The sequence below is a fragment of the Arachis stenosperma genome, chromosome 4 (assembly GCF_014773155.1).
Source record: "Arachis stenosperma cultivar V10309 chromosome 4, arast.V10309.gnm1.PFL2, whole genome shotgun sequence".
Lineage (NCBI taxonomy): Eukaryota > Viridiplantae > Streptophyta > Magnoliopsida > Fabales > Fabaceae > Arachis > Arachis stenosperma.
This window is the reverse complement of record NC_080380.1, coordinates 7,515,235-7,587,323: the sequence shown is the minus strand read 5'-3', so window position 1 is coordinate 7,587,323 and position 72,089 is coordinate 7,515,235. Positions and strand designations below refer to the sequence as shown.

Genomic DNA, 72,089 nt, shown 5'->3' with positions numbered 1-72,089 from the left:
CTCTCTCTCTCCTTTCCCTCTCTTTTTCATTCTCTCTCTTTTTCTCTCTCTTCTCCCTCCCTTCTCTCTCTTCTTTTTTTCTCTCTTTCTCTCTCCTACTCCTTTCTCTTCCCTTTTCTTCTTTCTCTCTCTCTCCTCCTCTCTCTCTTCCTTCTCTCTCCTCCTCTCTCTCTTTCTCCTCTTTCTTTTTCTCCTCTCTTTTTTCTCTTTCTCTCTCAGCCTTCTCTCACTCTTTATCCCTCTCCTCTCTCTTTTTTCCTCTTCTCTCTAAAGCCAGAGAAAAGAAGAGGAGAGAGAAGAGAAGTTAGAAGAAAGAAAAGAAAAAAAGGGAGAGATAAGAAGAGAAGAGGGTGAGGAGAGGGAGAAAAAGAGAGAAAAGGAATGGGAAGAAAGAGGACAAAGAAAGAGAGGAAGAGAGAAGAGGAGGGAAAGAGATGGGAAGAAAAGGGGAGATAGAGAGAGAGAAGGAGAGAGAGAGAGAGAAAAGAGGGGAAAAAGAAGAGGGAAAGAAAGAGGGAGAGAAAAGAAGGGGATAGGGAAGGAAAGAGAGGAAGAGGGTAAGGGAGAGAGAGAGAGAGAGAAGGGAGAGAGAAGGACAGAAGGATAGAGAGATAAGAGAAAGAGAAAGAAAGGAGAGGGGGAGAAAGAAAGGAATGAGGAGAGAGAGATAGAGAGAGAGGAGGGAGAGAGTGAGAAAAGAGAAAGAGGGGGAGAGAGAGAGAGAGAGAGAGAGAGGAAGATAAAGGGAGGGGAGGGTGATGAGCAGATAATTTATACGCTTTTTGGCATTGTTTTTAGGTAGTTTTTAGTATGATCTAGTTCTTTTAGGGATGTTTTCATTAGTTTTTATGCTAAATTCACATTTCTGAACTTTACTATGAGTTTGTGTGTTTTTCTGTTATTTCAGGTATTTTCTGGCTGAAATTGAGGGACCTGAGCAAAACTCTGATAAGAAGGCTGACAAAGGACTGCTGATGCTATTGGATTCTGACCTCCCTGTACTCGAAATAGATTTTTTGGAACTATAGAACTCCAAATGGTGCGCTCTCAATGGCGTTGGAAAGTAGACATCCAGAGCTTTCCAGCAATATATAATAGTTCATACTTTATTCGAGATTAGACGACATAAACTGGCGCTCAACGCCAGTTCCATGCTGCATTCTGGAGTCAAACGCCAGAAACACGTCACGAACTAGAGTTGAACGCCAAAAACACGTTACAACTTGGCGTTCAACTCCAAAAGAAGCCTCAGCTCGTGTAAAGATCAAGCTCAGCCCAAACACACACCAAGTGGGCCCCGGAAGTGGATTTATGCATCAATTACTCACTTCTGTAAACCTTAGTAGCTAGTCTAGTATAAATAGAACATTCTACTATTGTATTAGACATCCTGGATGGTATTTTTGATCCTGTGATCATGTTTTGGGGGCTGGCCATTCGGCCATGCCTGGACCACCACCACTTATGTATTTTCAACGGTGGAGTTTCTACACACCATAGATTAAGGGTGTGGAGCTCTGCTGTACTTCGAGTTTTAATGCAATTACTACTATTTTCTATTCAATTCGACTTATTTCTGTTCTAAGATGCCATTCGTACTTCAACCTGATGGATGTGATGATCCGTGACACTCATCATCATCCATCCTTATGAACGCGTGCCTGATAACCACTTCCGTTCTACAAGCGAGAGCTAGAGTGTGTATCTCTTGGATTCCTGATGCACGACGCGTGGTTGCCCCTCGTCTGACAACCGAGCCTTCCATTCCGTGAGATCAGAGTCTTCGTGGTATAAGCTAGAATTGATGGCGGCATTCATGAGAATCCGGAAAGTCTAAACCTTGTCTGTGGTATTCCGAGTAAGATTCTGGGATTGAATGACTGTGACGAGCTCCAAACTCGCGATTGTTGGGCGTGATGACAAACGCAAAAGAATCAATGGATTCTATTCTGACATGATCGAGAACCGACAGATGATTAGCCGTGCCGTAACAGAGCATTTGGACCTTTTTTACTGAGAGGATGGGATGTAGCCATTGACAACGGTGATGCCCTACATACAGCTTGCCATGGAAAGGAGTAAGAAGGATTATATGAAAGCAGTAGGAAAGTAGAGATTCAGAAGGAACACAATATCTTCATACACTTATCTGAAATTCCCACCATTGAATTACATGAGTAACTCTATCTTTACTTTCTGCTTTATTTATTATTCAAAAACTCCATAACATTTACTATCCGTATAACTGAGATTTACAAGATGACCATAGATTGCTTCATATCAACAATATCCGTGAGATCGACCCTTACTCACGTAAGATATTACTTGGACGATCCAGTGCACTTGCTAGTTAGTTGTGCAGAATTGTGACAAAGTGTAATTCATGTTTGAGAGCGCTACCAAGTTTATTGGCGCCATTGTTGATGATCACAATTTCGTGCACCAGAGGGGCAGAAAGAGGAAAAGGGGAGAGAAAGAGAGAAGAGAGCGAAAGAAAAAGGGAGAGAGGGAGGGAAAGGAAAGAGGGAGAAGAATAGGAGAAGGAGAGAGAAAAAGGGAGGGAGGGAGAAAGAGAGAGAGAGAGCGTGGGAAAGAGAGGGAGAGAAGGCAGAGAAAGAAAGAGAAAAAAAAAAGAAAAAGAGAAAAGGAGAGAGAGAGAAGAAGAAGAGGACTGAAAAAGAAGGAGAGAAGAGGTGAGAGAGGAGAGTGAGAGATAGTTTGATTTAATTTTTAAACTATTTAAAATAATTTAGTGCAGTTTTAGTTTAATTTATAAAAAAATGAAACCATGCACACCTACAGTGAGGCTACAAAAAAATTGGAACCCATTTTTTAATTAAAATTTAAATTGTTCCGAATTATGATACTTTTATGTAAGTGAATTTTTAATAAAAAAAATCCACATATGAGGGTCTAGGACTCTAGGTTCGGACCAATTCAAACTAGTATAACTATAAATTTTATTGTTATATAAAATCTAAAAATTGGATACACCAATTTAAATTTGACGTGGATTCCAATTTAATCTGTTTATTTAGGTTACTTTAGGATAAGTTCGGATTTATAAAATATTTAGGATTGAGATACTTAATGAAATGCAGTGTTCTATCCTCGTTGATGAATTTTGATTTTATAAAAAAAATACAAAATTAGTTTAGTTAATAATAATATTAGCTCATTTTAAAATTTAGAGTCAAAAATTTATAATTTAAAATTTAAGATAAATAAGATAATTTTAAAAAAATTAACTGATGTTAATTAAAAAATTAATTATTTAACAATACTCATTTTATAAACTATTGAATTATAATAACTAATTTAAATGAATTTAATTGTTAGATTATTAGTCTGTTTAAAATAAATATCGGATGAATTTAAATTTATTTTATATATATAATAATTTATTGATTAATAGTAAATTTTTAAATAAAATTTAATAAATAGAGGATTAAAATGAAGTCAAGAAAACAAAAACGATTGAGCTATTGATAAAGGTAAAATAGAGGATTAAAATGAACAACACCTTCACATACACACTCTCATGATCTCATCCATGTCGAGAAGCTCCGAACAAGATTCCAAAACCGTCATTGTGAATGGTAGTGCGGTGGCTTTCCATTCAATTTTAATCATTTAAACTAGTCTATTTATGACTCTTAAGGAAGTGTTAGAACAAATACAGATTAGGTAAATTCAAGAGCCAATTCAATAACCCGCGCTTACGATATATAAATTATTGCAACTAACACCACGACGACAAAAATAAAGCCATCATGATAATGAGAACCAAACGCCTTGTTATGATTATGGTCTTTTTCTTTTGCTTTGCTCCTCTCTACTCTTCACAAATTAACAAAGGTAATGTTCCTTTCCATTTGAACGTTAGAAGCGGTATGGTGAAGGCTATGGCATTTTGTGCTATCTACGATTATAACCATTCGCATAAGGTGAACCTGAAGCTAGTACAGGTCCTTAGTTGCACAGAATTAGATCACACAAAATCAGGATCATGCACCTTCACCCTCGTGCTGCTGGCAGAAAATGAAGATACTCATGAGACTAACAAGTACTTGGTTGAGTTGTATCAGAGGCGGCGCAACCCCCGAAAACTCACTGATCATTCATTATTACGCTTTGAACCTGTTCCCCGGGTCTTAAATTAATGTATTTAATTTCTTTTGTAACCCTGAAGCTGGCGAATAAATTGGTGCTATCATGAGCCTACTATAATAACTTTCAACTGTATTGATACACTCATATTTCAGTAATTTTTAATGGTTGTATAACTTTTCTGTTTTTTATTTGTGTCTCAAGTTATTGTTTGAAAAGATGTTCACGTATTCTACAATACTACTCTGGAATTTTTCTGTTCCAATCAATTTTACCATCAAGATTTAATGTTAAAAATGAAACCGGTTCTGATTCCGTGAAAGTAATTTGGTGTGGACAGCAACTAAAAGAGCTGCAAAGTGGTCAAGCAACCGTTTGACCCTTGCATCGGTGGATAATGCTCCAACATTTTTTTTTGTATCTGTCGGCTATAATGTAACTTCATTTATGTTGGTCTATAAAAGTGAGCCGAGCTGAGAATTTGTTGGACTATTCAGTGAATATTTAGTCCATTATACCAAAATAAGCTTGTTATTTATTATTAGTATATATTTTTGTATTCTGTATAGGATAATAAATAAAATTATATAAAAAAATTATTAAAAAATTAAATAAAATATATATAATAATTATTATAAATATTTTATAAAGTTATAATTAAAATTAAATTCTTAAAATTTTTAATATTAAGATATTAAAAAAATTAATATTTGTCTTAATCAATTTGAGTTTATTGAGTGATCATCTTACTCGTCTGCTTAAACAATTATTAGGAGTTAGAATCTTGCCTTGTGTGTATAGCAATCCATTGGCCAGTAGTAAACCCTTAATCAATGGAGCATCAATACGTGATTAGACTTGGCAGGAGTATCCGAATACGCGGATACCCGAGCCGTCCATACCCGGTTGGGGAGAGTAATAATTTGACACGAGTCAGGGCAGATTTTGCTTAGGACAGAGCATGGTCGAGTTTAAGGTGTACCCATCCCGGATATATACATATAAACACTTTTTAGGAATTAGGATTTGCCTCATATCACATATTCAGTGATTCACATATTCAGTCCAGACTCTATAGCCATGCAAGAGAAACCCAGTCATCCTCATCCAAAATCTTCTTCTTCTCGGCTTCTCCACAAAAAACTTCATAGCTCTTGTCATCGTTGTTGCTGAGCCCATAGCCGCTTACCCTTTCACAAAAAACCTTATAGCTCTTGAATTAATTACTTTTTTTAAAAAAAATTATATCCTAAAATTATTTTATTTCTTCAAAAATCTTTTGAACATACAATGGTTCAATGAGAGGTTGAGTATTGAGAATTCAATATAATATTTTTAGGGCAAATGACAATATTAAGCCAGCTTGCATGAGAATTTATGTGATCAAGCCAAACGAAAAATGAGACATAGATCAACCAAAAGCATATCTCTATATATAATTCAAATCAAACCCTTTCGAACTAAAAATCTTAGTAATTTGAATCAAGCACGTTCGAATTAGTGAGGGAGTTTGCAGTGTGAATAGTTTGAAACACCTCGATTCGAATTAGTCTTGGGGAGTTCGAATCTATCTAATTCGAATTACATGGTAAGGAATTCTGATTACTGTTCGAATGTATCTGATTCGAATTATGTGTACGTAATTCGAATTGGGTTGTTTCGAATTAAGAAGCCCAAACATGTATAAATATGGTGAGAACGTGAATTGAGTTCATTTGAGTGAGACTAAATGGCTAGTGAGGAGAATTTTGTAGTGTTGGTACATTACAGAGGGACAATTAAGAGAAAAACACGATCTGGTGTGAAGTTCACTGATAAGGATCCTCTGAGTATTTATGAGACCTACAATGAGATTCGATGACTTCGTGAATTCTATAATAGTGTGTGTAATTCGAATCAGCTTGATTCGAATTACTGTGTATGTAATTCGAACCAGTCTGATTCGAATTAGTACTTGTGTGCGTGTGTGTAATTCGAATAAATGTGAATCGAATTACTATGAATTTGTAATTCGAATTGCACTAATTCAAACTGTATAGAAAGGTGCTTTTGGTGGAACCTTGTAAAGTTTTTCATTTTGGCTGAATTGTGAAATTAGTGTATGCTATTGGCTAATATCGGCGTTTTTTCCATATTTTTAAATTTATATTTTCAATAAAAAGATATATTTAGTTCTATCCATCCTAAATAATTTTATATTCACTATTATTTATCTATCTAAATAATTATAACATTGATAGAATATTGCTTTTAGATGCAAAAAAATTTAAAATATATTTTTTTTATTTCAAAAATTAATATTCATATTTATTTTAGGATTTCAACAAATATGACAAAAATATTACATTTTTTAGTCAAAAAATAAAATATCTATAAATATATTTTTGTGCTTTAGCTTTAGATTTTTCAAAAAAATTTGGCAAGTTAATAGAATAAAATCATATTTCTATAACATATATAAGAATGTATATTACACATAAATAAAAAATATTAGGTGTAATAAGAATAAATATATAAGTTAAAGTAAAATTTAGAAAAATAAAAACCAATAAAATATTGAACGAAAGAAATATAAATAGAAGAGAAACAAAATTATTAGACAAAAGAAAAATAATTTAATAAATTTTATGTGTGTAACTGTGTATAAAAGAGAATAAAAGAAGATATAGAATACCTTGTTTAATTTAGCAAGATTTATCAAAACAAACACATAGAATAAAAGAATAAAAATAATAATAAAAAGAAACTAAATATTTGAATTAATATCAAAATAAAAAGTAATAAAATAATGATAATCTATCATAATCTTAATATTTTAATATAATTAATTAATAACAATATAATTATTCAACCATAATCTTAATATAATCTTTTAATATAATTAATTCTAATTAAGTAATCAAATAAATTGAATATAAATATGTCTAATCTAATCGTATAAAAAAATAGTAGATTTTCTGTAATTAAACATTATATATATATTGGGGATAAAACGTCACTTTAAAATAGTAGGGCCTTCGTCGTCGACTGAGTTCGCTGCATCGCTGCCTTCATATTTGAGATCTCAATGCCGTCGTTGTTGCCTTCTGCGCTGTCACCGTCGCGTTTTCTTCTGCGTTGTCGCCGTTGCATTGTCTTCTGCGTTGTCACCGTTGTCGTCGGCTTTAGTTCGCGGCGCCATCGCCTTCGTCTTCTGGTATTTCGACGCTGTCATGGTCGTCTTCATCAATTTTTCAAGCAGGTACTCTTCCCTAACCCATATTTTGATCAATTTCATCTACTTTGTTAGGGTTTTTTCACCTATTATGATCAATTTAATCTATTTTAAACAAATTGAACAATTGGAGCTTGGAGGTAATAGCTGTAATATTATTCTACTCTCTTTCTCCTTGTGGTCGTTGCTTCTTTGCCTAATGATATACTAAAGAGGATTGTATTTGTTTTCCTAGTATTACTTTTGAGGTATCCATAATTAATTTTGGGAGAATTAAATCTTAATTTGCCTTTCATTTTGTGAGAAATATAAAGTACTTTTGAGTTTTAAGGTGAAATGTCACTGCAATATATGATTTGCTCTTATTCATTGTTTGTTTTATTATTTTAAAGGGTTTATGGTGAGGAACAGAAGAAGTTTACAGTAATAAAATAGATCTGACATTGAAACTGTCACCTTGGGGTGATAAGAAAGAAAATCGAAAGGAGGAAGAAGCTGAAAAGGTCATCATTAGTTATCAAAGATAGGCAGCATCACATATATATAGTATACATAAATATAAATTTGTTGTATTTGTGTGGATTTGTTTCTGCCTTTATTTTTTTCAATACATATAAGTAGTATACATAAATATAAATTTATTTGTATTAGAATCCATTTTTCATTTTATCTCTATACGATTTCACTTTTGCCTTCATTTTGATTTTCAATAATTGTTGGCATTTGATTCTAATAAATAATTATCTATCTTTGATTATTTATATATTTTATTGAATTAGAATTATATTTAAAAATTAAGTTTTAATAGTGATATATGCGAAATTTAGTTAAAATTTGTAATTAAGAAGCAACAGGAGTAACTGATTTAGCGACTGATTTTGAAATTTTGAAATTAGCTATTAGCGACTAGTTTAGTGACCGAAAAATTAGCGACCGATTTAGCAACCAAAATATTGGTCACTATTTAGCGACCGAATACCTCAGCGATCGATTTAGCAACCGAAATATTGGTTGCTATTTAGCGATCGATCTTGTTAGCGACCGAAATTATTTAGTATGGGTTAGGTGGTGTTGGTGAAAATCGGTCGTTAAATATTAGCGACCAACATCGGTCGCTATTTTGAATTTAGCAACCAAGGTTTTAGTGACCACAAGAATCGGTCGCTAAGCTGATAGCAACTAATTTTCAAAAATTTCGGTCGCTAGCTAAATCGGTCGTTATTATAATAATTTCTTGTAGTGATAAACTGATAATCATATTTAATTAAGTTAGTATAAGTCTAGAATGTGTGTGTGGGGTACTTTGTTTTCGCGCTTCTTTAACACATAAATATTTTTATAAAACACAAAAATTTTTATATATATAACAAAAAATTTTGTACATGACAGATAAATTTATAGATATAAGACATAAATTTCAGTGTCGTTATATAAGATATAAGGTTTTTGATAAACAAGTCTAAACAAGTTAATCATAACTCAACAAAATTTACTTACATAACGCGAGAGTGAAATCACGCCCTTTTTTTTGTGTTTTTTCTTTTTTTTTTCTTTTTCGTACTCCTCCTCCTCCTCCTCCTCCTCCTCCTCCTCCTCCTCCTCCTCCTCCTCCTCCTCCTCCTCCTCCTCCTTTGCGATTATCCTCTTTTTTCTTCATGTTCCTTATTCTTTGTGTGTTTCATCCTCATCGTCGTTCTTTTTATTGCTGCTGTTGTTGTTGCATTTTTTTTCCTCTTCTTTCTATCGATTTTACAGCATTATATATTTTTTCTTTATTTGATTTTTTTCTCCCAAAAAGGATTATGAGAAAATAAAATAAGAAGATGAAGAAGAAGTAGCAGTAGAAGATGGGAAGGAGGAAGAGAAAGAGTTTTGAATTATGCAGAACTTATCAGAATACAAATACACCAAAAAAATTTTAAAATACATCAAAAGATTTTCAAAATACATCGAAACGAGAATGAAACAGATTCATCATAATAATAATAATAATTCAGATTTAGAACTCCTACACCAAAATTTTGCTACAAATGCACAAAAATGTTTCCTTTAGAGCATTTTTTCTTTCTTTCTTTTAGTTGAATGAATGTAGGTTCATATTCTTTCAAGTAATTTTGCAGCATTATATGTTTCTTCTTTTTCTTTGTTTGATTTTTTTTGTTTTTATTCTTGTTAAGAAAATAAAACAAAAAAAAAACTTGAGAAGATAAAACAAGAAAGAAAAGATGAATAATAAAAAAGAAAGAAGATGATGATGATTATGAAAAAGAAGAAGAAATAGCAGCAGAAGATGAGGAGGAGGAAGATGAAGAATTTTAAATTATGCAGAACTTATCAGAATATAAATACACCGAAAGATTTCCAAAGTACACTAAAAATTTTTTAAAATACGCCGAAATGAGAATGAAACAGATTAATCACAATCATAATTCAGATTCAGAACTCTTATACTGAAATTTACTACAAATGCACAGAAATATTTCCTTTAATGCATTTTTCTTCTTTTTTTTCTTATTTCTTTCTTTCTTTTAGTTGAATGAATGTAGGTTCATCATCTTCCAAGTAATTTTATAGCATTATGTGTTTCTTCTTCTTCTTTATTTAATTCTTTTACTTTTATTCTTATTAAGAGAGTAAAACAATAAAAAACTTGAGAAAGTAAAACAAGAAAAGTTGAATGAGAAAAAAAAAAAGAAGAAGATGATGATGATGAAAAAGAAGAAGTAGCAGCAGAAGATGAGGAAGGAGAGGATGGAGAGTTTTGAATTATGCAAAACTTATCAGAATACAAATATATATACCAAAAAATTTCTAAAATACACCGAAACGAGAATGGAACAAATTCATCACAATAATAATTCAGATTCAAAACTCCTACATTGAAATTTTGCTACAAATGCACAAAAAAATTTTTTTAATGCATTTTTCCTTTTTTTTAATTTCTTTTTTGGGGAAAGCTCAGTATACAAGCGATTAGGGCTTGTAACTATTACAAGTTTATTAATGCCTAATCCATCAAAACGTGTTGCAACTCCTACGTCACTTTTTTTTGCCTCTTTTTCTTCTTCTTCTTTCTCCGTGCTTCCTCTTCTTCTTCCTCTTCCTCTTCCTCTTCCTCTTCCTCTTCCTCTTTCTCTGTGTCTCTTTTTCTTCTCTTCCTCCCTCTTTTTTTTTATTGAAATTTCTTCTCCTCTTCTCATTTTCTCTTTCTCCTTCATCAAAATCACTAGAAAAAACGAAGAAATATATTATTCAAGGTACGTTTCTTGCCTTCTCTTTCTCCTTCTTCTTCTTCTTCTTCTTGCTACACGTTTTTCTTCCTCTTTCTGTTCTTTTTCTTCATTTACGTGCTTTTCTCTCTGTTTTCTTTTTTCGTTATTCTCGATTTTTATTGTTTTTTGACATTGAAATCGTTTTTGAAGAAGAAGAAGTAGCAGAAAATGAGGAGGAAAAAGAGAAAGAGTCCTGAATTATGCATGATTTTGGGTGTATTTTCTTAAATCCTTTGGGTGTATTTTCTGTAATCTTTTGGGTGTATTTCTATAATCGTTTGGGTGAATTCCTGTAACCGTTTGGGTGTATTTCTGTAATCTCTTCGGTGTATTTTATGTAATCGTTTGGGTGTATTTCTGTAATGCCTGCCATTTTTTCTGAAATGAAAAATACACCCATAGATATCAGTAAGATACACCCATAGATATGAGTCAGATACACCCATAGATATCAGTCAGATATCACTCAAATACACCCAAATGATTACAGAAATACACCCAAAGGATTACAGAAAATACACCCAAACGGTTATAAGAATTCACCCAAACGATTATAGAATACACCCAAAGGGTTACAGAAAATACACCCAAAATTCGTTGAAGTACATCTTATGCATAATTCAGAACTCTTTCTCTTTCTCCTCCTCATCTTCTACTGCTTCTTCTTCTTCAAAAACGATTTTACCATGAAAAATTGAAAAAAAAAACAAGAAAACAGAGAGAAAAGACGTAAATGAAGAAGAAGAAGAAAACGAGAAAGAAGAACGTGCAGAAACGAAAGAAAAGGAGAAGAAGAAGAGTAAGAGGAAGAAGAACGTGCAGCAAGAAGAAGAAGAATTTCAGAAACCATGAAAATCGAAAAAAAACGAAGAAGAAGAAGAAGAAGAAGAAGAAGAAGATGAAGAGGAAGAAGAAGAAGACGAAGACAAAGAAGAAGAAGAAGAAGAAGACGAAGAAGAAGAAGAGGAAGAGGAAGAGGAAGAGGAAGAAGAAGAAGAAGACGAAGACGAAGAGGAAGAGGAAGAGGAAGAGGAAGAAGAAGAAGAGAAACCGTTTGAGTGGGGCGCGTGTAGTTACGCTCCATTCAAAATGAGTTAGTGCGCGTGTTAATAAAATTTGGGCTGATAACTTGTAAAACTTGTACGGTCTTTTTACTTGTATGTGTAGCAGGTCCCTTCTTTTTTTTATAAGTTCATTATCTTTTAAGTAATTTTGTAGCATTATATGTTTTTTTTCTTTGATTTTTTTTATTTTTATTCTTGTTAAGAAAGGGAAACAAGAAAAAATTTGAGAAAGTAAAACAAGAAGGAAAAGATCAATAAAAAAAAAAAGAAGATGATAATGATATAATTAATAATTAAAATCTTAAATACTATTTTAATCGGATAATTTCAAACACCACCTTAAAAACTTAACAGTTAATATTTTATTGATGGCGTCATGAGTAAAATCGGCAATTTCAATAATGACACTACAAAAAAATTGTAACTCATTTTTTTTATTAAAATTTAAATTGTTACGAATTATGATACTTTTAGGTTAGTGAAATTTTTAATGAAAAAATCGACACGAGTGTCTAGGACTCTAGGTTCGGACCAATTCAAACCGGTATAACTAAAATTTTATTATGCTATATAAAATCTACAAATTGTATACAGCAATTTAAATTTGACGTCGATTCTAATTCAATCTGTTTATTTAGGTTACTTTAGAACAAGTTTGGATTTATAAAATATTTAGGATATTTAGGATTGGGATAATTAATAAAATGCAGTGTTCTATCCCTCGTTGATGAATTTCTATTTTATAAAAAAATACGGAATTAATTTTTATTTAACTAATATTAGTTAATTTTAAAATTTAAAATAAAAATTTTATTATTTAAAATTTAAAATAAATAAAATAATTTAAAAAAATTAATTGATATTAATTAAAAAAATTAATTATCTAACAGTATTCATTTTATAATCGATTGAATTATAATAATTAATTTGAGTTGATCTAATAATTATATTACTAGTTCATTTAAAATAATAAACATTTGAATTTAAATTTTATCTTTTACATATATCAATTTATTGATCAGTGATATAGACTTTTAAATAGAGTTCGATAAATTAATCATTTAACTATTGGATTAGAGACTATGTACCAAGGAAAAGAAAACGATTGAGCTATTGGTAAAGGTAAGATAGAGGATTAAAATGAACAACACCTTCACATACACACTCTCATCCTTGTCGGGAAGTTCCCAATTAGAGAATAATAAAAAAAATATAATGAAAATAAAAATTAAAAAATTTGAATGAATAATGAAACTAAAGATAATGTAAGATATTAAATCTAAAATTAAAATAAAAAATTTTTAACAATTAAAATTATGCAAAAAAGAATTTTTTAAATTTAAATTTTTATATCTGTTTCAAATTAAATAAAATTAAAAAAATAACAAATAAATAAACATTTATAAATTTTTTATCTTGATTATTACCTATCATAATAACGTAATATTTTTAATATTATACTTAAATTAATTCAAATTTCATTATTCTATACATTAAAAAATTAAATAATTCATAAATTTTTTATTTTTATTTTTATTTATTAATAATTTATTATTTATAATTTTTTTATCTCAAATGTATGATTTAAAAAACATAAAAATTAATTTTTATGATATACAATGTTCTGAAAACTGAATCAAATTAGCCAGTTTAATGAGGTTAATTGGTAATATGGTATCTATACAATATAAAATTAATCTAATAATATCACACAATAATACTTATGATTGGTTACGCGGGACGGCCCTGCGGATTTAGGCTCATTTGCCACTCCTATTCACATACCATTTCTTGGTTTGGATGATTTTGGTAATATTTGCATGCATTTGGTTTATTTAAATATTTTATCCAAAATATACTAGAAAATATATAATAGATAAGATAATTAAATTATTATATATGAGAATTTATTTTTATATGATCGTACAAGTTTTATTATTAATTAGAATCATTTTGAAATTCATTTAATAAAGATTAATTTGAGCTAGCTCTTGAATTAATTAGGATTGTTAAAATGAGCTAAATTTGTCGGACTAGCTTGTTTACTTGACTTAAATAGATGGATATTTAACTCTAAAATCAAACTCGTAAAAATGCAAGTTTAAACAACTTAGTCATAGTTATCAGAATTGGACCGGCCGGCGAGTTCGACCAGAAAACCAATAAACCGATGTCTTATCCGATTTGTTTCATTATTAAGACTAGACCTGCAATTGACTCGGTCAATAGCAGTCAAATAGTTAAAAACCAGATGATTTTGTCATGAACCAGACTCAATTTAGGCAGTTGATGACCCGCACTTCCTCCTTGATCCGCGTGCTCCGCACGTAGACTGGTGGAGTGTGGATCGCTGTAGGAGCATCTATTTGAATCCCCTTCAAAAGTGGCGTCTCTAAGGTTTGATCCTTGAACTTAAGAGTGAGTAAAAGATGGATATTTGACTCTAAAATTAAACTCATAAAAAATGCAAGTCTAAACTACTTTGCCATAGTTATCAGAACTGAATCAGATCGAACCGATCGGTTCGACTGAAAAAACAGTAAATTGATGTCTTATCCGGTTCGGTTCATTATTAAGATCGGACTTGCAATTAACTCAATCAATGGCGGTCAAAAGTTGAACTCGGACAGTTTTGTTGCGAACCGGATTCGGTTTAGGCAGTTGAGCCGCACTTCTTCCTTGATCCGCACGCTCCGCACGTAGACCTGTGGGGTTTGGATCACTGTAAAAACATCTATTTGAATCCCCTTCAAAAAGTGATTTTTTAAGGTTCAATCCTTGAACCTGACAGTGACTAAAAACTCCCATCTCATTGTGACAAATGAATCTTCAATAGATATAATGCTTATAATTATATATACCATGTTATTTTATATGTGCCACTAGTAGATTTTTTTTATTATATTTGCTCAATATTTTATGTATTATATAAAAGTATGGATTATATCATAATTTACATGTAATTTAATTAAATCAAATTTAAATAATATAAAATGTTATTATCATTTAAGTTTTACCTTTAATATTTAAATTTTGATTTTATTATAATTTTATATATTTATTAAATTATTACCGGAATAAACTGTTTGACCAATAACCTATCAATTAGGGGTGTTCAAAATCAATCCAAACGAAACAAACTGATCAACTAAACCGAAAAAATAAAAAACCGAACAAATAAAAAAAAAACTAAACAAATCACGTTTTGCTGTTTTTTACGGTTTGGTTTGATTTTCGATTGTGACACAAAAATCTTAACCAAACCGAACCAATCACTTAAAAATCCCCTAAAAGGCTAACACCGAAAATGAATTCTCTCCAGTGAAAAAAACACTTGAGAGAATAAAATGTGATCTTTCACTTTTAATTTTTTAAGTGGCACCAAAATTAAATAAGAGAAAAAAAAGAAATAAAGGATTAAATTATATACTGAACAACATTCTTTTTTTTTTCATTGGAGAGGATCCACTCCCGCCACACCCAGAGACCCAAACGCTAAATAACCTAAACCTAGCAAGTAGCAGCGCCACGCTTAGTCTCTCATAGTCTCTCTCTAACGAAGGGACATCAATCCCCAATCCCCAATACACAGCCGTCGAGCCCCTTCCTCCCAGCAGCGTTTTCCTTCACCGTCGCCAACTCGCCGAACAGAGCCTCGCGGACAGCACCTCGGCGCGGTCCTCTCTCCCTCCCTCCCTCCTTTCGCAGTTCACAGTTGCCGTTTCCCTCCCTCGCGTCGCAACTTCTCCCTTTCCCTCCCTCGCTCTCGCAGCCTCTCCCTTCCTGTTGTGCTGGTGCTGCTGTTTTAATTTGTAAAATAGAAGATTCGCCTTGAGCAGGAGAATGAAGGCGTTCCTAACACTGCAATTCGCGAGATTTCTCTCCTCAAGGAAATGTAGCACATGAATATTGTTAGGTATTCTTTTCTTCATCCTAATCTCACTTTTTCTTGCTATTATTATTTGAATGCTTGTATCTCTGATGAATGCTGCTTTTTAGTAATTTGTGTTTGTAGTTTCAATTGGTGAAATTCATGTGACGTGGAAAATTGGAGGGTTTTTGGTGTTCATTGTGTGTGGTGTTTTTGGTGAAATTGAGGTTTCTTTCGTTTGGTGTTTTTGGTGGAAAATTGAGGCTTCATTGTGTGGAAAATTACTATGGTGTGTGGTTTGTACTTTATAAATTGTAAGGAAATCATATATATGTTGGGATGTCTATGTTTAGTAGTTCAATCATGGTTAATCACAGAACCTGAAATGATATTTCCTTCAATGTGAGAGATGGGGAAGTAAAGGCATAAACATAACATACCAAATATAAGATAAACATAAACATAACATCAACATAAGAAATTCAACACAAACACCAAATTTTCAAACCTTTCAGTTCCATTTTTCAGAATTCTCAAACATGGGATACATTGTTTTCTTAAACCTTCAACAAATTTTTTCCTTTATGATTGTTGCTTGCTTTTGTTGTTACAGCTTAATTTTTGTAACTGCCAGCTTCATTTCTGTTTAGGTCAATGCGACTCTCTGGTTTGAGTGGAGCAAGATCGAGACGCCTACGGATGAAGTTGTTGTGCCTTATGATAGTCTAGCTCCACTCCTGAAGGTAAGTTTCCTTTTTGCGTTTTTCTTTTGTCTGATTACTTGATCTGAATCTAATGTAGCTAATCAATGTATTTGCTGCCTGAACTGAAACTGGTGCATTGGCTATTTCTTTTTATACGGTGAAATGACATGCCGGTTCCATGATATATGTCATGTCATATAGGTGTGTGACAGGTGAAAGGATGCACTTCAGCTTTGCTGCAATTTGCAAAGACAACAAACATCCCCGTTCTTTTGGTGAGCAAGCATATGTTCATCAAACTTACTTTTTGTTTTGTTCATTAGGGTTTTTATTTTTTTAATTTTGTTTTGAATTTCTGTTTCTATGATGCTAATTTTTGATGTTCTATTCGTGAGTTTGTTGTTATGATTCTGATTTTTTAATTTCTATTTTTATGATTCTATTTCCTTGATCATATGATGTTTCTGCACGGGTAAGAAAATAACAGGTCTATGTCCAGGGATCACAATTATAATGTGTTATCTTTCATTACAGGAAGAAAGATCACCCAATGCAGTGCAAGAGAAAGGTTTTAATTTTGATGATACTAGGATTATGAGAGGAGCATGGAGGAATGAGTCTAATCCTGATATCTGCAAGGTAAACCATTTTGCTTGACTTTGAAGTAGTGGTAAAAATTTGAAATTTCCTATTTCATAACTCATGTTTGAATTTTGCTAGGTAGAAATGTTCTGACATAAATCCATCTACTTTCTTGTCTCATGTTATTTGGAAACTATTGTTTGTGTTTTTCCTAGAAGAAGCTATACAAAGTTTGTCAACTGTGTCCATGTGTCATGAGAACATACAACTGAACTTGATCAGCTGGGTAACTTAGAATTCTGTTACTTATTTATTTAGGGGTTGGTCTTTCTTGTTGGTCTCATGATCTATAATTTCTGCTTTTATATAGTTTCAATAGGCACTCTATTTTGTCTTTAACCTTTACACACTGAAATTTCACTTTGCATGTTTTCCACGTTGGAGGAGTTGGCCTTTATGTTTTCTTTTTGTCTTTGAAAAATAAATTTTCTTACAAGAGAATTTGTGATTCTTAGTTCTTCTCATCTTCTGAACAACTTGACTTATTTGGCTCAATGATACTGATGCAATAGTTTTGAATACTCTTACTATGGAGTATGGACACATGCCACAAAAAAAAGCATATTGCTTTCTTGACAAATTTTGTTATAAATTGAGAAAGTGGTCTATCCACTTGGATTTGATGATGAAAGCTCATATGCTAATCTATTGTGAGATCTTTATCTGCTGCAATTTTATGGTTGTTAATAATCTTTAGGTTTATACTATGTAGTTGGTAATAAGAATAAAAATGTCAAGCCCCTTATTTTCGCATAGTAACCAAGTGTAATGTCTATATTGCCTAATTTTCAACTAGCGGGCATAATCTAGATCCTTCATCTTAAATACTAATATTTGCTCGAAGAGAAGATGCTTTTGTTCAACGATGTAGTGTTTTATATTCTATCTTCCTTTTTTCTGGTAAAATGCTTTACTTACAAGGAAAAACTGCTTACTTTCTTTGTGCTCGTGTGATGATTTGTTTAGTTACATAGGAGTTCTTCAGATGCCTTGCTATATACACTACAAGAAAAATACCCATTCAGCCACACTTTTTTTAAGCTACATTTGAAAAGCGTAGCCTATTCATAGAATAGGCTACGCTTTTCTCAGTGTTGCCTGTTTTTTAGAGAAAAGGAAACACAATTCTGGCATCATTTAAAAAGTGTAGCCTTAGATATTATAGAAATCACTTATAAAGCGTAGCCATATGTTAATATCTATGGGTACACTTTTATATCAAAGAGAGCGCTTTTTAAGAGTAGCCTATTTATTAAGTTTTGGGTGCGCTTCAAAAGTGTTGCCTAATATATCTAAGTGAAATGTCCAATAACACTTAATAAATTTTTTGAATTTTCCCCAAATGATACATGCGTACAAACACTTAGCCAAATCAGAAAACATAACCCTTAGCCACTGAAAACATAACACTCGATCATCACTACCCTTAGCTTTTCAAATCTTCGCGCCACTCATCACTCCCAAATAAGAGAAAGGGATCGCCATCACTAGTCAACACTCACCACTCACCACTCACCATCTCCACCAGTCACTCATATTCGTCACTCACCACTCACCACGCCATCACTAGTCTTCATCGTCGCTTCTGTTCGCTGCGCTCTCACATTAGGTAAAATTTTCCCCCCTTTTCGTATCCATTCAGCCTCACTCACGCACTCTCATCCTCCCTCAACTCACACACACGAAAGAGAAGAAATCAGAAAAGGGGAGCACAGGAAGAAGAAGAGAAGAAGAGAGGAGAGGGGAAGGAAGGAAAGAAACGACGACGCCGCATATGGCTCCACCGCTGTCGAGCGCCAGTGAAAGAGAGCTCGAGGGAGAGAGAAAACGCGATGGAGGAGAGAAGAAAGGGGTGCTTGGTCGCCGCTGAAACTCCACCGCCATTGCTAGGGCTTCTTCCACCGCTATCATCTCCTCAAGATTCAGATTCCCTTCTTCTCTTGCATCAATTTCTCGTTCCACGCTATCATCTCCTCTCTCCCGCTTTTCAGATCCTCATTAAATTTCTCATCATCTCGTTCTTCTCGCCATCATATCGTGGTCAAAGCCACCGATGACTCTTCCAACCTATCCGGTGATGATCCTTTTCGATCTTTCCCGTGGTTCCAATCCGACTCTGGTAATCTTTCCTTCTTTTTCCTGAAATTTCATTCAAGTAGCTGGATTTTTCTTTCACTAATTGTTGTAATTGAAGTTCATTTCAATTGCGGAATTTGATTCTGCAGCGCTAGTTGTGATTGTGCAAGTTGTGAAACATATTTTTGTATATATAATATTCAAATGTGTGTGCTTTTTTAGAATATTTGAGCTGAAATCTTGAAAATTAAAATTAGTTTTTGTTGAAATGAAATGGTGGAGCTTTTGCTTCTTCTTTTCGATGTTTATGTGCTCTAAGTTATGGTTATTTGTTTCTTCAAGGCCTAGTGATTTGCTGCTTTAGTTGAGTTAGGTATTCTTCAAGTATAATTTATAAACTTTCAGAGGATTTTTAGGTTATTGAAGGGTGCAGTGCTTTTTGGATTCATGGCATTTGGTACTTTTTAAGTTTTAATTGATCGATAACTGAGATTGCCTTCATCAGAGTAAGAAACAGAAGGCAGCAAAGAGAGGGAGAGAGAGAGAGCAGAACCAAGACGGAAAGAAGGAGAGACAGGACAAGTTCCTCCACTTCTTCTTCTACTTATATGAGTGCTTGCTTCATCTGGGTCATCACAGACACGCACAAATAGAAGAAAGAAAAGAATGAAACGGAGTTGAGGGAGAAGGGAGGAGTGACCGAAACTTCAATTTTGTGTGGCTAGGATTTTTAATTCAAGGAAGAAGCACAAACAGAATTTTGAACTTCAAAAGAGGTAAGGGTTTGAGTGTTTAGAAGGATATGTTTGTGACTGATTGATGGTGCTGTTGGTGAATTGTAGGTTTGATAATGTTATTTGGGGTTTTAAGTTGCTATGTGCAGAATTTACTTGAAGGCTAAAGGCCATGTTTTATGATTGAATTAGTTGGTAGTATAAGTTGTTGTGCTTGAGATGGGTTCTGTTATAACTAAACCCAGTTGGATGATGATGAATGATGATTTATTATGTGAATGAATGATAGAAAGTACATGTGAAAATTCTGTTTTTAACATGATGCAGAAAAATGAATGTTCACTTGTGTATAAGCACTTGAAAACTTGGAAAATATTGACTCTGGATTTTTGGGACTGCGCTAATCACTCTAGCAACTTTGGTTAGTCACAAGAAAGTTGGAATTATGGTTTTAGGGGAGTTTTTGGCTTAAATATAAGATTTGGTATGTGAGGTTGTTGGAATTACTTGATGCAGAATTTCTGCATATTTGGCAGTGACTTAAAATAAATTCTGGTAATAGTCCAGACCACCTTTTTGGATAAAATTATTTTTCTGTAAAACTCAGGTGTGTCTTGAATGTGCCATAAAAATTTCAAGGGATTTGGCCAAGTGGTTTAAAAGATATGAATTTTTGAAAACAGTAGCTGCTGCAGAATTTTTCTGGTTTTCTGGTTCTGCAACATTGATTTCAAACCACTGGAACTTTTGTTTTACGTAACATTTTAAGTTGCCACCAAAGGGGTTTTGAAGATCTGCATCTTCACTTTAATTGAGTACAAATTTCATGTTCATATCTATTTTGTAAACTTAATTAAGTCACTTGGAAGCTGGGTTGCTTGCTGGAAATTCTAAACTGATTTATGAAAACAGGGCATTACTTCCAATGGAGAATTAATTAATCAAATGAAGTGATATGAACTTAAAACTTGTTTGTTTTGAAACTTAGGAAAGTTGAGTGTAATCTACCCAAAATTTAGAAGCAGCGGATTAGAATTGAAATTATTATGGATTTTATAAAAACGCTGCTGCTTGCTGTTTTTCTGAATCTTTACAAGTGCAGTAGCAGAATTTTAAAACCTTGTATAAAATTCAATTCTGGTCCAAATGTAGTAAAATATAATTCAAAGTAAAGGTTAGGATCTCTAGAGTTACTTTGATAAGAGAGATAGTCCGTGCGTAGGCTTTCACAACATAAAAACCACATAACAAGACAGCAAGGTGCTGTTCCTACAAACCTAGAATAACAGTCTCGGTTTTTCCTCAATAGCTGGAGATAGACTGCCCAGAAAAATATGATTTCTAGACCTTTAGAAACTTGAGTTTAATACGAACATGTGGACATGAAATTTGTGTGAGTCCGAGTCCGTTTGTGATATTAATCGTTAGATAGAAAACCGGTCGCCAAAAGGGTATTAGGCTAAACAAGCTAAGAAATGAATAAGAATGTACGATAGATGGTATTCATTTGGATTGTTACAGGTGTAATTTATTTGCTAAGTACTATATTGCTAATTTGTTTCAATGATTTCTCAGAAATTCAATGGGTTCATGAGGATAGAATTACATTGTTCACCGCTGATGGACTGGTGCAGATTGGAGGCTCCATCACCCCTCGCCATGTTAGCTCTTCAGATGTATGATTTTATTATGCAATTTCATTAACCATGCTTGTTGGTGTTGGGGTTTTAACTTTTTAGGATTTATCTTGGATTTATCTTTGGCTTTAAAGAGAGAAGACCTAATACAAAATTTACGAAATCGCTTAGGAGTTATTTGATTTGGTTATGACTTATGAAAACACTTTGTTGTTGAATAGCTTAATATAAACTGGTTTTCTTTTGTGGTATAGGTAGTACCGAAGACTATTGGAAAAGATAGGATGCTGCTCAAGTAATGGCTCAGGTTGAGGACTTGTGTTTTCTTCACTTTGCATCGATCTGTAGAATTTTTCTTCTACAAAATTCCTCAGCTGATTAAGAATATATAGTTATTTTGTTTACTGACATGATGGTGTTTGTGTTGTTGTAGTTAGTATGGGAAGGACTTGGACTCGGAGGAGGGACAGATGTCCGAAACTGGGGCAGGTAGAATGATAAAACCGATTGTGCTCTTTTGTGTCTAATGAATTTCCATATGAACTGCTTCTTTCCTTGTTTTGCAGCCTGGTTTATCAGGCTATTTCAATAGCAAATAATGCATGCTGGGCTATTGGAGAACTTGCAGTTAAGGTATGTTAATGTTATGTGCTACATTCTGATTAAATTTTGTAGAATTGTATTGTGGCTGGAATCTAATTGGCTTAGTCAGAGTTATGTGCATAATGTAGTTTTAAACTGTTAGTTTCAAAAGCCAATTAGGACAAATGGTTCTGCTCTTTGTGATTGCTATTTGACTGTTATCTTTTAATTTTTCACTTATATATTTTTGTCTTATGAAATTTTTTTGTCTAAAACAACACTTGTTGGCACAATTGACAATAAATGTATGAATTTAACTAAATGTATGAATTTAACTAAATTTAACTAAATTCCAATGGATATATATGTGTGTATATATATTAATGTGAAGTTGAGCGTACATATTAGGAGGTTAATAAAAAGAGTAGTAGGTTTGGTAAGCTTTCACTGCTATATCTTTATGCCTTTTAGGATGGCTATGAATGCTATAAACAATGCTTGTAAGAGATATTGGCATTTGGGATTTGATGAGTTATAGGTTATTCTTTTATTGATGGGGTGATTCTTTTGTTGTTGCCTGTCAAAGTTGCTGCCTTTAGACTTTATAAGTTAAAAAAGGATTCACTTGGTTGCTGGAATTGATTGCAGATTTGAGTTATTTTCTGTGGTCACCACATTTTAAAGCAACAGCTCAAAGAAAAAGGGACAACTTTAAAAGATGAACTTGGAGACATGAAGGCCAAACAGTAACAACAAGAGGAAGAGATTCATGGATTGTGGAATATGGTTTAGTTATTAGAAAATACTTATGTAAGATATAATATTTTAGTTTTTCGTAGAGTATTAGTAGTAAATTCTAAGTGGTCTCTTGCTTATTTTGATATGACTATGCTTAATTTGGTGTGAGATGTATGAATATTCAAAATTAATTTCATTTTAATATTTTTGGTTCTTTATAAATATATTTTGTTTACAGATAATTTTTATTATTTAAATAAATTTAGTATAATTTTATATTTATTTTTATTTTATTTTATTTAATTCATTTAACTAAAAATACAAAATTATATATGTAATTATATTATTAAGTATTATATTGTACAAAAGATTATTGGAATATATATATATATATATATATATATATCAAAAATTAAAAAAAATAATGAGGGACCTAAGGCTACACTTATATAGAGTAGCTATAAGTATACTATTTGTTACGTTTATAAAGTGATGCAGTAGTCTTGAAAAGTGTAGCCTATTCTTTTGAATTCTGGTAATTATTAGTGCTGAAAAGCGTAGCCTTTGGTCCTGGACAGCATCACTTGAAAAGCGTAGCCTATTCCCAAACGTCAAAAGCGTAGCCCTTGGTGCAGAAAAGCGTAGCCTTTGAGAATAGGCAACGGCTGAATAGGAATCACCCCAAAAAGCGTAGCCGTAGCCCAAAAAACGTAGCCGTAGCCTAAGGCATCATTTTTTTTCACTTTTGGCTACACTTTTCAAGTGTACCTGAATGGGTGTTTTTCTTGTAGTGATATCAACAAATGCACAGATGCACAAAAATACGACTCTTCCTATTTTAATGGTAAGCATTTTATATTTTGTTCTTGAAATTGCAATGTTGTTGCTTTTTTTTTCTACTCATTGGAAGTGATTTTTGTAACCTTTAAACTGCTATTTTTGGTAGAATATATTGATTGGTTAAGTAGTTTATAATCTTCTTAGGCTTATATTCTTTTCATTTTCTTGCTTATGCTTTCAGGTTTACTAAAATAGATGATTCTCCTCATATTTTATACATAATAATAAAAGGGAGGATGATGCACAAAACATGTCTACCTTGCCCAGCAGTATCTCAGCAAATCAACCAACGATGATTGCGAACATAGATACTAATGTAGATAACCTACAATTTTGAAGAAGCAAGTATGCAGTTTATACATTTACCTTACTGTATCAACTGCCAAGTCTTAGGTGGTGTTTATATGTATTTTTTATTTTTTTTAAAATTTTCAATGTACAATAAGAAATTGAGATGTATAATGTATAATGAATTTTATAAAAGTAGGATCACATTTGTACGGGTAAATTGAAACATCTATAAATAAGGGAATACTTACTTTTACATGATATTGTAATTGAGCCTTTAGTTTTGATGCTGATGAACTAATTATATTTGTATGTGTTATAATCTTTTAGTTCAATGACTAAAATAAAAAATAATGAGGTTTATTTTAGTATAGCGACAAAATAGGTATTCTAAACTCGTTGATGATAGTGACATATCAAAGACTCTATTGCGACTAAAACATTTGTGAGATACCTATCAATACTAATTTAAAAGGAATCTGCGATGACATTTTGCGATAGTATTGCAAGTAATTGGCTACATATTATTTTTTTGCAAGTTAGCGACTATTTCATAACTCTACATTATCATTTCGGATAGCTTTGGTTTAGCGACAAAGTTCCTACAAATTTGATTAAGGATTTTCAAAGATTAGCTATGGATTTGCTACGAAATGTGACAGATTTGCGATTATATTAGCGGACAACTTGCGACGAGTTAGGTTAGGAAATATTTCTCGCTAATTAGCGTCAACTAATCATTCCATTTTGTCTACAAAGTTAGCTTGCATTTAGCGATGAGTCTGCTATAGTAGAGTTTGTCGCTAATTAGCGACTACCGTTTAGTCCATTTCTTCTATGGAATTAGCTTTTACTTTAGTGATTGATTTGCGACTATCTAATCGGTAGCTAACAAACTTTTCGATGAATTAGCGACTGTTGTATTTGCCTCACTGATCTGCGACTTATAATTAGCGAAGAAAGCATTAGTTGCTAGGTGGTAGCTAATCCGTCACAAAATATATTTTGCGTCAGATTAGCGATGATTTTACGACTCTTTTTGTGGAAGCTAATCGGCCATATTCTTGTAGTGCAACGAGATTCCAAAACTGTCATTGTGAATGGTAGTGAGGTGGTTTTTCATTCAATTTTATCTATTTAAGTTCTTTCCCTGTTTAAAATTTTTACTCATTTTAACTACTCTAATGATGACTCTTAAGACACTGTTATATTAAGGATTTGTTTGAAAGTTATTTTTAAAAAATATTTTTTTAAATAAATTTTTTATAAAATAAAAGTAATTTTATGTTTGAAAGTTTTATATAAATTTTTTTTATTTATCAATTATATTTGAATAAAATTAGATAAAAATATATTTTTGTTTATTTATTATGTAAAAAATAATTTTTTAAAAAAAAATTTTAAAAAATATAAATTATAACTTTTCAAAAAAATTTTTTATTTTTTTAGTACTTTTATTTTTATTATTAAAAATTTGTTAAATACACTAAAAATAAAAAAAAATTTTTAATTGAAAAAATATCTTTTTTTATCGATTTAATTACACTTAAACAAACACTAAGTCTAGAGGCCAACATTTTTATTAACCAGTAAAAAAATGAGTAATCACATACTATTATATATAATCTCACACTATTAATAATAATAATAATAACTAATTAATAACTATAAATTATAAAATTTATGTCAATAAGTTATAACTCAAATGACATAATTTTTTTATATTCATTTAAAAATTACACAAATTCAGTCTCCCTATTTTTTATAAAAAAAAAAATAGGACAAAATCTACTCATCCTTAGTACTCTCTTTAAGGACAAATATACATTAGGTAAATTCAAGAGTCAATACACAATAACCGGCCCTTACTATAAATTGCAACCAACTAACTAAGATACCACCACCAAAATAAAGCTATGACGATGATGAGAACCACATGCCTTGTTATTATTATTATTCTCTTTTTCTTTTGCTTTGCTCCTCTCTACTCTGCCTTCAGCTGCCGAGAGTCAGCAATAGCATCACTAATTACAGGTAGTAGGAATCTTCCATTAACTGTGGACGTTAACAGCGCTACCGTGAGGTATATGGCGATTTCTGCTATCGAGGAGTATAACTCCAGTGTGGGTTATACCTGGAATCTGAGTCTAGTAAAGATCCTTGGTTGCAGAGAATTATGGCACGATAAAAAATCATACATGTACGATCTCGAGCTGCTGGCAAAAGATGAAGATAATAATAAGACTAAAAAGTACTTAGTTCGGGTGTATCAGACACGCATCAACAAGAATATATTACTTCATCAAAAGCTAATAGATTTTATACTTATGCGAAGTCTTTAATTAATGTATTTTCTTCTTCAACAATGCTAGGAACCAATTTTATATAAGTTAAGAATCAGCCAACTGGTAAATCAGAGATACCGGTGACTTTAACCGGATGTTGCTACTGATAGGCACACGGATGTTTCTTTTTCTTGTAAATTGGATGGTTTTGGATATGATTTCTATGTTTTATGTGTTACACATTAATAAAACATAATTAATTATATGGAACCAACTAATGACTTATCAAAGCATCTGTTCCGTAATTCTCTCCTAACACTAGCGTATCTTCTCTCATATTTTGAACGTGATTAACAATAATTTAAAAAACAAATTAAATTATAAATTAATAAAACTAATTATAATTAATTATATTGTTCTATTTTTTGCTGATTATTAGTTGGTTTTATATACTTTTCCTTCTTTATTTTGTACCCCGGAAGCTGGCGAATAGATTGGAGCTATGAGCCTAATGATTAGCTATAATAATAGTATGTCTTTTAATTTATTAGTGTTTGAAGGTATATATTATTTGTGGTGTATGATTTTTTTTTTCTCTTCCAATATGTAGTTTATTATGAGTTCAAATGAATGTCTACTTTTGGAGATATATATCTGATTGAATTGTCTTTTCTGGAAAAAGAGAAAAAGAAAAGGTTACAAGATTTAATTTGTGTTCTCATTTTACATAATTTTTTTTATTTTAGATTTTTTTCACAAATGTAAGGTTAATTAATATCGTAAATATAATATGTCATATTCTAATTAATAGAAGATGAATTCATATCTTATAATATAAATGATATTTTTTATTAATTATATATAATAAAAAGTATGTTAAAAAAAATATTATGCATTAAACTTCTCTTATATTCGTTCCCATTATATAAAGTAGAAAATTAATGACATATTTAATTTACCAATCTAATTTAACAAAGAATTCAGAAATTTTTTGATATGGAAAAAAATAATCAGACATGTAAACTTATATTGCTATTACACTTAATTCTAAAAAATAATTAAAAAAAAGTAACAAATACAGATGATAGCATAAGTGCATAATGGTCAAGTGTCACCTAATAATAAAGTGCCGATTGCTATGTAAATCTAGTGACTTTGTTGGTTTATATAATTTACCGTATCTTTTATCCCTTTACGAGTTTTTCTTAAAAAAAAAAAAAGAGTCACAAGTCACAAGTGATTATCACGTTTTTTTTTTCTACTGTACTTTATTTAGATATTCAGCGTTATAGTTGCAAAGAAGTATTTCACACAAGATCATCAGGATCATCAGTGTTCGAGCTCGCGCTGCTGGTAAAGATAAACTTAATAGTAGTAAGTGTATTTTTTATCTTTAGTGAGTTGTCCATCAATAATAATAATAAAATATTATATAAATTTTTGAATAGTTTTAATTTTAAGTAATATACTGTAATATTTTAATTAGGATATACTATATGTTATTATTTAGTTAATATATTTTATAAATGAAATACTACACTTAAAATGTAATTTTTTTTTATCATTTTGGTATATGAAACTGTTAGTTTGTAAGTTAGTGATAGTTTGATTAAATGTGTATAAATTATTGTGTATATATATACTAGTGGCTCAACAGCCGCTTTTCTATTATTTTAAAGAGATTAATTTTTATAATTTTATTTTTTATTTATAGATTATTAAATAATTAAAAATTTAAAAATTTAAAAATAAATATAAAAATTTTATAGGTTATTTAATTTTTAGAATGTATAAAATTTATAAATTTAAATTAAATAAGATATTAAAAAATTTATTATGTTGTTATTATATATAACAAAATTATGATAAAGATTTACAAATATTATTTACAATTTAATTATTTATAAATATTATTAAATTTATTTATTTATTTTTTAACAATATTTAATTTAAAGTAGAAATAATTTTTTAATGCAATGTTATTTTTATCTTCATACATATTTTTAATAAATAAAAAATATATATTATTTTATTTTATATTCAATTTTTTAAATTATTTTTAGTTTTATTATTTTTTTAATTATTAATTTATATTTTTATTATATTCTCTCACTGTGCCACATACTATTCTTTTTTTTTACTATTATATTCTTTATACACATATCTAGTATTGTCTAGACACAAAAAAATATCTAGTATTATTTCATTGCCACTACTATATTACCTTATTCTCTTCTCATTTCTTGTTTTCTTCTTCTTCTTCTTCTTCTTCTCTTTCCATCTTCTCTTCACGCTATCATAATTAATTATCACCCAATACTATTATTATAACTCTCAATCTTATCTATCATTTTGATCTATAACCATCTATTGTGATAACTTTTATGTATTGTTGAAATTTTGATAAAATAATTCTTTTGTCTCTCTTAAATATCTAGATATTTAAAAAGTATAGTTATTTTCTTAATTTTTTTGATAAGTCATCTTATTAATTTATTAAAAAGAAATTTATTACATAAATCATTCAAAATTTTTGCTCAAATGATCAAAATTTATTGTTAATAATCCTAAAAATTAATATTAAAATATTTATTTTTAATTAATGTAATAAATAATAGTACATCATTATAAGTTTTGTAACTAATCATTATAAATTTTAGTTATATTTTAATATAGTACATCATTGCTTTTCATATTGAATTACCACTATATCAGTTTCATATTTATTTTATTATGCATATTAATTAAATTGTACTTTACTATTTTATTTTATATGTTTTAAAAAAATATGATTATACTATAATAAGAATGAGATTAGTTTTTATAATCTAATATGAACCTTCTTACTATTTTGTTTGTCATATGAATACTATTTATAAAAAATAGTTATTTAAGGTGAAACACTACTTTAATTAAGAGAAATAGAAAATTTTTAAATTCATCGTCTTGTTTTACTTCTTAATTCTCACTTGATATTACACAAATTTAATAAGTTAATAGTCGTGATTCCTTGTGATTAGTTAAAAAAATTTAAAAAATTTTCTCATTTTTTGTTTACAATTTTAAACAACCTTAATTTTGTCATTAAATAGTTTTTTGGGTAATATTTTTAACTTTTTTTATATAATTGTATTTTTTTTCTACAATAAGTACTTTTAAATTATCTAATGCTTAAAAATTCATATCTTTTTATTTTTTTGAAAAGATAAAAATTAAATTTAAATGATATTAGTTATTTTTTTAACAAAATTATATATTTACTTTTTGTTACTTATTTTACTTTTTTTTTATGGTCTAAATTAGTATATATATTATCTAATTATTTTATTATTTGTGCAACATTTTTTTTGGTAATTATTTATTAATTAATAAATATTAAATTAACGATTCTATTTATTGTATTTCAATATGTTTATTTTAAATATTTAATAAATTGCTCAAATTTAAACCTATTTTTTCATCAATTTTTTTATTAAATGATTAAAATTATTTAAACTGAGATTTTTAGACCCTAAAATTTTTAAAGTAAAAGAAAAATACAATAAAAAAATTAAAAAAACTAATAAAATAAAATGAGGGTTGTCAAGTTAGTTAAAAAATCAATTTAACAAATGTTCTTATCTTGCCACATTTTTAATATTACGTATTAATCCAATAATCTGTACAAAATAATATTATTCAATATAAAACAGATTAAACAAGAAAAAAGAAGTTAATAAAATATGCGTGAGATTTTTTACTCTATCATTAGTAAGTACAGACTTTTTTAAATCTTTTATAAGTCAATCAAATAAATTTTCATGTATTTAAATGTCACGTATAATACTCAACATAATTAATAATTTAAAAAATTAATCTATTAATATGTTAATAAATTATTAATAAGTATAGACTGCGTTATTCATATGTCAATCAAATAATCAGTATGATCATATGTTACACAAATAATATTATAGAAGACAAAATTAATAATTTTTTGCAAAAAATTATGCCTAAATTTTTTTGTATTTGTTACTCGTAGTTTCATACAATTCTTGTATCTAAACTTTTTAAATATGTCTCATGGTATCTATTACTTAATCTCCATGTATTCAAAATTTATTATAAACTGTTGTCTAATATTCCATAATATCTATTAGACACTCTCATCCTTGTCGAGAAGCTCTGAACAAGATTTCAAAACTGTCATTGTGAATGGTAGTGCGGTAATTTTTCATTCAATTTTATCTATTTAAGTTCTTTGATCCTTTAAATTTTTTAATCATTTTAATTATTTTAATGATGACTCTTAAAGACAATGTTTTTAAGTATTTTTTTGGACGTTATTTAAAAAAAATAATGATCTTTTATAAAAATAATTTTATATTTAAATATTTTATATAAAAAAAATTATTTATTAATTATATTCAAATAAAATAAGACAAATAAAAGTATTTTTTTGTTTATTTATTATATAAAAAATATCTTTTTTTAATTTAAAAAAATTATATAAATTATAACTTTTTAAATTTTTTTATTTTTCTATTGCTTTTATTTTTATTATTAGAAATTTGTTAAATACACTAAAAAATTAAAAAAGATTTTTTTTATCGATTTAATGGCGCTTAAACAAGTACTAAGTTTAGAGCCCAACACTTTTATTAAAATCTGACTAGCACTTAACTAACAAAAAGAGTGAGCAATCACATACTATTAGATATAATCTCATATTATTAAAAATAATAATAATAACTAATTAATAGATACAAATTACAAAATTTACTGCCAATAAGCTATAACTCAAATAGCATAACTCAAATGACATAATTTCATCATACTCACTTAAAAATTACGGATTCCGAATCTTTTTATCTTTAATAAAAAAAAATTACAAAATCTTCTCATCCTTAATACTCCTGTTAGGACAAATATACATTAGGTAAATTCAAGGGTCAATACACAATAACATGCGCTTACTATAAATAATTGCAACCAACTAACTAAGATACCACCACCAAAATAAAGTTATCACTCTCACGATGATGAGAACCACTTGCCTTGTTATTATTATTATTCTCTTTTTCTTTTGCTTTGCTCCTCTCTACTCTGCCTTCAGCTGCCGAGAGTCAGCATCACTAATTATAGGTGAGAATCTTCCATTAACTGTGGACGTTGAGAGCCCTACCGTGAGGTATATGGCGATTTCTGCTATCAATGAGTATAACAACAGTTGGGAGCATACTGTGAAACTGAGTCTAGTAAAGATCCTTGGTTGCAGAGAATTATGTCACGATAAAAGATTTGGATCATACTTGTTCGATCTCGAGCTGCTGGCAAAAGATGAAGCTAATAGTAAGACTAAAAAGTACTTAGTTCAGGTGTATCAGCGGCGCATCAACAAGAATCTATTACTTCATCAAAAGCTAATAGATTTTATACTTGTGCGAAGTCTTTAATTAATGTATCACTTTATTTTGTACCCCCGAAGCTGGCGAATAGATTGGAGCTATGAGCCTAATGATTAGCTATAATAATAATACGTCTTTTAATTTATTAGTGTTTGAAGGTATATATTGTTTGTGGTGTATGATTTTTTTTTTCCTCTTCCAATATGTAGTTTATTATGCTGCAAAGTTCAAATGAATGTCTAATTTTGGAAATATATATCTGATTGAATTGTCTTTTCTGGAAAAAGAGAAAAAGAAAAGGTTACAAAATTTAATGTTATGTTCTCATTTTACCTAATTTTTTTATTTTAATTTTTTTTCACAAATGTAAGGTTAATTAATATCGTATATATATATATGTCATATTCTAATTAATAGAAGATGAATTCGTATCTTTATTGCTCTTACACTTGTGAAACAATTCTGTTAATAGTATCTACTTAGTATTAGTGTAAATATTACGGTATAAATTGAGATTGAGACAAATATATTCACTCAACTATATTATTGATATGTTTGTTGGTTATTTTAATCACGACTTATCTTAATTGTTGATTATTATTTTTTATTTTTAGATTTATTTTGTAATTATCATCATTTTGAGATGTGATTATACTTTAAAAAAAATCTCATAAAACAAAAATAAGCTAAACAGTGACCATAAATAAGACTTTGGTCACGGTTTTCTGGAGTGACCATAGATAAGTTTGGTCATGATGAAAAATCGTGACCATAAATAAGGTTATCCTCACGGTTTTAAGGAGGGGTGACCATAAAAGCTATAGTCACGGCAAAAAATCGTGATCATAGATAGGACGACTACAATCACGGTTTTAAGTGGAGCAACCATAGAGGCTATGGTTATGGTGAAAATCGTTATTATAGACAAGGCTATGATAACGATTTTAAGTGGGATGGCCATAGATTAGACTATGGTCACGATTTTAATGAAGAGATGACCATAAAGTAACTTATGGTTACGGTTTTTATGTGTGACCATAGATTAACCTATGGTCATAATAAAAAAACGTGGCTTATTAAAGTGTCAGAATTTGAACACTATAACCATAATTATAGAAACTGTGACCATAAATAAAAAACTGTGACTATAAGTCTATGATCACAGCAGAATAAACTACTGTATAAAAAATCTTGACTAATATACAAGTTTCACAAATGCATAGTGTTTCACAAATCTAAATTTAGAATTCAAATATCAAAAAGCATAAGTTATAAACTATAAGATAAAAAGCACATTAACAATACACATGCATTTTAATTTGTTTATATTAAGAGTTGAAATAATGACGAGGTGTTCCTAGTTCCCACACCACATCGTAACTTGAAGTAGCATTTTAGATGAAAGCAGTTCTCTCAGGCATTCTATCAAATTTAATAATGTTAACTGAAAACAAGTTCTGAATGGCATTGCCTTAACTGAAATTTAAATTAAAAAAAAAGGGACAAATTCATATATACGTGCTAAGTCATCCCATGTTTCTAATCCATGGTGGAAAGAAAATAAAAGAACCAAAAAACAATATGAGAAATTATGCAAGAACTAAGATTTTCCCCATTTTCCTTAGTTGTAAAGAACTAGTTCACACAACATTAGGATCATACATGTTCGGTTGTATCAGAAGCTAGCGCCGCAACGCCTACCCAACTCATTTATCAAATGCTACTCAAATTTGAACCTCGCTCTTTGATAATCGATTTCTTTTGTACCTTGAAGCTGATGCTTCAAACCAATGTCTTTTGGAGATATCTCATTGAAAAATGTTGTCGTTTATTTAATTTCTTGAAGAATAGAAAAAAGAAATTAAAATGTTACATTATTTGTTTTTCTCATTATTTTAGAGGATATTTTTTTAACAAATGTAAGGGTATATCCTATTCTAATTAATAGGAATTAGATTTACATCTTACAAATAATATTTTTTGATTGTATATAAATAAAAACTCAAGAAATTAAACAGTAAAATTACGACATTTGAAATTATATTTTGAATATTTAACATTTTGTTGTTCACATTAAATTTAACTTTATTTAAGGAATGCAAAGAGGGTTATCAGAAAGAAAGACAACAAAGCTAGCATAAATAGATAATACGAGAAATAAATAGCCTCCCGAAATAATTAGGAAAATCATATAGAAATTTGCAATTAAGAATTATATATATATATTTATTATGAAGGTTGCTAAACATGTAAGTATTTTTTTATCCAAGTTCATTAAAGTAGGTCTAATACCAATAAAAACCACTCTCATTAAAAGAGCGTAATTACACGCACATCTTCTTCTCACGCTTATTTACTCATGGCGTTGCTTCTTCTTCTTTGCATCTTCTTTCATTAAAAGAGCATAATTACATGCGCATCTTCTTCTTCTTCTCATGCTTATTTACGTATGGAGTTGCTTCTCACAATCGTTTACGCACAGAGCGTCTTCTTCTTCTTTGCGTTCCTCCTCCTCCTCCTCCTCCTCCTCATCTTCCTCATTTTTCGCGTTCTTTCTTCTTCACGTGTTTTCTCCTTATCGTCATTCTTTTGTTGTTGTTGCTACTATATTTTTTTTCTTTTTCTCCTTCTCTCCCTGGTGAAGAAGCAGTAGTAGAAGGTAAGGAGGAAGAGTTTTGAATTGTGTAGAACAGAAATGAACCGAAATTATATTCAGAATGAACCGAAATTATATTTAAAATGAACTGAAAATTAAATTCAGAATGTAAAGTCGTTTCAAAATAAGCACAAACTAAATGCACCTTATTTAAATCCTTAATGAACCGAAATTTCTTAATGATTTTGACATATAAACTTAATTAAAAAACAAACAAAATTGAATCATGAGTAAAAACACATCCAAATCCATCAAGTGATTTTGCAATATTATGTGTTTCTTCTTTATTTGATTAGATGAATAAGACAAAAAAAAAGAACATGATGAGAAGTTTTGAGAAATTTTTTTTTATTTCTTCTTTTTTGTTTGATTTTTTCTTCTCTTTTTCTTTGTTTTATTCCTCTCAAGATAGTTAAATAAGAAGAATCATAACAAAATAATTCACTTAGAAATGAACCGAAATTATATTCAAAATGAACCGAAAATAATATTTATAACATAAACTCGTTTCAAAACAAGCACAGACTAAATGCACCTTATTTAAATATAAAATGATTCGAAATTACTTAATATTTGCGACACACAAACTTAATTCAAAAACAAACACAAAAAAATTGAATCATAAACAAAAACACATCCAAATCCATCAAGTGATTTTTACAGCATTATGTGTTTCTTTTTCTTTATTGATTAGATGAACAAGACAAGAAAAGAAGAATATGATGAAAAGTTTTGAGAAAATTTTTCTTATTATTTCTTCTTTTTTGTTTAATTTTTTTATCTTTTTTTGTTGTATTCCTCTCAAGATAGTAAAACAAGAAGAATCATAACAAAATAATTCACTCAAAAATCAACCAAAATTATATTCAGAAACGAACTGAAATTATATTCAGAATGTAAACTCATTTCAAAACAAGTACAGACCAAGTGCACCTTATTTAAATTTAGGATAAACAGAAATTATTTAATAAGTGCGACACATAAACTCAATTCGAAAACAAGCACACAAACAAAAATTGAATTATGAACAAAAAATGAGAAAAGAAAAAAAAGAGGAGGAGGAAGAGGAAGAACAGGAGGATGTGGTGGTGGTGGTGACGGCGATAACGAAAATGAAAAATATTAAAAAAAGGAGGAGAAGAAGAAGAAGACATAGCATCAGTAGGGGCGAAGAAGAAGAAGAAGCAGCGCGGGGGAGAAGAAAATGAAAAAAATAAGCGCATGACTCTAAATTATTTGGATAAACTTAAATGCTAAAATTATTTGGATGTGGAGAATGATTCATAAACTATATAGGATATTTTGATCAAAGATTTGACTCTTTTTCAATTTATTAATTCGGCTTAACGTGGTCTCTTAAATTGACTGCGATAATGGTAAAGAGACAAAAAAATAAGTAAAAATTTGAGTATTTATAAATTATTGTAATAATTAATGAATGTTAAATAAAATAAATTTTAGTTAATTTTTTTTGTTATTAAATATTTTTAAATATATTAAAATAATCTCTAAAATTCTAATTATTTCAATTGATACAGTTTTAAGATTAATAATAAAAAAATGCTAGAAATCATCAAAATTTATTATTTTTAACTATCAATATTTAAAAGTATGAGATAAAGTATGTTGTTGATTGTGTTATTAGACTAAAGAAATTACACTAAAAGAATTAAGTTGATAACTAAGTAATAACAAAAAATAATAAATTTTGATGAGCCTGACATTTGTCTAATAAAAATACCATCTTAGTCTTTTAATTTTTTCATAGTGATTCATCACATCGATATAAATTATTATGAAACTTTTGTCAAATTTAAAAACGCAATTAATATAATTGTCATAAATTGTATATGTTATTTTATCCTACTTGAACTCCTAATATATTTTATGATATATTTTTAAAAATGATATGTTTAGTGAAAAAAGTGAGTATTGAACCCACCAGTGGTGGAGCTTAGTTCAGACAAGGGGGGCATGGTCCCTCCAAACTTTTTATAAAAAAATTAGTAATACTTTTTTTAAAAGATAAAAAATAGTTCAATTGGTTTACATACTTTACTATGACTTAAAGTACCCAATAATTCAATAAGCAACACTCTCTCTACCTTTAAGTTCAAATATAAAAAATTAGATATTTTTATTTATTTAATTTAATATTATTTTATATTTTACTATTTATTTAATTTAATTTTTTATATGATAAAAAAAATAGAATATTCAATAAGTATTAATATTATTGTATTTGTATAAATTAATAAAAAAAATTTAATAAATATTATAAATTTTAATATTTGTCCTTCTAACTTCTTCTTTACATATTCTATAGGATATATATTTCAATTTTTATATAAAATAATAATAAAAAATCAAAGAATTGATACATTTTTTAAGAAGAAGGCTAATATTTAAAAAGGAGAACATATAACTTTTACAATATCAACACCTGTAAATAGTTCTTCTACTTTAATGAATCACGAAAAAAGTGAGATACAACCTTCAAAAGTTCAAAAGTTACATATGATGAGTTTGACCTTAATTTTTTGGAACGAGACCTTGAAAACGGCTTTAAATTTGACAATATCATCCAAATCAGAGAGATGAAATTAGACGAGTTTATCTTAAATGGGGTTCATATCAATAGCTTTTTGACAATTATTTTCTATCATGGTCCTCCCAAAAATTTGTTTCAAGTTCCGCTACTGAAACCCACGACTTTCTTCTTATAAAAGCTCAAAGTAATCACTAAACTAATTATTTAAATTATTAATTTAGTACATTTATTATTTAAAGAGTAATGTTGCAAAAATTTAGAGTTAGAAAAAAAAAGTGACAAGATATTTATTTTTATTTGTGTTGTTTTAATTAATTTTATTAAGAATTTAATGATCATATTATTTGTAATTTTATGTTAAATTTTTTTAAGATTTTATTATTTTTAATTTTAATTTAAATTTAATTTTTTATTTTCTATTTTATTAGTATGTGTAAAATTTGCAATGATTGAATTGTATATTTATTTAAAAAATTTTGATTTTTCTACGGATTGAGAACTTTAGGATGCGGGTTAGGGTTGAAAGATTCTCAATCCACGAATAGGGTATGATTGAGTTGTAAGAAAGTTTTAACTTGCGGGTAGAGTTAAGGTTGAACGCGGAACAGATCGGATCGGATATGGCTAAAACTTTGATCAAATCCACACTAAAATCATCGGATTGGATCCAATATCCACAGTTTTTAAACTTGGATCGGATCCACACATTTGCGGATCAGATATCGGGTATATCCGCAAAATACAAAAATATTTTTAAAAACTTATTTTTATTAAAAAATATCAATAAAATTTATTTTTTCTATTCTTTTAAATATGTTAGTCTTAAAATAATATTAAACATACTTTTCTTAAATAATAAATTAAAATAATACAATATATATGATAATTATTAGTTGAAATAAAATATAAAATGAATATTTACTTATTTATTTCTTTATTTTTGCAGATACAAGGATATTTAGATCGGATATGTGAACCCCTACACAAAATCCACAATCCAATCTTATTAGTGTGCGGATCGGATCGGATCTGATAGTTTGCAGATCGGATCCATATTCACAATTTTCGGATCGAATTTGGATAAACACCACGGATATGCGGATCAGATATGATCCGTGAACACCTCTAAATAGAGTTAAAATAAAATCCAAATTCTATCCTATTCTATCCTATCTATTGTCAGTCCTAATTATTATGAACAATCTTAAAGATATTTTTAAAATTTAATTTATAATATTTTATAATTTTATAAATATTTTTGTATTTAAATTATATGATAAAAGCATAATATAGTGTCATTAAAAATATACACTCATAAGATAGGCAAAAATTCCTTGGCCCAAATTACAAATAAAAACTGTTTATTATTATTTTTGGAAATTTAGTGATTATTTTAGTTTATTTACATAAGAAGTATGTTATTTATATATTAAAAAAATAACAAAAAAAGGAAGAAGAAGGATGATAAGGCGGTCATGGCAGGTAGCTACGATGATAGTGGCGATGATGACGATGTTAAAAAAAGAACGCGTAAAAGAAAAAATAATAATAAAAAGGGAAAATAAAAAAAAAGGAACGCAAATATGTACCAAGAATAAAAAGTGCATGATTTAATTGGAGACTTGGTTTAAAAAATGCTTATACGCCTATTTGTATTATTTTTCGATTTGTTGGGTTAAAGTAATTTTTCAAATTGATTATATATACATTAAAATAATTTTTAAAATTCTAATTGCATCAATTAATATGTCTTTGAAATTAATAAAAATACACCATATTAAATTTTTAATTTTTTTATTAGGTAATTTATTATGCAGTTTAGGCTAATTTAATATATTTTTATCAAATTTAAAAATGTAATTAATATAATAAAATTTTAAATATTATTTTAATCTGACAATTTAATATCAGACAGACAGACACCACTATAAAAACTTAACTGCTAATATTTTATCAATGGCGTCATGAGTAAAATTGGCATTCTCGATAGTAACTATAAAAATTTTGTAACTCATTTTTTTAATTAAAATTTAAATTGTTACAAATGATGATACTTTTAGGTTAGGGATTCTTTTAAAAAAATAAAAAATATTTTATTAACCAAAATATACATTTTGTAGTATTTTTATGAAAATTTATTTTATTTCTTATCTCGTTTATAGTGTAAATAAAATAAGATTGTACATATCTCGTTTACAGTTTAAACGGAAAAATAGATATGCATATTTTGTTTACATTGTAAATGAGATACGTGCAATATTATTCTGTTTACAGTGTAAACGAGATATATGAAGAATTATGACGTTTATCATGTAAACGAGATACATTATGACAAATTTTCAGCAGCTATAAAGGATGTGCAATCCTTTGTATTCTCCACAAACATTTCACTTTTTTTTCTCTTTTCTTTTTCTTCCGAAAAATAGATCAAAATGTCTAGTACACTACAACATTTTCAGGTTGAGGTAACATTTAAAAAGTGTTGCCTAAAAGTTGTTAAAATGTTGCTTTTGATCTATGGCAACACTTTTGGACCTAAGACAACGTTTTTGGGCGGCGTTGCATATGCAGCCGTTGCCTTAGATCAAGGCAACACTTTTTTGTTTCAAAAGCAACGCTTTTGAAACCAACACTTGGTAAGTGTTGCCTTTGGTTGAAAAACAACAACACTTCAAAAGTGTGTTTGAGATAACACTTTTGCAGTGTTGTCTCTTCTCTGGTATTTTGGTCACTACTAAAAAGTGTTGCCTATTTACAATAAAATGCAACTCTTTTACGTGTTGCTTATAAGTTGGAATTTGCAATCCTTTGAAGTGTTGCCCATTAGTTTTGAATATGCAACCCTTTAAAGTATTGCCTTTTCTTTTGGATATGCAACCTATTCAAGTGTTGCTTTTTCTTTTGGATATGCAACCATACAAGTGTTGTCTAATATTCAAAATATGCAACTAATAAAAGGGTTGTCCTTTTGATAAAAATAAAAATTATTTTTGTAATAAAAATACAAAAAAAATAAAATTTACAATAAATTTTTTAGTTCATACATGTGTAATTATTTTAATTAATAAATAAATTTGTGCACAATAGAAAAAAATTATAAGAGACAAAATAACTAATAATAAAATTCTAATTAAAATAGATATTAAAAAGTTCAATTAGTATTTCAAATACATGTTCATCAATAATTCTCAACAAAATAATAAAATTCTTGTCTAACAATAATTGTCATAACAAAATAGTAATTAATATTTATCAAAAAGATGTCAATCTACTTACATATTTTATATCCATGCTTGACTTGTCCCATATGCTAAATCTACAAATAATACACAACAAAAAATAAGCAACTTATCATTAAAACTGAAAAATTATAATAAAAATTTCTTTATGATATTAAATACTATAGATAAAAAAACAATAAATAGGTCTAAAAAACTCCTTCTAATGTGGCCAAGCTATAAGACGAAAGGATTCCCTTGAAATGCAAGAAATATATTCAGACACACAATCAATGCAAAAAATGCAAGCTTCGATGATATTGTTAGCAATGCGACTTATGTTTCATAAACAGAGGAAATAATGCAAACTTCGATGATATTGTTAGCAATGCGACTTATGTTTCATAAACAGAGGAAATAAAGAAAAAATGGTATTATCTCACGTAATTGATCGACTCATTTCAACTATAATAATGTGAGAAACCATAGAGTTTAGATCTTAACATGTTAAATTATTTTTCTTTCAATTTTTCATTATATATTTAATTCTTCTCACTTGAATACATGATGATATTATATAATAAAGTTTCATCATTAAAAAAAAATTGTACAAACAAAAACGTGTATTTGCATTAACATTATGATGAGTTGCAAGCTGAATCTTAATTTCATGTACATACAAAGAGATTTTATCACATAGGTGAAGCTAGCTACCTACAAATTAAATTGTGGTCTCAAGACATCTCTCAAAGACACCATATACATGCATTGGCTTTAAATCTGAGGATATGTGTTTGCGAGCTGATATATTGGAAGACAAAGGAGAATAGAAAGAAAATGAACCAAAACTTGCAAACATTTTCCAAAGAAATAAACCCTACGCACTATGGTTTCCCTTTCCCAAGTAATGAGCTATGCAATTCAATGCCATTGTGGTTCCTTGAAGGACCTGAAGGTGGGAATGGCACCGTTTTTGGCAAGAATCCAAAGAGACTTTGAGGCAATAATGCTTGAGGCTTTGCCTTACTATTAGGCTTCATTTTGAAAACTTGAGTTTGTCTAGAACCATAAGAGATCTATTAAAAGGGTGCTCTCATTAACCAACACTCCCCCAGTGGTTCCCATAGGTGATTCATAAATCTCGAGTAATCATGGTAGAAGATCCCACTTTTTTGTGAAACAAAGTGAGAATGGATTACTGAGATCAAAGAGCCACTGAATAATTTCATACTTATTACAAACTATAAGCCTATAGCTCATACTTTTCATCCATATTTACAATTCGTAGGAAGATCACATTGTTAATGAGCTAACAACATGACAAGAGTGGAGAAGAATATCTATATTGGAAAACCAAAATTTCCTTGTTCCCACAGGATTAGATCCAAAGCAGGGTATCTAAGTCTAACCATTGAACAACATTTTCCACCATTAGTAAGATTTATTCATGTAAAAGAAAGGTAAGCCAGTAACTCTAATGAAAATTGTTATTGTTGTTATTAATCAACCATGTTTATCAACGTCAAAAATAAATTAGCCACAGCATCCCAATTTGCCAGTCAAAGAAAGATTCTTTACTACAATATCCTGATTTTCAGCCATTTAACTTACTTGGAAATAGATCATTCTTCATCAAATCTGGGAAAAGAAAGGTAGCTACCAGTCCAGTTCCAAAGACAACTATATATGCTGTAACTGCAATTATGAAAAACACAGGCCATTTATGAATAAAAAAAATTAAATAGATGGAAGTTAATAATAAAGCACCTTTGTTTTCCTCTGTTCATGGAGGACTTTTGGCAAACACTTGGTGGGTAACCAAATAGATTTTGAGTCATGGTCATGTGTTAATCATAATTCAGCTGAAAGTAAAAAAATCAGAACACTTAGGCAAAGATAATAACAAGGTCTCAATAATTGAAAGACTTGCCAATTATCATTAATCTTCTGATATATATAAGATGCATATTATTAATATTACCTTATTTTCAAATTTCAACGTCTTCCCTAGGTTCCTCAAGTCATTATATGATGCAATATGTAAGTGAGTAGGGAGCTTCTTAATCTTAAAAGCATAAAAGACTAGAGAGGTCTCTTTAGCGTTCCCCAATTCAAGAGTTATGGAAATGCACCAAACTGAAGCAGATGTTGTATTGATTCTTTGTAAAAGTTTGAGACTAATCAAAATATGGTCCAAGATTATAAAGCACACCAAATGATCCCCCAAAATTAAAATGCCAGACAAAAAGTTCCATAATGCATTAGCACTGGAAGTGTTATGCATGAAACAAGACATAAAAGCTCGAGTTTGAACCACAAACACATTATTAATTAACTTAATCAATTGCCTTGATTGTCTGTGTGTAAGAAGCATTGATAATAATCATATACTTTGAAAGAAACATACCAAGAAAAAGACAATTCGAATTTTATGTCTGTCTTAGAGTACCTTATATGGTAACACTAGTGAAGTAAAACAATGCTTATACTAGAAATTAGGAAGAGCATTAAAACCTAAAAATTTAAGTTAGTATGGGAGCCAACTTTTTTAATTAGTATTAATCAACTTTTAATCCTAAATTTTAAATTTCAATTTTGAATCTTAAAACTTCCAAAAATTAAGATAAATTTACAATAACAAATTAACTCTCTATACTTATTTGATGAAAAAAGAATCTTAGTATCAATTATAAATATTCACTTTTAAGCCACTAATAAACTTTTAAGCCACTAATTCACTTCTTAAATACTTACATTAGCAACTAATGAAATCATTAACTCATGAATACAGAGATAGAGAATATAGCTAACAGCACCAATTATATATATTCCCATGTTTATTCTTTCTTTGATTTTACTTTTGAACTTGTGCATTGTGCACAAACCATAAAAATAATTGAAGCAAATTGTATAGGTTCTCATTTGGAATATTTCTTAAGACATTGAATTATTTTGATTTGAGCTATTTCTACGAGATGAGTTCCTAATTTGAAACTTCAACAATTTTTTGCCGTGTTTAAGGATTTTCTAGGTCTGCAACTCTTTTTCATTTGTGTTCAACTCTAGAATTGAATCTTAATACTGAGATGAATCCAATGTTAAATTCCCCAAATTGAAATTTCACCAATAATAATTGAATAACAAGCCAAAAATTCACATAATTTTGTGAAGGCTTCTGCTGGTTGGCTATCTATTTCTACCACAAGAATATATTATAACAATAAAACACTGCAGTGATTTTATAAGACTAGAAATAATTAAGCAGTAACTTCTCATCAAAACCATAAATAAAATATTAGCATCGAATATTTAATTTTAGCATTATAAATAACAACCATTGTTACTTAAGATAATAAAAGATTACTAAAATTTAAAGTTTGAGTCACATACTGCTGGATTGACAGAGAGCTTCTCATCTAGTGATTCAGGAAAGACCTGAAGAGGACAAATTATATCAAATTATAATTGAACAGTTTACAAGTTGGATTTTGTCACCAGATTAAATAAGAAAAAAAAAAGCTACTTACAGCCAAAAATCGATATTCCCTCTCTCTTTCTATAAATGCTGGTTTCTGAGTCCCTTGGAAAAAATAAAAATTCATTAGTACAAATTGACCTTAAAAAAGTATTTCTAACTAATAATTCAGTGCATTGCAGTTCAGAGCCAGCACCTCTGGTTTTTATTATCCTCTCTCTTTCGTTAATCATACTACTATGCATAAGTTTCACTGAATTTCAATTTAAATATAACCAGAAAACTGTAAGTAACAAGGACCTCAGTTTTGAGATTGACAATGCTGCGAGTGAAGAAGAAATTAACCACAACCGTCAAGACACGGCGGAGAAAGGAGTGTAAGTGTACGTGTAAACAGCATCACATTTTCTCTGCCTCAAAACGACATCATGTTAGCATCCATAAACGCATTAAACGACAACGCAAAGAGGAGTGTAAGTGTGTGTGTGTGTGAGAGAGAGAGAATCGCAAAGTACTGGAGAGAAGAAAACTGAAACTGCATATGGAGATGTAACCGTCCGGTGAGACTACGCTTCTAAATCGGACTCGCCGTTGAGCTCTTTCACCCACTGGCATCGGAGATTCAACAACGGAGTCATCAATTGAAAGAACACACACCACGAACCGCGAGTAGAGAGGTTGTTGTATAGAGGAGCACGAAGAGAGAGGGAATGATTCAGCACGAGTAGAGAAGGAACCGTAAATAGCATCGATTTAGGGAAATTCAAAAGATGATGATAGGGTTGGGGTTATTAGGGTTTCTCATAGAATTTTGTTTCTAATTGATATGTTATAAACACAAAAATGATGAATGAATGAAAGCTGATGTATTCACTGTTTGAATCGTTTGCTTTTTTATTTTCTTAACTAAGGAGGGAAGAGTAATTTCTATTGTTATATTTGGAGGGAAGGTTAAAATTTAAGTGAAAAATACATTTACATGTTTTAGACAACACTTATGAAGGGAAGTTTATGAAAGATTTTAAAGTAACTCCCATAAAGTGTAATATGTGAATATTATAAGTGTTGCAAGTGTAATTTGTTGAAGTAACGTTTTTTACATGTTCTTTAATTGATGAAAGATATCGCTTATAACATGTTGATTATAAAAATGTTGCCATAACATTATTTCATTGCAACAAACATTAAATGTTGCTTTTGATAAGTTTAGACAATACTTTTTAAGTGTTGTTTACTGTATATGTTGCAATAGCTTAAAAATGTTGTAGTGGTAGTAGTGGATATATGGTTGTAAGTGTGTATTCCATTTGCCATATGAGAAACAGTGATAATGGGGTGATGTTTGAGTGTGATAATCCTATTCTGTTGTGCACCCGTCGAGTAAATTCTTTATCCGAGCTGAACAATATGATATTGAGTATCGTTGGTGGTAGCGGGAGAAAAGAGAACGGAAGGATAGGGTATAAGTTGCTAGCACCAATGGGAAATAGAGTTTTTCGATTTCGTCTATTTTGACTCCATGGCGACGAGCATGTGCGCCTCATGTTTGACATCCATGGAAGAATCATGGCAGAACAAGTGATGGAGCTTTCTGCAGATGTAGATGATGTTGGTGGTAATGGATTTGACCACTTGAATTTTGTGTAAGATGACCCACCTCTCGTACCACCATCACTATATACTGCTAGTCCAGTGGAAGACATGGACATAGATGATGAGGACTTCAACGAGGAGTACGTTGCGGATAGCAATGATAATGGTTTTTCGGAAGATGATGATGAAGAGAAGTTTTACCAGAAACGCCGGTCGAGGCATCAGTTTGGTATATTTTGCCTGCCTCTTACCAAATTCCCACCTTATCAGTTGTACCCAGTTACTATCATACATTGGATCTGGACGCGATGCACGAGAAAACTATCCGGTGACATATGCGATTCCCAAACTGAGGTAGACATAGGAGCTGACGAATGCTGATGAACATGCCCTAAGCTTTGCTCCCTGCTCGTGTGGAACTGCTCCGCCATGCGCTGCATCATGTGTTGTCGGTGGTATGAATTTGGAATGTCTCCTCAAACTGGATCTCCTCGACCGTCGATGCCTTGTGACGACTGTTGGATGCCCTGTGGTCATGCCATCCAAACGGGATAGTATCCCAATCGTCCCGACCTGTCTGTGAAGTTGGAGAAAAGTTTAAGAAATGGATGAAAGTTTTGTCTAAAGAGCGTTGTAAACGAATTCTATATATAGGCCGCCTTCTCTCTTATTATCGTTTCGTGCTTTATCTTATTTACCGTGTAAATAAGATACGTACAATCTTATTTCGTTTACACTGTAAACGAGATAAGCGATAAGACGCATTTTTGTAAAAAAAAGTTACAAAATGTATATTTTAATAAATAAAATAATGTTTTTATTTATTAAAAAAATTGTTTAAATTAATGAATTTCTAATGAAAAAAATCGATATACAAGGGTATAGGACTCTAGGTTCGGACCAATTCAAACTAGTATAACTAAAAATTTTATTATGTTATATAAAAGGAAAAGAATAGGTAGATAATGAAAATACTAAATAATGTGAACAATGAATATATTGAATGTTCAATTCATTAGGTGTACGAATGGTTATCCTAATATTAAGATTTAGGTAAGTAATTTGGGTGTGTAGTGTATTTTTATTTTATTGAACCAATTTTAAAAGCAATTATTTACATTGTTCATAAAAACCATTATCTATTTAGTAAAATCTGAAAATAAAATCTACAAATTGTATACACCAATTTAAATTTGACATTGATTTCAATTTAATATGTTTATTTAGGTTACTTTAGGATAAGTTTGGATTTATAAAATATTTAGGATCGGGATAATTAGTGAAATACAGTGTTTTATCTCTCGTCGATGAATTTTTATTTTATAAAAAAATACGAAATTATTTTTTAGGGCAAAAAACGCAAATGAGCCAAGGCTAGCTCAATTTTACGCAAATCCGCCAAATGAAATTTTGCTACGACAATCTACCAGATCAAATATTTATATAATTCGAATCAATAAGATTCGAATTAGCCTAACACATAATTTGAATTGATAGAATTTGAATTACTATATGAAAATGTAAGGACGTAGTTCGAATTAACTTGTCCCGAATCATGCATGCACACTCACACGTAATTCGAATTGATTTGTCACGAATTAAGATGAAAAATCACGAGTAATTCGAATCAATATGATTCGAACTACCAAACCATAAATCGAAGCATCTTAATTCGAATTAGTAGGTTTAGGTGAAGAAGTACATATTTCGAATCATATAGACTCGAATTATTCACACCTGGTAATTCGAATCTAATTGATTCGAATTAGTAAGGATCCGTTTTCTATATATATGTTGTGAACTCATGTTGCTGTGAACAAAGAGGTGAGATGGCTAGTGAGGATAGTTTTCTAGTGCTAGTACACCACAGAGGATCGATTAAGAGAAAAACTCGGTCTGGGGTGAAGTTCACGGATAAGGATCCTCTATGTATTATCATGAGCCCCGCGACCAGTTACGATGGTCTCATGAGCTCTGTGCTTGGCAAACTTGGTCTAGAAGGAGTGAAGAGAGTTAAGAAGTTTTTCTATTGCATTCCAATCACGGTGCTCCACGATACGGTGAAGTATGATTGTTTCACGATACGGTGAAGTATATTGTTACACCGTGGCTGAGACGACTCCGACAGGTTCATTCTCACTTGGTACGTACAGGGTCTCATTAGGGTCCAAGACTTGTGATTGTGGATACTTCCAAGCACTTCATTTCCCGTGTCCTCACGCCCTGGCCTGCTGTGCTTATTCACGTCTTACATGGCAGCCTTACGTCCACCAGGTCTATCGCCTTAGTTCCGTTTTCGGTGTCTATCAGATGGGATTTACACCTCCCATTCCGGAGGGTTTCTGGCCACCATATGCCAGGCCTACCGTTATACCAGATCCGAACATGAGGCGTGCGAGGGAGGGTCGTCCAAGGTCCACACGCATTCGCACCAACATGGATGATGCAGATCCGAACCGGCCAAAGAGATGTGGCCTTTGCAGGCAGCCAGGACACACCCGTCGTAGTTGTCCACAAGCCGTAGGACCCAGCGGGAATGTTGGGAATTAATAGGAGATATGGTTTGTCTGTTTTTATTTCTTACTATATCAGCAGATGTATTTTATTTCAGTTAGAGACCATTGTTCTACGTGGAACTAAGTTGTATTCTATAAGTGTTGAAACTTGTAATTCGTACCACATATGTATGTTGAATGTCTTTCTAATTTTGTAATTTAGTGACTATAACAAACTACACTATCTGGTGGGATGACTGATAATATGTAACATAACACCAAAGTACATAACATCAAAGTACATAACATAACATAACATCGAAGTACATAACATCAAAGTACATAACATAACATCAAAGAACATAACATCAAAGTACATAAGATAACACTGATAACCAACAAAGAAGGTACATAACATAAACATAATAACACGACATACACCACAATCCATAAATCATCTAAATAGGTGCGACCCCGTGCCACATTGGCGTGGCAACCGTGTCTTGTAACCCCTACGTATAAGTGGCTCCTCATCCTCAATAGAGTCATCGCTGTCATCCGGAACTGCGTCTGTCGGGGTCCTGGGCGGAACATGCACGGGTCTGGATGATGACGGGCCGGCAACTGAATGTGACCCTAGAGTATGGGCCGATGCTGGCGTCCCACCCATGGCAAAAGTATGCGCAGGAGGAACCGTGGCAGGCTCGTTCAGATCTACATCTAGAGGTGCCTGTGTCGCTGTCGTGTGAACCCGTCCTCGTGCAGCCTCATCCTCCTGCATAATGGTCCGGATATGCTCAAGGAAATGCGGTCCACCGAACTCGGCGACAATGCCATCACTAGCAAGGAAGTCTGGAAACATGGAGCCCGGACTCACCCATGGAGTACTCTCCTGAAGGGTCTGATCGTCACCGGGAACACCGACGAAATAATCTCCAAGTGGTCCACCCCCAAGCGCAGCCTCAGTGTGACTCGTCGGATCTCCCATGCCAGATCCGTACCACTCACCATAATGCCCCCCCTGATGGGGCCTATCAACCCCCACTGCAGCACCTCCTCCAGCTACATCCCCCCCAGCCTGATGGGCACCCTCTCTAGCAGCAGCACCCCTCCTCCTGCCTCCACGACCACGTCGTCTCCTGCCACCTCTAATTGCATTCTCGACGTCATCCAAAGCGTGATCAACCCAATTCCACTCACGCTGGCTACGACGTGTCCCGACCCGTGCTCTCCTCTCAGTACGACATCTGTCAGGAACATCGTCGACTCGTGCCATATCTGGAACTCGGCCTGCACCCCTCTGCGTCGCCTCATCCGGAATAGGAATACCTCTCGGATCCCCCAATAACATCTCCGGTGACAGGAACCTCATTCCGTGCTGATGCCACCATGTCAAGAAATCATGAGAAGGACCGGAGTCGGGCACGATGTCGAACTGTAAAATGTGGTCCGCACGCTCTTGCCAGTGAACATGCCAGTCAGCTAAGTGCGCCGGGAACCAATGGTCACCTCCTCTCCCGTCCTTCGACATCAAGAAGTCGATGTTCAGGGCGGGACGCGGGGGGGGGGGGGGGGGGCTGAACGCCGCCAAACTGCGGTAAAACTCTATCAACCTGATGCCATTCGACCACCGCAAAATAAATCAACGACGTCACACACCGCCATAACATCGTATGCCGCGACTCCAAGACCTCCGGATGGACAACCTGGATGACGTCCAGTGCGCTATACGACATCCATATGAACTGAAAAAAGCAATCAATAACAATTTAACACTTCTGTTAGACAATATAAACTGAAACAACGACTGGAGCTAAGTATGGTTTCAGCGTACTTACATCCCGAGGCTGTAACAAGTCGATCTTCAGGCGAGTCATCTGTACCCGAGGTCCCTTGTTGCTAATCCCAGGATTGTAACCAGACCATCTGCAAAAGAGGTTAAACATTCTACTGCATTCATCACTCACTCTACAATGCATGAAATTGCTTCCATAATCGAAAATAAATACAATAATGATACATAGCAGAAAACAATAACGGTACCTCGAGGAAAGGGGCCAGCTAATCTCATCATACCCAGTAGGCCTAAATGAAGGAAACCTCCAGAAGATCCAAGACTGCAGTAACTGTAAAGGCCCAGCTAACTTCACGACATGTCTGTTGGTGACTCGGCACATGCACCGGTACAACCATGCTAGTGCCGCCGACCCCCAACTGTAGCCACCCATCTCCTCAAGCCGAGCAACATAGGGTAGTCATCTGATGTGTATACGATTGCCGGACTTGTCGGCAAACAGCTGCGTGCCCAATAACATCATGATATAGGCACGGGCAAAGCGCCTAACTGTCTCCTCATCAGCCCCGTCGGGACACTCTCCAAATGTCTCCTGGAACCAGGTGCAGTTGACTGCGAATTTCTGAACCTGGTTCTCGGGAGGTAAAACACCGAGCAACTCATGGAACCACTGCCAAGCTGGCCTCCCACCCTCAATGTACAGGTGGAAGTCCGTCAGGCAACCACTGACGTAATGTCCGTCCACTGGCAACCCCAGCTGGTTTGCAACGTCCTGAAGCGTGATGGTGCACTCCTCGAACGACATGTGGAAGGTGTGCGTCTCAGGCCGCCACCTCTCGACGAATGCGCTGACTAGGGGCTCGTCTAGTCGGAACCATCTGTCGTTCAGTCTCGCAAGATGGTACAATTCGGCCATCTGCAAGTACGGAACGTACCTTTCATCAAGACGCATACCCTGCTGCCACCTAACGCTGGATATGCAACGACGCGGCTGGCCAGTACATAAACCGCATAATTAGAACAGATCCACAAACCACTAACATATACAATTTATTTCGTAAAGAACCAAAAAATAAATCGTGCAACACAACATATATGAAACAGGCAACCAACATTGTATACACAAACCGCTAACATGAACCACGTGCAAAAACCATTAACAAATACAACAATCACTAACAAGTAAAACTGTTAACAAAAACCACTAGCATACACCTCTATCATAAACCACAACCTTAAACCGCTAACCGTCACTAAAACCACTATCCAAAAACCATTAACAAAAACCGCTAACAAAACACAATAAAAAAAGCCACTGACAAAAATCACTGGCCTAAACCACTACCTTAAACCGCTAACACTAACATAAACCGCTATAAAAAACCATTAACAAAAACCACTTGCCTACACCACTATCCTAAACCACTAAATCTTACATAAACCATTACAAAAAACCATTATCGAATACCACTATCATAAACTGCTTTCATCAATCACTACCATAAACCACTAACAAAAAACACTATCAACAGCGCAATATCATAAACCACTAACCTCGTCGTTGATCACCCCGGCGATATGAGCAACTCCATCCAAACGATAAAGCCTCCCCGGATCGTCCCCCATCCCCTGAATATGCCTCTCTTGTCTTACTCGGCCCGAATGTTGGTCGTTTTCTCTGAGATTTGGTGGGGTATGAGAATGACAAAGTGATTCGAATGAACTTGGTTCGAACTCCTTATATAGCCGAAACCCTTGTAATTCGAATCAACTAGATTCGAATTACTTATGTTCACAAAGCCCTACTAATTCGAATCAATATGATTCGAACCCCACTCATGTATCCTTCTCAATGTAATTCGAATTGATTTATTTCGAACTACACTATTATAATTCGAATCTACTCGTTTCGAATTACTAACGATTTTTGGATGATAATTCGATTCTTATTGATTCGAATTACATTGGAACATAGCTTGGAAGTAATTCGAATTGATTCAACTCGAATTACGTGGAAATCTAATTCGAATCCTATTGATTCGAATTATATAAAAATGAGTTCTGGTGGATTAAGGTATCAAACTTTGATTTGGCTGATTTCGGTTAAAATGAGCTCCCCTTGGTTCAATTAGGTTTTTTACCCTATTTTTTAGTTAACTAATAATATTAGCTAATTTTAAAATTTAAAGCCAAAAATTTATAGTTTAGAATTTAAAATTTAAGATAAATCAAATAATTTTAAAAAAAAAATTGACTTATGTTAATTGAAAAATATTGGTTATCTAACGATACTCATTTTATAAACGATTGAATTATAATAATTAATTTGGATAAATTTAGTGGTTAAGTTACTAATCTACTAAAAATAAGTGTCTAAATTTAAATTTATTTTGTGCATATAATAATTTATTGATTGATAATAGATGCTTAAATAAAATTTTACAAATTAATGATGCACCTATTGGATTAGAGAATATGTGCCAAGAAAAAGAAAACGATTGAGCTATTGATAAAGGGAAAATAGAGGATTAAAATGATCAACTCCTACTTCACACTGTCACTATCCTTGTCGAGAAGCTCCGAACAAGATTCCTTAACTGTGATTGTGAATGGTAGTGCGGTGGCTTTCCAATCAATTTTATCTATTTAGTTCTTTCACTGTTTAAATTTTTTAATCATTTTAACCACCCTAATAAGGACTCGTAAGGAAGTGTTAGGACAAATATACATTAGGTAAATTCAAGAGTCAATATTCAATGACCCGCGCTTACTATAAATTGCAACTAACACCACTCCTCCAAAAAGAAAGCTATCATGATAATGAGAACCAAACGGCTTGTTATGATTATGGTGTTTTTCTTTTGCTTTGCTCCTCTCTACTCTGCCTTCAGCTGGCCAGAGTCAGCATCACTTATTTTAAGTGTCAATCTTCCATTAACTGTGGACGTCAAGAGCCCTACCGTGAGGTATATGGCGATGTCTGCTATCATTGAGTATAACAGTTGGCAGCATAACGTGAAACTGAGGCTAGTAAGGATCCTTGGTTGCAGAGAATTAAGTTTCGCAAAAGAAACTGGATCATACTTGTTCGACCTCATGCTGCTGGCAAAAGATGAAGCTAATAAGACTAACAAGTACCATGCTTTGGTGATGCAGAAGCGCAACAAAAATCTACTTATTCATCAAAAGCTAATGAACTTTAAACTTATGCCGTCAGTCTTTAATTAATGTATTTCTTTATTTTCTACCCCGGAAGCTGGCGAATAGTTTGGAGCTATGAACCTATGACTTTTGACTAGCTACAATAGTAAGTTTTTTGTTTGTGTTTGATAGTTTGTATTTTATGCTTCAAACGAATGTCTTTGTATATATATATATATATATAATATATATATATATATATATATATATATATATATATATATATATATCTTTTTGGTGTCTAGGCAACTAAAAATGTGGGAGACATGTATCTGATTAAAAAACGACCTCGTTTCTGGAAGAAGAGGAGAAGAAAAGATTACAAGATTTGTGTTCTCATTTTACACTTTTTATTTTATTTTATAATATTTTTCACAAATATAAGGTTAATTAATATCGTAAATATATCATATTCTAATTCGTAAAATGGGATGATTCATATATATCTTACGAATGATATTTTTTATTAATTGTATATAATTAAAAATATTATAACAAATTTTTGCACATAATATAAAAATTTATTTGATAGCCCAATTTTTTTTGTGTTGTGCACTAAAAAAGCGTGCAGAAAAAGTAAAATGATAACAAAGAAGAAAGAAAGAGAAAAAAAAATAGTGGTAGAAATATATATATATATATATATATATATATATATATATATATATATTAGTCAAACAATTTCAAAGATTACTTTTAAAATTTATTAACTCCTACTATTTTATAAAGTTATTATTCATATATTAAAAGTAACTATTAAATTCAGTTGCTGTATATTTGTGTTTATATATAAATATATGTATAGCTTAATTTATTTTTAATATATATTTTATTTTTTAATATATATTTTATATTAATAATTTATTTAATAATTAATTTATAAATGAAATACTACACTTAAAATATAATATTTTTTATATTTTTGGTATATAAAACTGGTAGTGAATAAGTTAATCAGAGTTTGATTAAGTGTGCATAAAATGTTATATATAGGCTGATGAGTATACGTAATTGAACTAGAGTACATTCATTTTTGTAATTCACAATTTCAAGAATGATTGAATCCAAAATAATATGGAAAAACAAATAGCCTCAATCAAGGTATTTTTTCTACAAAAGCAACAAGTTACTTTGCAGTGCAACCACAGTGAAACGACGTAATTTTTAGGTTGAGGAATTTATTTGTTCAATTTTTTAAAGTATCTTTTTATTTATTAGAATAGAACTATGTCAGACTTTTTTGTTATGTCTGACAAAGACATTTTGATAGAGAGACTTATCCGTTCAAATTTTATGAAGATAAAAAATTTAAAAATATTTTTAAATAATTAAAAATAAAAATATTTATAAGACAAAAAGTTAGAGATATATTTATTCTTTTTTCTTGATTTTATATTAAGAGTTAAAATAAGGACCATGTGTTCCTAATTTCCACTAGACATCTTAACTTAAAGCAATATTTTAAGAGAAAATAGTTCTCTCAGGCATTCTATCAAAATAAAAAATTAAACAGACTATTTGTTTAGCTCGCGAATTAATCCATCAATATTTTATTTTCACTTTGGCCAAATTTTAGAGGGCAAATGTCTCTCGATTTAAGCAGGATAAATGAATTTACCAAACAATTTAATCGTGATGGAGCTTGAAAAATTTGTTTGGAGGAGCACAAAAAATTGTAACAAAAATTATATAAGCCAGCTTGTATAATAGTGTCATTTGCTCTAATATTTATATTAAAATAAAATCATTTTTAAATTTATTACTAACATGACAGTAAATAAATATTGTGTAGACAAATATTATAAATTATTTTAAAAATTTTAGAATTAAAATTGTAAAATAAATAATTATATAGATAAATTTTTTTTTATTATAACTAATTCTAATATTAAAATTGTCAAATTTAGTTGATAATGAGAATAATAAATAAAAATAAGAATGAGATTTTAATTTGTATAAATAAGTTAATAAAACTTTTAATTTATAAAAGTCCATTGAAATTCAAATCTAAGATGTCATTATAAAAAAAATAATTATATAGATAAAAAAATAATTTTACTACAATTAATTTTAACACTAAAATTGTAAAATTTTGTTAATAATAAAAACAATAAATGATACATGAATAAGCCAATAAAATCTTTAATTTGTAAAAACTCATTAAAATCAAATCTAAAATGTTAATGTTTAAAATTCAAAATAATTAAACAAATATAAAAAGTAGAAGTTGATCCCCCAAATCTAAAATAAAAATCTGAGACATAAATAAATTAAATTATATTTGTTCTTCTGTTATAATCTTATTAGTTCTTTTATAAAAAATTTGGGGCCATGACCCCATTGCTAAAGCTAAATTCTGTCCTAATTTAATCCATTTTAATGGTCTTAATCATTATCAACTTAATGACTAAATTAAATAGTATAGTTATAAGATAAATATCATTTTTCACTTATAAAAGTCAACTTTCTATATCTCAACAAAAAAAAAAAATAATATGATAATTAAATTTTATGAGTTATATTTTATGTGTAACATTTTTACGTGTCTTTAAATTTTCATTCTATATTCATAAAAGAATCATACATTTTAAACACTTATTAACTTAAGCATTAAAATATCTTTTGCAAATACACCCATCTAAACTTAATTGAACTCCAATCACAATTATTAAAAAAGTTCTAATAAAAAACTCTCTAATCGAATTATAACTCAAAGTTACTGATTCGTTCCAGTTACCTGATTTATGAGAAAAAATTCGAAAAATAAATCACGTCTTCATCGAGTTATGGATTAGTGAAATGTTTTAACACATGAATATCACTATTATATAGAGTAAAGTGTTAAATTGTTTCCTTATGTTTAGATTTAATTCTGTTTTGATCTTTAAAGTTTAAAATGTTTTATTTAAATTTAAAAAAGTTTTATTTAATTTTAATATAGTCCTATCATAAAATTAATGTTAAATAATTAACGAAACTCAATTTTCAGAAAACTTATATAACCAAGTTCTTTGGTTATTAAGGGTAGAGATAAAAACAGGCCAAGTCAAATCAGGCTTTACTCTTAATAGGTCTGGCCTGTCATGTAGTTAATTTGCCTGAGTTTAGCCTGTAACTTGCTATTAGACTCTTTATAAAGTATTAGACTAACCTGGTATTCAACCTGACCTGTTCTAAAGCCTGTTTAAAGGTTTGATATTTTTTTATAAAAATAAAAATATTATTTAAAAAATTATTTTTTAATAATAAAAATATTTATATATAATATGTCATATTGAATATTTATAAAAATTTTTAATCTTTTAAAATATTTAAAATATATAAAAATATTTATAATAAAATATAATAAATTTAAAATATCTCATCATTTCATTAATAATAAAAAATTATTTATATATTTAATGATATTTTAACAAGTCTAGGTAGCCAATAAGATTAATTAGTAAGTCTAAACCTGACCTATTAACATATTAAGGTTTTTAAAAGAGTATGAACATGTGCCTCTTTTATAACAGGTCAGGCCAGGTCAGGCTAAATACAGGACAGGCTGCAGGCCCCTGACAGGCCGCCTGACCCTTTTTCACCCTAGTTAAAGGGAGTTTCTCGTGGTAGTGGTGACGATGGCCTTGTCCTCGTTGCCACCGGCAAACTTCCTTACAAAAAGCGATCGAGTTTTTGAAAATGTTCTCCATGTGCTTGAACCAAGGTCAGCGGCCCGCGGTGATGCATCTGCTGCTGATCTTGTACCTCTTTTTTAGAGAAGGACATTAAAGTTTAATGGAATGGTGAAATTAATTATTTAATATTGACTTTAAGGCAGGACGACATTGAAGTTAAATAAAACTTTTTTGAATTTAAATAGGACACTCTAAATATTGAAAATCAAAACAAGATTAGACCCAAACATAGGGAAGTAATTTAGTACTTTACTCCTATTATATATTTATATTTCATGAAACTCTAAAATAATTTAAGAATTTATATCTTTATAATTTTATTCAAGATTTTGAAAACATACCTAATATACAAATTAAATGGCAGTTCATAATTATGCATTAGGTAAATTCAAGAGCTAGCCCCATTTTTTTAAAATAACATTTCTGGACATCAAGTGATTATTGTGGTTTCTTTACATAACTATGACTCTTAAGAAAGTGGTTGCACAAAATACACATTAGGTAAATTCAAGAGCCAAACCCTACCTTACTATAAATTGCAACTATCACTCACCACCAGGCCACTGTTAAAAAAATAAAAACATCACAAAACAAAGGCACCATAATGATGAGAACTAATTGCCTTATTGTCATGCTCTTTCTCTTTCGCTTTGCTCCACTCTACTCCGACGCCTTGGCCGACACAGCCACCACCCGGCGAGGGTCAGCATCGCTTATGAGTCCATTGATTCCTGTGAATTTGGATGTGAACGAGCCAGAGGTGATTGAGATAGCGAATTTTGCAGTGAGCGAGCATAACAAGAGATCTAATCCGATGCTGAAACTATCACAGATCCTTAGTTGTACAAAATTATATCTCACAATTGGAGCCTCCTACTCCCTTCAGCTGCTGGCACATGATGGCTTCGAGACTCTCAATTACTCCGCTCGAGTATTTCATCAAACCTCCATCTTTAATTCCTCCTATCAACTCCGAAGCTTTGAACTTGTTCCTCCCCCTCTTCAGTAATAAACGCATCTCTCTGGATGCATGATTTTTTTTTTAATTTTAATTTATCAAGACTTGAAGAGTTTCATGAATGTTACGTTATTGTTAACTAACTTGCTGTTTCATGCTTATTACTCATATGTACGTAACTTTAATATTAATATTATGGTGAGAACTAGGTAAAGTTAATTTTACGTAATGTTGATATTTGAGAGCAAGAACAAGGCACACACACTCACGAGGCATATAAAATGAAGAGGAATGTATTGAATGTAGTTGTGTGTTGTTATTTATGAAATAATTACAAATGTATTTATACTTTTCTTTGATGTCTAAATTTAATACATCCTAATAAACAAATGGTTTAAATTAAAACTAAATATAGACAACTTATTTAAAATGTGGTTTTTATTCATTCTTAAATTTTAACTATCAAGTTTATTTTTAACATTCTCCCTTAAACCTGATAATTTTCCGACTCCAATCATAATCCTTAACTTTTGAAAAGCATTATATTTCAGAGGTTTTGTGAAAAATGTCAGCAACTTGATCAAGTGATTTCACATATTCAATCTCCACATGCATGTTCTCAATACATTGTCGAATGAAATGATACTTTATTTTTATGTGCTTGCTTCTGTCGTGAAACACTGGATTCTTTGCTAGGGCAATCGCTAATTTATTGTCCATCATGATCTTGGTGGATTCAGCTTGTTCAAAATGAAGTTCCTTTAGTAGTATCTTCAGCCAAATTGCATGACATGGACAGGCAGTGACAATAACATATTAAGCTTCACAAGTTGAAAGAGTGACTATAGGTTGTTTCTTTGAACACCAAAAAATTGCATTATTTCCTAAAAAGAAAACAAAGCCAGTAGTACTCTTTCTGTCGTCAATAGCCCATTAATTTGAATTCATCTGAAACTGAATAAAACATCCCATACTCAAGAGTACTTTTAAGATAGCGAAGAATTCTCTTGGCTGCCTTCATATGGGATTTTGTTGGATTCTCCATGTAACGACTAATTAACCCAACTGAAAATAAAATGTCAGGTCTGATACAGGTCAAATACCTTAAACTCCCCATGAGACTTTTGAATAATGTCTGATCAACTTTTCTTACACCTTCTTTTTCTTTGAAAAGTTTGACTCCACACTCCATAGGTGTATTGGTAGGATTGCAATCTAGCATATTGAGTTTCTTCAATAGCTCTCTTACATAAGCCTGTTGTGAGATGAAAATTCCATCCTTCATTTGTTTTACATCAATTCCCAGATAATAAGACATTAGTCCGATATCACTCATCTCAAATTCTTGAGCCATTACCTTCTTAAATTCTTCAAACATTATTTGATTGTTTCCTATAAATATAAGGTCATCCACACATAGACACAAACAAATAACAAATTTCCTCTTTTCTCTTTCACATAGAGTGCATATTCATGAATACACCTAGTGAAACTATTATCTTGAAAATACGTATCAAAACGATCATTCCAAGCTCTTGGAGCTTACTTCAGTCCATATAAGGCCTTTTTAAGCCTTAACACTTTATCTTCACAACCCTCAACAAAAAAACCCAAAGGTTGTTCAATATAAACTTCTTCTAGAAGATTGCTGTTCAGAAAAGCAGACTTCACATCCATTTGGTGGATTTTTCAATTGTTCTGTGCTGCAAGTGACAACAATAGCCTTATCGTCTCCAAGCGAGCAACTGGAGCAAACACCTCATCATAATCTATTCCTTGCTTCTGCTTATACCCTTTTGCAACGAGTCTTGCCTTGTACCTTTCTACATCACCTTTAGAGTTCTTCTTAACTCTGTAAATCCATTTGACTCCAATAGCCTTATGACCACTTGGAAGTAATGCAAGTTTCCAAGTGTTGTTCTTCTTAATTGCTTAAATTTCTTTCTCCATAACTTGTATTCATTTCTCATCTTTGACAGCTTCTTTAAAATTTAAAGGCTCATCATTAGAAAGTAAACACAATAAATTTTATCCTCTAGCATTTCTGTTTGCTTATAGAGATTAGGGAGACTTCGATATCTGTGAGGGCCTTCGCTTGAACTAGAGGATGGAGATGACGATGATGATGCTAGTGGGGTTAATGCTGGTGTTGAATGATCGATTTCGCCTTGCACTTCTTGCATTGGGGCTTCTTTTTCCTCAAAGTAAGACAGAAAATCATAAGTGACTTCATTTTGTGTACTCCAGTCCCACTTTGCATTTTCTTCAAACTCAACATCGCTGCTTATTATTACTTTATTATTGATAGGATTGAAGAATTTGTAGCCTTTAGTATTCTCCTCATAACCAATAAATACAAATTTTTGGATCCTATCATCAAGCTTCGATCTTTCTTGCTCAGGAATTTGGACATATGCAATAGATCCAAATACTCTTAAATGTGATACATTAGGCTTCAAACCACTCCATACTTCTTGAGGTGTTATATCTCTCAAACTTTTGGTAGGTGAGCGATTTGAGAGATAAACTGCACATGCAACTGCTTCTCCCCATAACTCTTTTGGTAATGACTTACTTTTTAACATCGTTCTTACCATATTTAGAATTGTCCTATTCTTTCTTTCAGCAACCCCATTTTGTTGAGGCGATCTAGGAACAGTTAAGGGACGTCGAATACCATGATTTTCACAAAACAGCTTGAATTCATTTGAAGTGAATTTTCCACCTCTGTCAGTTTTGAGAGCTTTTATCTCATAGCCACCTTCTTTTTCAACGAGTGTTTTAAACTTCTTGAATGCTTCAAATATTTTTGCTCTTTTACTTCAAGAAATAAACCCATGTTTTTCTTGAATAATCATCAATGAAAAGTAAAAAATAGGCGCTCTTACCAAGTGACAAAGGCTTGATAAGTCCACAAACATCTGCGTGGATAAGCTGAAGTGGCTTGGTAGCTCTTGATTTGGACTACTTTGGAAAACTCTTTCTTGAATGTTTTCCAAGTAAGCAAGCTTCACATAACTGATGAGGATGATCAATTGTTGGAATTTCTTTTACCATCTTCTTTGTTCCCAATTATTTGAGCCCACCAAAATTTAAATGTTCATATCTCATATGCCAAATCCATGGTGGATCTTCAATACATGACTTCAAACATATAACTCCATTGCTTTTCATGTTTAACAAGAACATACGATTTCTTGTCATAGAAACCTTAGCAATAATATTTCCATTTTTATCTCTAAGCCAAAGATAGCGATTTTCCATGACTATCTTGCAACCATTCTCCATAAGTTGCCCAATACTCAAGATATTATTCTTCATTTTTGGGATATAATAAACATTAGAAAGAATCTTATGACTTCCATTCTTCAACTCGAATAGAATCGTCCCTTTGTCATTGATCTCTACTTTTGATTCATCACTAAAATGCACGTGTCCTTTTACGTTGGTGTCGAGTGCTACAAATTTACTCCTATCACCTGTCATATGGTTGCTAGCTACATTGTCAAGATACCACGTACTATCTTCAGAATTTTTATCTTCTTTGAGCGTAAGGAATAATGTTGGTTCTTCAACATCTTCACTGTGCACAACAAATTTATTTTCTTCTTCTTTAGATGTCTGACACTCCTAAGAATAATGTCCATTCTTTCCACATGAATAGCATTCAATGTGTTTTTTGTCAACTGTTCTTCCTCTTCCACGACCTCGAGAAAAATTTTGATTTCTTTTCTCTTGACAATAATTTTTCTCATCTTTTCCTCTTCCGTAACTACGTACTCGTCCTCGTCCATGGCCTCAACCTCATCCTTGTCTTCCACTTTCAATGGTCTCTTCTTTAGCATTCCACGAAAGTTTTGCCTGCGAGACATGCTCCACACGTTCTTACTTGCCTTTATCCATTCTTTCTTTATGGGCCCGTAAGGAACCATTCAACTGATCAATGGATATCGTATCCAAATCTTTGGACTCCTCAATGGCTACCACCACATGGTAAAATTTTGAGTTGAGAGATCGAAGGATTTTCTCAACGACACGAACATCTTCTAATTTTTCTCCAAGCCTTTTCATTTGGTGCACTACCGTCAAAACTTTGGTGAAATAATCCGAAATAGATTCAGTCTCCTTCATCATTAGAGACTCAAACTCAGCCTTTAGAGTTTGAAGACGAACCTTCTTCACCTTTTCAACTCCTATGAAAGAATTTTGAAGAGTATCCAAAGCTTTCTTTGCATTGGTTATATCAGCAATCTTCTCAAATATATCATCATCCAAGCCTTGATGAATGATAATAAGTGCACATTGATCTTTCTTTCTTTTATTTTCTAATTCATCCTTCTGAGCTTCTGTTAGCTTGTCCACATTCTCTAGTTCTACATAGCCTTTCTCAACCATCTCCCACACTCCTTGAGCACCGAGAATTGCTTTCATTCGGGCTGCCCAATTGTCATAGTTGAACTTAGATAATTGTGGGTATTAAAAAGATAAAGTAGTTTCTTTTGACGAAGGAATTTTATAAGTGGCTCTGATACCACTTTGTTGGAAAATAAAAGAACGAAGGCACACATACTCACGAGGAATATAAAATGAAGAGGAATGTATTGAATGTATTTGTGTGTTGTTATTTATGAAATAATTACAAATGTATTTATACTTTTCTTTGACGTCTAAACTTAATACATCCTAATAAACAAATGGTTTAAATTAAAACTAAATATAGACAACTTATTCAAACGGTGGTTTCTATTCATTCTTAAATTCTAACCATCAAGTTTATTTTTAACAGTTAGATAAAAATTTAGTCAAATCAGTCAAATAATCTAACAGCTCTCAGATATCAACTTCACGTGAAGTCGACCGCACCTGAATTTCCACCTAATATTATAGTACAAAATTGAAAAAGTATAATTTTTTCATTTATAACATATATGTTTTTCTTATGTCAATAATGAATGAAGTTCACTTAATGGAATACATGAGACTAGTTCTTCTGTTTTTTAATTAATTATAAAATGTTAAAAAATATAAAAAAAAATAAAAATAAAAATAAACCAAAATACACCCCTATTCTCTCTTTCCATTTTGCAATCCCTCCCTTTCCATGGCTTTTCTTTCCAGTCGAACCGTTTGCTTGTTTTTCCCTCCTCGAAGAGCCTAACAAGAATCCAAAACCATCATTGTGAATGGATGTGTGGTGAATTTTTTCTTAAGTTTTATCTGTTAAAAAAGGGAGAGGAAATAATAGAAAAAAAGTTTGTGAGTATGCAAGTTGTTTAGAATGATATAATATAAAAGGATATTTATAGGTACTTAAAGAATCATAATAATAAAGACGTAATCTTCTATAATAAATATTCAGATATACTAAATAATATTAATTGATCCTAATTATATTCTAACATCCCCCTCAAACTCAAGTGACAACTTGAGTTTGAAACTTATTTAAAACAACAAAATAAAGAGAAAAAAACTGCATAAACTAATAAAAGGGGTGCAGACAAAACTGGCAGAAGAAAGTACAGATGAAACTGCCGCTTGTGAGAAGAAAGCGCAAATGGAACTGCCGCTAGTCTGAATGAAGTGCAGATGGAACTGCCGCTTGTTTGAAAGAAGCGCAGATGGACGCCGCTATCTAAAGGAAGTGTAGACGGAACTGCGAGAAAGAAACGCAGACGGAACTACCACAAAAGAATGCAGACGAAACTGCCACGAGAGAACGCAGACGGAACTGCCGAAAGAGAGCGAAAACTATATGATTTCTTCATGAGAATAGGTAAGCAGCGGATGACAATGGTGTTTGACCATTCGATTCGGAAAAACACAAGACAGAGAAAATAGGCTAGTCGGTGAGGTGAAGAAGCATCAAAGGAGTGACAAAATATAGGGGAAAATGGCATAGAAAAAAAAGTATAAAAACTACGGTGATTTCACCGCAAGGAAAACAACCTATCCTTGTAACACCCTAACTACCAAAGTTCACGCTTCCGGCTGCGCGACTCTGATAGCTCGGACATTACGACGACACTTATAATATTTATTACTAAAATATGAGCCTATTTAAAACTTTTAACCGCAAAACCACTCCCAAAAATACTATTGCTATACAACGTACATCCATACATACCATACAACTTACAAAAACTCATAAAGGGTACATCCATATATATACATACAAGTATGTAAATATTACAAGCATTAACCAATACAATTCCTATCTCTCTTACAAAAGATATCAAGATAAAGGCGAGGGTACAGCAAAATAATAATCTAAAGCATACAGAGCATTTCAACCACAACTAAATAAACTCTTCGTGACTTCTGTGCCCAAGTCCTGAAAGGGAAAAAATGTAGGGGGTGAGAACATCATCCTTGAAAGGGTTCTCAATAGAGGGTTTTTGGAAATTACTGTAATAGGATACGTGAAGATAACCGCACCAGTGATTAATAACCGTCTTATGCCTCTTTTCAAAAATAACGGTTTTCAATAAAAATAAAGTCAGAAATCTTTTCTGAAAGAGGAACCGTTAAATTCTCAAAACATCAAAGCCTTTCAAAAAGGTTTATCTATACTGAACCAAAATAGCCTTTCATATCTTATTCCAAACCAAAACCACAAAACCGAAATCAACCATTGGTCCATCTCATTCAACCACGGCCCTAGTCCCAAACAATCCAACCACAACCAATCCACCACAATCCAACAGAGTTCCAAATGCAAACACAAGTAGGAAGATGCAAACACAAACAAACAGTTATTGCAAGTAGAACAATTAGCAGTTAATCACATAGGCAAACCAAGTACAATATGCACACCCAAACAATGTCACATAGATGCATATGATGCATGCCTGTCCCTAGTGGCTGATGATATCATCTGTCGGTTATAGAGCCAACCCGACAAGTCCTGGTAGCTAACCATTGGACTGTCCCTCTGTCGTGTCTCCCAAACTCAAGTTATACTCAATATAAACTTGATCATAATCATGATCCATATCCATCACCCTCACTGGTGAATATTTATGGGGGTGAGCTCATCTGGGAATTTCACAGTGCCCGGCCACCCTGACGACATAGGGTCAAAAGAGCTTCAAGTCTCCACCTAGAGCACGTGGTGGCTAGCCACTGCTTCCTCCTAAGGAAACTCTTATCTCCGATAGTGGAAGTGCAACATCACAACTTATCAGTGTCTCAGCATAAATGCTTTCATTCTCAATCATGGATCAATATCCATCTCAGCCATCCGGCTCACGGTTCAATCCAAAACCAGCTAATATTCATATCATCCAAGCCATTCTGGCTCACGATTCAATCCAGAACCAGCCAATATTCATAATCATACACGGCCATTCCGGCTCACAACAAAACAGCACTTCCACATTCAAAATCATCAAATTCATCAAATCGGCATTTAAGCCATAAATCATTTTCTCTATTCATTTCACTTTGAAATCAAGTTTCAACTCTTTTCAACCTTGGCTTTAAAAATCTCGTTTCTCAAATCATCTCAGGCTCATAAGCCAAATTTACTCAAAGTGAGTTCCCTTTTTAAAACAAAGCCACTCTCGGCATTCTCTTTCCAAAACTTCCAAAACCATGGAAGGTTAAAGATTTATTTCAAAGTATTCAAAATCACCCATACAACAATGGGATTTTATAACAAAAGTTCCTCGGCAGAGTCCCAAGTCTTTAGGGGAGAATAACATAACTCATTTCACCAAATTCATTTTAAATTCATTAAAAACCTTGGCTTCCTGATTTGAGTAGTAAAATAGGATCTAAGACAACCCGAGTCATGTAATCAATTACTCTTTTCAAAGCCATTTCCTTTACTTAAACAAAACCGGCTTCAATTCCATAATTAAATCTGAAGCATTTCAAACTGCTAAGAGAATCATTTTTGTTGTGTTAAACTAGAGTTCAAAGGGTACTCTGAATCTCATTCAAAACGTCAAAATAAAGAAGTTCATCAATCGAAATCCAATTCCTTTTTAAAATCACGAAAACTCTTCCAATGGACACCCTTTATGTTTAATAGAGAAAAACATAAACCCGTTTTACCTTTTAAAACAGTCTCAAGGCAAAATTCTCTTTCGAATAATTTGTACCCAAAGACATACTATTCTTCTTGGAAAATAAGGAGAAATCATGATTCTCTTTTCAATAATTCTTTCAAAGCATAACTTCATCGTTTTTCATAATTGATCTAAGTAAAGTTAATAAAAGAAGACCTAAATTCACAATCCTCCAAGTAAATAAGAAAGGCATTAAACTCAAAATTTCCCAAATAACATTTCAAATAAAGCCTCGGATTTTATAGAAATTTCGGCAGCATCTCCCCTAAACCGGTTCGGGTCCCAACTAAACCGTTCCTCAATCCTTTTCAACAGTCCAGAATCCCAAAACTCAATTCAAAATCACGCTAAATCCATCAGTCGCCTCAGTGGCATATCTCAAGGAAACTATTTCAAATCAAATCAATATCAACCGATTTAACTCATTTTCAAAGCTTTAAAGAAACGACTCAGTAACAAATCATTTGTCCAAAACCAAGTCAATTAAAGTAAACCAGACTGAATTCAAAGGTGCATTCGACTTTTCAAATCATCAAAACAATTAACTTAAATCAAATCAATCCTCAGCGGATTAAACTCAGATTTCAAATCTTTAAAGAATCAACTTCAAAACATTACATTTCACAAAGCCGCACAACAATTCAGCCAAACCAACATCTATAATCATTCGAGTCAATCAAATAATATATAAGGCAGATACAATCACCAAATACACAATATCTCACATCAGTATCCATATGTAATAATTCCAATACATAAAACATAGTTTTTGGAAAGCGCTCCTACCTCAAAACGCAATTCCATAGTCCAAACTCATTAACTGATTCCTTTTTGCTCAGCCCGAAATCACCGGCAATCAGAACCTCGACTCTGTTTGCTCTCTTAAAAGCAGAAACAGCTACAAGCGGCATAAACGAACTGAATTCTAACTCCTAAAACCATTAACATTGCAAATACTTTATCGCACAGAACAGAACACTAACGCAGAGCTTTTGAAAATAGATATACTCACCGAATTAACAAAACGGAACAGCTGCAATTTCGAACCAGCTCGGCAACAGCTCCGACGGTGGCCAGAAGCTCCGGTGGGTCATCTATAAAAATCGCGCAGCATCAAAACTTTTTTGAAATTCCAAATGACCGAAACCACAAATTTATAACCCTTACCTAAAGGTCGAAACTCGTAGAAATCACTAAACAAAGCAGCTCTATCAATGGCGGCTTGTACCACAACGATCCAGGCAGCGGCATCAACTGAACAGCAGCTCCGATGCTGCCATTCTAGTGTGTTTCTTACTTTTGCCGTGACACAGCGACTCAGAATCAGCATAGCCGCATCACATTCATCAACGGTGGCTCCATTAGCAACCACCATAGCATCCTGGCCTCAGTAGCGGCTTCCAAAGGCAACGGCGGCGTGCTCAACCCAAAACCCAAATGGAGCAGCGGTAAGAACGGCAGCCCTGGGTGACAGCGACGCGAGCTCCAATGGTGGCAGGATGGGATGGCGGCTAAGCGCGGTGGCTACTCCCTCACGGTGAGTCTCAACAGTGACGGTGGACTTGGCTTGACGGTGGCTGGGCAGCGGCGAGTTTCTCGGCGACAGAACAAGCAGGACTGGCGACGGCAACGAGGCTCGGCGACGACGACCCAGGCGGCGATGGTCTCCCCTGTCGCGCTCTCCCTCTCTCTGCCGTGCAAACTCCCATCTCCCTCTCTCTTCGTGTTCGCCGGCAGAGGCAAGATGGCGGCGACTCAGCAACCGCGTGGTGACGGCGCGAACAGATCCTTCCTCTCCCTTCGGCTAGCAACGGCGGTAGCTGGACGAGGCGACGGCGGCGACGCTCCTCCTTCCCCTCTTCGCCGCAGCTTAGTCCCCCTCTCCCTCTCTTCTACCCTTTCCCGACTCAGCCTTCCCTTTCTTTTTCTTTTCTTTTGTTCAAGAAGAAGAGCAATCTGCGCTTGCTACTGCTGCTGGGTGAGGGAAACATTGTGGGTGCTACAGCTGGGTCTTGGGGGGAAAACGGGTCGGGTTATGGTTTTTAGGGTTAGGGTTTCATTTTCAAAAATTAGGGTTAGGGATAAAATGGTAATTTCAAATGAAATTGAAAATAATATAGTAATTAGAAATAAATTCTAGTCCAACAATAATAATATATAAAAATACTATTTTCTCCTCTATTTTTACAAATTACTTTCAATAAAATGCCCAAATCAAATAATTAGAAATAATATACTTAATTTCTTCATTTTTCCAAAATAGCAATAGTAATATTTAAAATATTACTTACCTAATCCAAATCATATAAAACCCCTATTATTTCATAACGGCCAAATTTATAATCTAAATATAGAAAATAACCCAATAATCATAAAATTGGATAAAGATCATAACTCGTCTCAATTTCAATAAATCAAAACTTGCCTTAATTATCTTTAATAAAACAATTTCTGAAACTAAGGTTATAAATAACTATATGATTTGAGACTTGATCATAAAAAGGCTTTTCAAAGATCCTGGGTCTTACAATCCTCTTCAAGGAGGATACCATGACTCGATACCATGTTAGAAATAAGAGACTAAATTGGAGAAATGATTTATGTATTATTTCAGATAACTTAAATACACTCAATAATACACAAATTCTTTCTCCAATTTAGTCTCTTATTTCTAACATTATCAATTTAATTCTTTAATGGTTTAAATATTTTTAGTAATATTATGTACTACTTCATCAGCAAATATTTATGAAGCACAAACACTTTTTTATTTATCATGTCCAGTTGGATACATTTTGAACACAACACTGATTTGACACACATGATTTTTATATTTAATTTTGTCTCAATAAAAAATTTTTTTGGACACACTTGAACATACTTAAATACCATGACGTGTCAGTATGTTCAACCTTATGTATTTTTAATATATAATTTTAAAATGCTCTTAAAAATGGTATATATTATTAATTATTAAAATAAAAAATATTTTATATAATTAAAAATAAATATTAAAAATAATTATAAAATCAATTTATATTTTAATATTAATAAAATACCAAAATATCATTATAATTTATTTAAAAAATACTTTTATTTTACATATATGACGTGTCTTATAAGAATTTTAAATTCGTATATTTGCGTATCCCGTATCCGTATCTGTGTTGATATCCGTACATTATAGATAAAATATTATCATTTTGGATTGATATTTGACTAGCAATAATTTACATCTATATTTACAAAGAATTACACACAAAAAAAATACGTAATTCGTACATGTATTTATTATAATTTACATACATCAAATAACACAATTTGTATTTATATTTATCAAAATTTGTATACAAAAATTAATAAATTTATTTATTAAAAATAATTTAATATTCATACTGCCCACTAATAAAAATTACTAAATACTGTTGGCATCCAAAATTTTCTGAAAATTTTTAATCATTTTAACCGCTCGATTTATGACTCTAAAGGAAGTATTAGGGCAAATATACATTAGTTAAATTCAAGAGCCAATAATGGGCGCTAACTATAAATTGCAACTACCAGATGGACAAAAATAAATCTATAATGATGGGAACCAATTGGCTTGTTATTATTATGCTCTTTTTCTTTGGCTTTGCTCCTCTCTGCTCCGCCGCCTTGAGCTGGCAAGAGTCAGCATCGCTTATAGGTAAAAGTCTTTATTCAAACTTGGACGTTAATAGCCAGAAGGTGATGCAGATGGCGGGTTTGGCCATTGATCAGCATAACAATAGGGTTAACGGGAACCTGAAGCTAGTACAGGTCCTTAGTTGCAAAGATGTATTTCACACAAGAACATTAGGGTCATCGGTGTTCGACCTCGTGATGCTGGTAAAAGATAAACATAATAAGACTAACAAGTACCTTGTTCGGGTGTATCAGAAGAGGAGCCGCGACAAACAACTTATTCATCAAACGGTAGTAAAATTTGAACTTATAGAACGTTTTTAATGAATTAGGCCTTAAACCAATGTCTATTGAAGATATCTGATTGAAAAATGTTGTTGTAATGATATTACATTGACTTTTGATCACTATTAATTTTAATTAATGTACTACATATTATATTATAACATAAAAAATTATTCAAAAAATAAAATGTGTTATATTTTTTATATTTATATTTTTTAAATAAAAAATAGATGTTGTATGAAAAAAGAAAAAGAAAAAATGAATCACACTTATTGTATATACATACTGTATATATTATCTACCTTTAGGATATATTATGTTAGGTCATATACGTACTAGGTGTATATTATAAAAGGAAAAGTATGAGGAGCCAATGTAGTTCCTATACAATATATACAATGGAGATATTTTTGTAATTAAAATCAAATGATAATTAATATAATTAATTATTATTTATTTCAAATTTTAAATTCAACCCAAATAAAGATTTCATAATGTAAAACTAAAAACTGCCAACCCTCTCCTTTATTTGCACGTATTTGCTTCTCAGACATTTTCATCTCTCAACGGTGCTGTCTCGCAACCCGCAACAATCGCCATCACGCATAGCCTCGGGAGACGCTGTTGTGCGCACCGCGAACGCCCGAGCATCACCGTCGCGCAGGTTGCGTCGTTCACACAACCCTAAACCTGCCAGTCGAAAAAGCCCCTCCCCCCAGCCGGCGACGTTTTACCTTCCGACATCTTCTTCGTTCCCCTCTTGGACTACAAAAAGTCAGTATAAAGCTATTGTTATACTCTATAGATTATGTTTGTGTGACACCCAGGGTTCAGATGTTCTTTGATTTTGGAAACCGAGCACCATGGAAACTGAGCTCAGCACTGCAATAAGGGGTTTTGCAGCAGGAATTTTTTGCTCTTCTGCTAAGCCTAGATCAATCAGGGCTCAAGCTTCTTCTGGTTTTTCTTCTATTGCTGATTCATTGATTTGTTTGGTTTATTAGATATATTCTGAGATTTCTATAAAGTTAATCATTGATATGTGAACTATGAAGTGGTTGATTTTGATTTGCATATACACATGTATATTTGTTATACGTGATTTTCATTTTCATAGTTAGACTGCTTACTTGATATATGATTTTGGTGTTGAATTGTAGCAAAGTTTTTCTATTTACACCCTTCTTGTCTATGTGAATGTATACTCATTTAGGAATATTTGAGAGATTTTCTTAATAGGACTCATTTCTTTAATTTTCTTCTTGTTTAATTCTTGCATAATGTTAGATTAATGATTATGGTCAACCGAAAAATATAGTTTGGCTATGTAATTTTTCCAAGTACAATTAGGTATTTTGCAAAATCATGTTGTGTTAATATGTAGTATTATCTAGTATAGCTTCTTTTTTTTACATCTCTTGATTTGATGGGTCCTAATATCATAATATGCAGAATTTGCATATTGTGAAGAAGCTTATGCCTCTCAAAAAAGTTTCTTACTGAAGTTGTATTGCAAATATATCCTTGTGTTTGCCTTATTTTGGTTATGCTGATTCTTGTCATGTGTTGATGTTTCTCTTTGTGCTGCTCGAGAAACTGGTTGGCACATGACATATGCTTTGTTTTGATGCTGGTTTGATAATAAATTCTCTCAAAAATGGAGGTGCACTTGTTTACAAGGCATGACAGCATGGTGATAGTGTTGTTCCTCTTGATTTTCTGCTCTTGGATAATCATCTTTGTTTACTATTTCCTCTTATTTTCTCCACTTTTCAATCACTTAATAATGTTTAAGCTCCATATTCCAACAATTGAGATTCATGTTGCAGATGGTCTAAAACATTAATGAGATATCCCAGGTGATTATTATTCCAAAAGGGAAACTCTCTTAGACAATTTTAGTGACCAAAATGGCAAAATCTTCGAATAATACATTGTTATTCTATTAACTTTAGTGATTTTAGCATCTTTGATGGTAACTTGTTATTTTTCATTGTATTAAAAGATGGAGGCAATACTGTTGACTTTGATCTGTTGTACTTATTTTATTTGCAGTAATTATGTAGCTCATTATATGAGTTTTCCCTTAAATACAGATTGAAGCAAAGATTTTGTATAAAAAGATTACTCAATTACGATAAAAATCGTCAGAAGAATAAACAAGGTGATTATTTTCGACTTTTTGGACAAAACGATGGTCTTATAGATCAATATGGAAAGAAGTTGGGCAAAACTGTCCCAGAATTGCAACTTGGATAAAACTTGGGAATTACTATCTGGTATTTTTGCATATTTTTAGGATTTAATATCTTTCTATCTATTTTGTTGTCACATTTAGTATATTTTCATCTAAATACAGGGATGGCTGCATTGCGGTCACTTAATATTTCAAATACAGGAGCTACCAGTGAAAATGCTACCGTTCCTTCTTCAAGTCTAAGAGTTTCGAGAATTGGGGTGCTGTTTACTTTGAATTCTGTCATTGAAAGATCAGTAAAAGCCACAGCCACCTTTTGGTTACAATAGATATAGTCCAATCAGTAAAATAGTCCGGATGTTCATTTTACCAAGACGAATTGAGAGCTCAATAACAAGTTGTAGAGGGATTGAGATACATCATGTACTATATACTTTAAGCCATTTAAACTAAGACGGATGTTCATTTTAGTATAATTACGGATGACTCTATCCATTCTAAAGTGGATGGTTATTTTGGATATACTATTTGTAGTATAATTTATTAACCTGTTATGTTAATATAAACAAATTAAAAGAAAAATTGAAATAGGCTGGATGTTCATTTTTCTAGGTAAGTTGATGGTTATTTTCATTCTAATTTGGATGCTTAATTTATTTGGATTGAATTTAACATAATTTTGCCTGATTAGAAGACTTTATTAAAAATATTGTGAGCATGAAGTCTATTATAATTTGAAAATTTACTAACACGCTTAATTCTATTTAAGTTAGTTATTTTCTTAAAATTTAAGCTAATAAATTGTA

The 72,089-nt window shown here is 31.6% G+C and overlaps 3 protein-coding genes and 1 long non-coding RNA gene across 5 annotated transcripts; 3 read left to right on the top strand and 1 right to left on the bottom strand.

The window, feature by feature from the left end:
- Positions 1-15,205: 15,205 nt before the first annotated feature.
- LOC130973624 (uncharacterized) lies at positions 15,206-22,852 on the top strand. 2 transcript variants are annotated; one of them, XR_009084207.1, is made up of 10 exons: positions 15,206-15,576; positions 16,182-16,274; positions 16,437-16,510; positions 16,770-16,874; positions 19,459-19,729; positions 21,263-21,363; positions 21,579-21,631; positions 21,758-21,813; positions 21,891-21,957; positions 22,555-22,852. It is a non-coding gene; the product is annotated as an uncharacterized LOC130973624 (long non-coding RNA). The 2 variants fall into 2 exon arrangements; XR_009084208.1 differs by having other exon boundaries at positions 19,370-19,729.
- Positions 22,853-47,004: 24,152 nt separating this feature from the next.
- On the top strand, positions 47,005-47,487 carry LOC130974528 (uncharacterized). Its single transcript, XM_057899403.1, has one exon. The coding sequence runs from the start codon at positions 47,005-47,007 to the stop codon at positions 47,485-47,487; it is 483 nt and encodes a 160-aa protein (XP_057755386.1).
- A 2,200-nt stretch (positions 47,488-49,687) lies between these two features.
- LOC130974527 (protein MAIN-LIKE 2-like) lies at positions 49,688-50,853 on the bottom strand. The gene is made up of 2 exons (XM_057899402.1): positions 50,782-50,853; positions 49,688-50,218 (listed from the first exon to the last, which is right to left on the bottom strand). Exons 1-2 carry the CDS (start codon positions 50,851-50,853, stop codon positions 49,688-49,690), a joined length of 603 nt encoding a protein of 200 aa, XP_057755385.1.
- Positions 50,854-56,709: 5,856 nt separating this feature from the next.
- Positions 56,710-57,114, top strand: LOC130974526 (cysteine proteinase inhibitor 5-like). Its single transcript, XM_057899401.1, has one exon. The coding sequence runs from the start codon at positions 56,710-56,712 to the stop codon at positions 57,112-57,114; it is 405 nt and encodes a 134-aa protein (XP_057755384.1).
- The last annotated feature ends 14,975 nt before the right edge of the window (positions 57,115-72,089 follow it).

What these genes read in the sequence shown, in the direction of transcription:
- LOC130974528 (XM_057899403.1), top strand. Translation starts at nt 47,005, where the DNA reads ATGATTGTTTCACGATACGGTGAAGTATATTGTTACACCGTGGCTGAG.
- LOC130974527 (XM_057899402.1), bottom strand. Translation starts at nt 50,853, where the DNA reads ATGGGGGACGATCCGGGGAGGCTTTATCGTTTGGATGGAGTTGCTCAT. An exon ending in CCGGGGTGATCAACGACGAG is followed by an intron (nt 50,219 to 50,781) that starts GTTAGTGGTTTA and finishes TGTACTGGCCAG; the next exon opens with CCGCGTCGTTGCATATCCAG.
- LOC130974526 (XM_057899401.1), top strand. Translation starts at nt 56,710, where the DNA reads ATGATGAGAACTAATTGCCTTATTGTCATGCTCTTTCTCTTTCGCTTT.